Raw genomic sequence first — 72,089 nt, forward strand, 5'->3', positions numbered from 1 at the left:
GAAACTGAATTCAAGAAACCAATGTTACAAAATTACATGGATCAGAGAAACATGCATTACAAAATTTCTGTCCTTAATAACCAAATTTACGAAGATAATGGGTTGAAAGGAACATGCGTTACAAAATTAAATTAGACATGACAAATTCGAGTAAGATATATTATAAAATTAAATTGAATCATGGAAACATGTGCTGCATAATTGTATTCAGCGTAGCAAACTTTGTCCTTAGTGATTAAATTCAAGTAACATAAGTTATGAAATTAAATTTGATTAGAGAAAATTGCCTTACAAAATTGAATTGGACATGCCGAAGTCTATCTCAACAATTGTATTCGAGAAGCATGAGTTACAAAATTCAATTGGATTAAAGAAACATGCATTAGGAGTACTGAGCTCTTATCATTAGTAAATGAACCAAGAAGTTTTGCTACATACTTGATTTCATTTTATCTAAAATATGCTATAGGATTAGCACACTCAAGAAACATGAAAGTAATTGGATGAGGACTTAAAACACTCAAGAAACATATGTTATAAAATTGAACTAGACTCAGACCACCATTGAGTACAAGGTTTCCTTATTAGGTGAAGTGGATGTAGGTGCTCTCGAATTCAACTATTGTCCAATACAAACCGAATCCTGTCACAATAGTTGAATCCAAGAACTTGTTTCTGTTGCAAAAGTAATTTCACTTTATTTAAAATGTATATGAGGGTTTTCTCTCTAAAAGTAGCATTGCAGAGTTAAAGGACTGAATAAACATGCATTTGAAATATATTGTGAAGAAGAGCTAGCATATATTCTTAATTTCGTTCAGACTATATTTTATGCCCAATATTACCTTCGCAGACCAAACCAGATGAGGGGGTCCCCATCTACATTGCCCTAACCATCCAAACAATTGGCTCATGTTGTATTCGGTAGGATTAATTAGGGCAAAGTTTGGGTCCTTGTCCTAGTTGGCTCATGTGTCGATCAGGAATAGGGCTAGGTCCTGATTCGAAAAGCTCAAATTTCTATATGCCCTCAAAATTATTTATCAGTGACATAGATTCAAAGTATAGTACATAAGATTTCTAAGAAATGTCTAGGCATGGCCAGGTTGGGTCTATGCAAAACAGAACCAAACTCTAAATTTTTATATAGTTAGATTAAGTTGGGCTAGGGTTAGGTAAATTTTAGTAGAGCTGAACCTGAAATCGAAAAATTACGAATGTCAGTTTTTGGATCCATGTCAGATATAAATGTACGGATTAGGTCCTGATCGAAGTATGGATTTATGCAGATTAGTGACAATGCTGATTTCACCAAGAGTGGCACAAAACTAGTTCAAATCCTGCCAAGGATATTCTTGATATTATTTAGGTTTAGATCCTGGGACTTTTCATCTATGTTCAAAAGGTTGCATTCATTATAGTTCCCACACACTGCATGCTAGAACAAATTTTCGAATATGACAAGCCTATATTATCATGAAGTCAAACTATAGATTGTGAACTAAAAATGCTACAAGTTGCATTAGCATATGACTGCACAACTTGCAACTACTTATGTTGAAAACTCTTATTTTATTGCTTATATTAATTATTGCTGTTCAATATGGAAAACATTTTATGACCAATCGAGACAAAGTAGTTCCTTAATCATATTATCTGCAGCTTTCATGCCTCATCCGTGACGTAGCAAATTGAAGTCAAGTGCCAACCCGAACTCAAGCCCACTCTTGGCTATCAGAGAACAACACAATGCCATGCAAAGCTCGCACACGTCGACTGTGGACGGCCTATAGTAACAAGACTATTAACTATATATAAGCAAGTTATATTAGTTAGTTGTATGTGAGATGTATATAAGCTGTACATAGCCATTTTGTATGTGAACAAGCGTAGAATACATCTCTCTTTTTTTTTTTTTGGTACATAGAATACATCTCTCTCGCTAGGACTTTTGTTCCTCTTTCTCTACGACTCTCTCTCTCTCTCTCCCTCCTCTCCTTCTGTATTTACATGGTATCAGAGCCGCACAGATCTTGGAGCCGTTCTCGCTCGCTGCCTCAGTCTCTGAGATCCCTTTCTGGTGCAGACTGCTACCGCCACTATTACTGCAGTGTTCATCCGAGCGCTTCGGGGAGAATAGGCCTCTACGCCTTCTTCGGAGACTTGGACTCCGCCCCCGCATTGCTGGTGAATATTGGGGAGCGCGCCGCTTGCTGGTTGTGGACTTGGTGAAGCCTCGCTCGCTGCCTTCTTCCCAGCGGCTGCTTGGCCTTCCCATCGGCCTTCTTCTCTAGAGGAGATTTTGCGGCCGAAGCCGGCTTCTTCCCCGCAGGCTTCGGTTTCGGCTTTGCGACGGGAGCCTTGGGCTTGGCCGCGGCCGGGGACTTTGGCTTCGGCACTTCGGCTTAGGCTTGGGCTTCTTCCCCGCGGCCGATTTCATCTTCCCCATAGTCGCTCTTTCTGAGACTGGTTGCCGTGTGGTTCTTCGACTTCGCCATTTCTGAGACGACCGGAACGAGGCGGAGCTCTCACGGGGACAGATCTATCACCGAGGGCCTCCATGATTCCATCTTGAGTACGTTAGCTCTCATCCCCTCTCTCTCTCTCTCTCTCTCTCTCTCTCTCTCTCACTAAGATGATGCCACATACAACCACTGTGCCTTGCTATCCCCACCCTCCATCTTGAGTACGTTAGCTCCCATCCCTTTTCGCTCTGTCTCACTAAGACGATGTGACATACAACCATCATGCCTTAATATTCTCATCAAGCACAGATTATGGAGATTTGTCACTAGAGATAAGAAGGCTCCTAAAAAAGTTTCTGCAGAGTCTGATTCTAACTTTAAAGAACGATTGGAGGAGTGGGATAGTACACACTATAAGATTTTATCTTGGTTTATTAATACATCTGTTCCTTCTATTCAGACTCTTCTTCCAAAATTTCGAAATACCAAGCTCGCATGGGATTTCTTAGCAAATCGTTATAATTGTTTGAGTGAATTGGCTTGGAGTCAAGGATTCATCAGTTGCGTCAAGCAGCTGATTAATCTATTATTGACTTTCATTCACAGATTGACAGTCTTTGGGATCGACTTTTCCAAGCCGATCCTAATTTTATAGATGAGGACTCTGCCAAAAAGTTTCCAAAATATAGGGATCGTCGGCAATTTATTTAGCTTATGATTGGTATTCAGGATAAATTTTAAAACACTGGGGCTTCTTTACTTCATCAATCTCCTCAACCGACTGCTGAGGTAGCTCTCATTGAGCTTATCTTTGAGGAGACTCGTGAGGCTATTCGTCGAGATGTCTCTACTGATATGGTTATGGCCACATCGGCTGGTATTTTATCCACTTCCTTTATTCCTTCTATTTTTTCTCCAATGGTTGCCGTTATCCCTTCGAAGTTAGATAGGAGAAAGCCTAGTAAATTTCAGAAGCAATGTTTCCATTATGACAAAATAGGCCATAAGATCTCAAAGTGCAGGAAAAAACAGACTGAGGAGAAAACAACTTAGAAAGCCCAAGCGGCCTCGTCACACCGGTTTCTGGCTATTGCTTCTACTAGTATGTCAGTTTCTACATCTTCTTCTATACCCACTTCATCTATTACTATAGCTGATATTGAGGCAATAGTTCATCAAGTTCTATCTGGCATTGCCCTCTCTACTATCTCAGGTAAACCTTCTTCCTAGTTCATTGACTCCGCTTGTTGTAATTACATGATATTTAATCCCTCCTTAGTTCTCTTGAAAACAAACTTAAATCTTGCTCCTATTATTTACACTGCTAACGACTCTCATATGGTTGTTAGCCATGCAGGTTCTATCTCTACTTCTATTCTTTCCTTACCTAATACATACCTTATTATAAAATTATCTTTTAACTTACTATCTGTTGGTCAACTTGTGAAATATGGCCTTACAATAACTTTTACTAACAAAGGTTATGGAACATGACCTTACAACAGTCTATACTAGAGGTGGGCATTGAGCCGGGCCGCCCATGGCCCGGTATGGCCCGGCACGAAGCGGGCCGTGCCCGCTTGCTACAGTAACGGGCCGTGCTAGGCACGGCTCATAAAAGGGGGCCGGACTGGGTTAAGGATTTCTGGCCCACGGGCAGAGCCCGGCACGGCCCATAAGGGCCTGGGCTAGCACGATTCGTGGGCCAAGCACGGCACGGCCCGCGGTCCATACTCCAATTTTTTTTCCCAAAATACCCCTCAAATTAGCCGTTTTATGGTTGTTGGGAGGGGCAAAATGGGTAAAAAGCCACAAATAGCCGTTATGGGCCAAAAGAATAGCCGTTATGGGCCACCCATAACGGCTATTTTTTTTTGGACAGGCACGGCCCGTCTTGTGCCTGGCATGGCATGGCCCGCCACCCCGGCATGGCCCGCCACCCCACGGGCCTAGGGTCGTGCCGGGCTTAGCCTTTAGGTTAAGCGGGCCGTGCCAGGCACAACCAGTTTAGTAACAGGCCGGGCCAGACACGGCTCGTTTGGTCTGTGGCCCGGTGGGCCGGGGCCGGGCCGGGTCCGGCACGGCCTGATGCCCATCTCTAGTCTATACTATCAATCAGCTACCTTCTCTCATGATCTCAAATAAAACACCATATGAGGTTTTTTATGAGAAGGTTTTTTGTTACTCTTTTCTAAAATTTTTTGGTTGTGTCTGTTTTGTTCTGCTTCCATCACATGAGCATACTAAACTTGAGCTACGCTCAAGTTTCAGTTGTTTTCTTAGTTATGGTATCGAACATAAAAGTTATCGTTGTTATAATCCTATAGCTAAGCGACTTCGTATATCCTGACATGTTCAATTTTGGGAACACAAAATGTTCACTAGCATCTCTCTGCTCTTTACAGGTCTTCCTTAGTATTCTCCTATCTTCAATAATCCCACTATTGATCTCTTCCCAGACTCCTTTTCTGTTGTAGGTGATGGGAGCTCATCAAGTAATCTCTCAACGTCCGACTCCACCAAGTCTAGATCGTCCACTGATCTGATCATTACAACTGGATCATCCAAGCCTATTCTCAGTACTACCCTTCGCCGCTCTAGTAGGATAAGATTCACCCCATCTCATCTTAGTGATTACCGCTGTTTTTATGCTCTTGCTACCCTCTATGAGACTCACAATTATTGCAAGGTCAGTTCTAATCCTCTTTGGCAGAAGGCCATATCCGATGAACTCCAAGCTCTTCATGATACTCATAAATGGGATCTAACTGACTTGCCTTCTGGAAAGATTGCAGTAGGATGCAAGTGGGTGTATAAGATTAAGACTCGTACTGACGATTTAGTAGAATGCTACAAGGATCGTCTTGTGGCTCGAGGATTCACATAGGAATATGATATTGACTATGATAAAATATTTGCTCCAGTAGCACGTTTTACCACTTTTCGTTCTTTACTTGCAGTTGTAGCCGTTAAGCGATGAAAGATGTATTAGATGGATGTTAAGAATGCTTTCCTCAATGATGATTTAGCTAAGTGTATCTACAACCTCCTACAGGTTTTGCTTATCCGTCTGGAAAGGTCTATCGTTTCGTATGACGCTCTATAGCCTTAAACAGTCTCCTCAAGCTTGGTTTTCTAAGTTCAGCTCAGTCCTGATGCAGCAGGGTTTCACTCCTAGTGCATATAATTTTGCATTTATCTTTACCGATCTAAGGATGATGTTGTTCTTCTTTTGCTATATGTGGATGATATAGTTATTACTGGAGATGACATCTCAGAGATTCATGCACTTTAGTAGTTTTTTGGACAGCAGTTCGAGATAAAGGATTTAGGGTCCCTCAGCTACTTTCTTGGTCTTGAGATAACATCCAGTTCAGATGGCTACTATATTTTTCAGGCTAAGTATGCTTCTGAGTTGCCGTCTCGTGTCGGATTGACAGATAGCAAGACTGTGGATAGTCCTCTGAAAATGAATGTTAAGCTTCTTCCCACTGATGGCGAACCATTGACAGATGCGACTTTGTATTGGCGGTTGGTTGGTAGTCTCAACTATCTGACTGTTACATATCCTGATATTTCTTATGCAATCATCCTGGTTAGTCAATTTATGCATGCACTATGCTCTACATACTATGCAGCAGTCGTACGTATCCTACGGTACATTAAGGGTACATCGTTCCATGGCTTTTATTTCTCAGCCCACTCCACTTTGGATATTCAGGCCAACTGTCTGCTTCTTACTTTTCCAAAAGATAAGGGAAGAACAAAATAAGAAACAATAACCAGTGGTAGAGCGACGATCTATAGGGTCGCCAACCTAATTAGTATCGAAATAGGCACAAAAGCTGGCCGAGAAGAGAGAGAGAAGGCACAAAAGCTGGCCGAGAAGAGAGGTCCTGCCATGGATAGTGCTATATGGAAGCTTTCTAAAGTTGTGATTTATGAATTCACCGTTGAGATATGGGGAAGGGAAGGTTTCCCCTCCCCCGAACCTCCTCCCCTTCCAAGGGTTAGGAAATCCGAACCTCGTAAACTTAGGTTCAAAAACTTTCAGGATATCAGGGGATGGGATGGTTGTTCTCTCCCGGTGGTATCCTACCACTCCCATTTCAGGTTTGGTTAGGGTTAAAAGTATTCACCGAGACTACACTAAGGAAGAAGTCAGCAAAAGTGAGCTCGTAACTAAGAAAGCCGGTATCAGAAACGAAGCCCTCTATAATAATCACATCCAGCAGTGCTTGGAACAGCTCACAAAATCCAAGCACTTCATCTACTTCATTGCCCCCAACCGTTTCCCGTACCTCTATTGAAACAGAATGGTTTCATGTTCTTTCATCGATTGGTTATTTCTCTACGTTCATATCTCTTTATCCAATTTCAGTCTCGATTAGTTCACAAGATTGAATGGCCAAGTCATTGAAAAGCCTAGATTCGATTGTTTTCCAAGAATGTTGAGCCAGGCCCGGGTAGGAAGCTCTCCAGAACAAACCAAAGCACCTGTACGACAGGAGGATGTGGACAGTATGCTGGCACGTATGCAGGCCCAGTTGGAAGAAAAAGATCGCCAAATCGTTGATCTGAATGCCAAGATGGAACAGTTACTGGCTATGATGCAGACCATCATGCCTCAACGCCCGACGCCTCCGTCCCCGGCGACCCAACAGAACAAGGTCATCAAAGCATGTCTGGGGGATATGCCTATGATCCCCGAGTTTTGGTTAAAGCTTAAGACAAGCACCCCGGCCGGCATTCCTTATCCCCCTATCATGGTCATTCTATCGATCTATGATTCACCTCCGAATAATGAGTAAGTAGTTCGATCATTTTGATTCTTATCTTCTCCTCATTAAGTACACTTCCTTAAGTAACGTACACTCCTTTGGTCTCGGGTTTCCACTACTTTCTTTTAGTTCAAACTGGGAAGAAGGCTTGCTTTTCGTTGATCTCTTACTGGAGAACCATCACTCGAACCGAAGGACTTGCCTTTTCGTTGAGCTAGGCCCGTAAACTCTTTTAGGAGTTCCAAAGACGACATAGATGACCGAGGGCCCTTCTAGATGGAGCCAGATTAGGTCACTTCGATCGCTTAAGCCGTCACTACTCTCACCCATATCTAAACCAATTCTTCTATTTAGAAGAGTGTGATCAGTGTTATCAAAACAACCAACAATGTCTGTTTTGATAAATCGATCTACTGTCCCCCAACTATCAACATGCGCGAAGAAGGTAATGGGTCCTCCCCCCTTCCTAAAGCCATGAGAGTTGGTCAGAAAGACGTCCTCATAGACTATATTGAGGAGTAAGGAAAGGGCTTCCATGATAATGAGGTCCTTCTTGCATGGTGTTATAGGGCGCATGTGGCTGGGCTCAGAAGAAGCAGATTCGAAGAAAGATCACTCAAATAGGTCTTCCACCGTTCCTTTAGTAACAAGTCCTAAGGTAAGCTCATGTCGATTCAGCCAAGTCAGTTTAGTAAGTTCCAGTTTCGTTGCATGGCGATCCTTCGATAGCAGGCTAGTTCAATTCTGTTGGAGTTGCAGTGGGACTCCTGTGGATAAATTGGCAACTGATTTGGAAAGATTGACCTTCTGGCCCGATTCAGCATATTGAGATAGATTGTCACTTCATTCAGCATCATATCAAGCAAGGCACTCTTCAGTTTATACATGTTGCTTCTGTGGATCAGATTGCTGACATTTTTATGAAGGCCCATCTACCGGAGCGTCATCATGATTTGGTTAGCAATCTTAAGTTGGCATCTTCGCTACCATCTTGAGTTTGAGGAAGAATATTAGCGTATATAAGTTGTGTATGAGTTGTATTAGTTAGCTGTATGTGAATTGTATATGAGCTGTATACATAGCTGTATATGAGCTGTGCATAGCTACCTTCAACTATAAAAGGTGGGCTATGATACCGTTTGTATGTGAACAAGTGTAGAATACATCTTTCTCTCCTTACGTCTCTCGTTCCTCTTTCTCTACAACTCTCTCTCTCTCTCCCTCCTCTCCTTCTGTATTTACAAGGACCCAAAAACAAGATCAAAGTACAATCTCCAACATTGAAATCTGTGCAAGCTAAGAACTAATTAGCAATCAAGACTCTAGCTTGAGAACAAAGATTGAAAGATATGAAAAGCTTCGGTTTTACACATGTACTTGTCTAGGTTGTCTTCAATCGGATGGTGACTGACCGAATCCGAAATGCCAATGAAGAAGCTAATCCGGTCATGGAAAAGTAAGTTCATGGATCAGATAGCTTCACTCAAGAAAGAAAACTAGGTCGAGATGGATGTTGAATTATAAGGGAGCAGTTTCATTATTGGAGTTTGTGACTTGATGAGTTTTGCTCTGCTAGTTATGAGGTTAAAAGAGAGGACAGAACAGCTATGGCTTTTCCCTCAAGAGAGAAATGAGATTACCCTGCAAAATTCATCAAAGATTACTGAAAGATACCGGATGCTCGAATTATGATTAACAATTTACCAATGCAAATGCAAATCATAGATGTTTCTGTCTAATAATGACAATGCACTTTAGCGATAACTGCAATGACCCAATATATACAAAGAAGGAAATACGCATGTATGTAATATATGCATGCATCCGCACATGTGTATAACATCCAAAGATTTGAGGTGTTTCACTATATGCTGATTTGGTACGTATTACATGGAAATATTTTTTTCAAGAAACAAAACATTTTTTTCACCAAGATTTTTACCCTTAAATTCAGGTAAAATAAAGCTAATAAGCAATTAGGATTATCAGAAATCTCTTGGTATTTGGAAGTTACTAATTTGACCTAACCTGAAAAATTAGATTTTTGAACTTCTGGAAAATTGATCTTTTTTTTTTGAATGAAATCTGTTCTTTTTTAAAAAAAATTTATTAAACTCAAACTGGGAGACAATCCCTTATTTAAATCTGATAAATTAAGTGAATGAAGTTATTTAAATAATCTTCAAATAAATAATATGTATCTTTAGTTGTCTGTAAAGCTGAATCCCAAGCTCATGTAGCTAATTTGACTAACCTAGTGAACTGCTCTATCACATCTGGCATATCATCCTACAAATAGTGGCCAATCACCATGAGCAAGGGAGAGGAACGAGTATTAAGGGTAGGTCTTTCGAAAGAGGGAACATGAGAAGCTTGGAGAAGAATACAGTGGAATTCCTTAGCGTGCATACTTCCATGATGGACGGGAAGTTGGAGGCTTTGGGTCCAGTGATTGTCAACGTGGCATTAGCAATAACGCAAATCAACATGGTTGAGGATTTGTAACTTTGGAGCGTATACCATTACATATGACTAGTATTTAGCACGTAATGCACTTGCGTGTCTTCAAAAGGCATTGTGATCTCAAAAACAAAGACCATTAGATGTCAATATCCATTCCTTCGTTAGTTTGTTTGACTCAAATTTTAGGGTCAAGGGTTCTATTCAAAACTAAAGTATGAGAGGCTTTAAAGGATCCCTAGCCAGTATTATAGGAATGATTATTGAGGAAGGAGATGTTTCGAAAGGTAGGAGCTATGAGGTTTGGTTGTGCAATCACTGAAGTTGGATAGCTAGTATTCTGTTGTTAGTCTCTAATGTGAAAAACCTAGCCAGCCAAATGGTGAATATGCCTGCCCTAAATAAGAAGCAATGGACTGGCTTGTATGTTAATTTTGTCATAGCAAACATTGTTTCTTGGTGACACTTGACATGGTTACAATTCTATTTAGGAAAATAATAATTGCATATGGAGACAATTGCACCTTCACGTATAGCTTGTAGGTTTAGTACATGTAACAAGTAAAAGTCATCATATATAGAAGCAAAATTTGCAAAGGTTAAGAGCATATACAACCATCATTTAGTTCTTCGGTTGACAATGTACATGGAAGTGGTATAGGAAAGAAAGGAAGACTTGATTTTGGGAAGCAAGGTGACAGATTTCGTAGTTCTTTTTTCTGATTCTGGTGGTGCTTGATTCTGCACGTACCGTCCAGTGAGCAATGTGCCGTGCAGCTTAGACAATCCACGCTTTCAATTTCTATACAGGCTTCATCAAATGTAGCCTGATTCATGGAATTATGAAACCACATGAAAATAAATATTAATCAACAAAGACAACCATCTGAGTTTGAGTCAAGAGCACTTTACTTCAACATGCAGAATATCGGCAGTATTAAATAACCATTAACAACCAGGCATCAAATTTAACACTGATCCACAAGATACTATTTGAATTAAATGTTTTAAGAAAAATCATGAGTTCCTGCATGGTAAATAAATAATGCACAAGCAAGCAAGCACAGCTCATGCAAGCTGCATGCTACAAATGCGCATGCATGCATGCATGCACACACACATACGCTCATTGCACACACGTGTGCATGCAGCATGTGCAGATACATGGCTGTACATATACATGTGTGCATACTAATATCATAACATGAAAGGCTTGGAGCCCAACCACATGGCTACTTTATGAAATCTTCAGAGTTTTTTTTTTCCCGGCTATTCAGGCGTTAGCGGTTCCAGTGCTTCTATTTTTCTTCCTATTTGGGCATTATTACAGTCCCAGTGCTTCTCTATCTCAGTGATAACTCTCTATACTTGCTAAATTTAAATATTCAGCCCATGATGCTCATTCTGCTTGAACAAGCACCAGATGAGCACAAGCATATATAATCTTAACTACAACCATCAATCCCTTCCCCAACCAATGTTCCAACTCCATTTCACAACTTCCATTTATGATGTAAGTCTTTATCTCCTCTTCCTACAGATCCTTCTATATAAATTTGGTTACTCTCCTTAACAGGCCTCCAAGAGTCATTCTTTAGCAGTAATCCAATCTCCCATTGACCTCAATCGGTCAATCTCTACACTTCATCCAACATACAAATCCCTCAATTTGTCTTTGTTGATTCACCATATCTTTATCTTAATATTCTCATCATTGACAAATTCATCTCATTGGCTTCAGGCCTCTATTGTGCGATACGCCGAACCCTATCAATACATAACTTATTATAAAATCCATTCTGTTGGTCACATAACACCCCAAAAGGGCATCTTCACTCCACCCACCCAACTCTAGTTCTCTTAGAGATACTTTCATTGAACTCTATTATTTTATAATGTCTAATTCAAAAGGCCAACTAATTGTGGTATCTCTTGGTCAGCACTTTGAACAGAGCCTCAATTTTTTCTATTCCCAAACTTGCAGTGACTAAATTTTATATACCATAATCCAGCATTTAACAATGTCTTTTTTTCTTGACAACAACCTAATATCTGCAAATAAGATACACCATGACACATCCTTCTGAATACTGGCATTTAATTAATTTACAAGTATGCTTGGTGGCAATCCTTAGTCTAATGATGGAATTATGAGAACATACTTCTTGTCTTGTCACATTACTTTTACCTTTGACAACTGCTGCATCTTGAGATTACATGTCCTCAAAAATATCGAGGTATTGTATATGCATTACCTTTTATCCTTATTGAAGCCCATCAATTGATTAAGAGGGTAACTTTTTGACCTAGCAAAAATCTAAATTGGATAACTGAAACTGCACATAAGTCCAATTCCCTCATACTTTATGTGATTTGGTACATTAATTTTATCATTTTAGATGGGTATCAAAATATTTCTCCAATCATATGGTATTTTTCTGGCTTTCAAGGTTCCACAAGAAACTATCCACAATATTTAAGTGTTATAATTTGGATAATATTAAAAGCAAACCATTCTAATACAACTGACTTTTTTAACAACTGTAGAATATTTCTCACTTGATGTTAGAGAATGCATCCGCACCAAATGTTCTGAAAATATTTAAATGGAATACAGCAAAATATGGGTTACCTACATATCTGAAATGAGGTATCCTGATCACCTTCTGCATGCGGTAGCAATCTAATCTGGAAGCTTTAACCGATTAAAGAATAACAAGATATTATATCCTGATGTCCAATAAACAAATCCAATAACAGGGCCTCCTCTAATATACTGCACAAGTTCAATAATTGGTCACATAAGCAATTTGATGCTTGGAAAATGCTTTTTAAAGCAAGCCCAAAAATGAAACCAGAATCTATATATAAAGAAAAGAAGTACCTTTCCATCAAGAATGACAAGCTCGCCATCAACCCATCGAGGATTTCTGAACCCAGGATCAGCCAGCCTCCCTTGTCCCTTGTATCTAGCAACCTGGAGTAGTGATGATACTTAGGATCTACTTCAGTGTTATGCAGGATGAATATTCAAATTGTTAATAGGAAGAGTACCACTCCAAATTCTTCAGGAATTATCCCCTTATGAGGCAGCTGATATTGTTTGCCAATTTTAGCACGAAAGGTAACCTGTAAAAACCCATGAATTTCATATTTATGCAACTTGATAACTGTACAATTCCAAACACCAATATGAATCACAAGTGCCAACCTGTAAAACTGAGATATCCGTATATAACAACCAAGAATTTGCCCCCATAGTATTTTAGTACGAAATTTTATTCAAATAAGTTGAAATGTATTAAGATTATCATAAAAGTATTGGCTATTATCATAAAACGTGAGAAGGAACATATGGAACAGAATGCAATAAATTAATCCAACTGGATGCTACAGTAATATAGTACAAATTGACACTTATTATGAAACAAATCAGTAGGTTAGAATACATAAACAGCTCTTATTTTAAAATCAAAGGCCGAACACCTGAAGGAGGAAAGTATATAGAGCAAAATAATTACACCAGAGGGTGAGGTGTTGATGTACCACTGCAAGGATACATGTTAATATGATCAATTAGAATTAAGACACAACAGAGATGACAACAGGGAGTATAAAAAGAAATGATGCTCCATCTTGACATGTTCCAGTGCTATGCTTCTAAAAATCTGTTCAATTGAGTTGCTTGTTCTTTCATTCAGAAAAACAGTCAATACCCACCAAAATTTCGGTTCAACTAAGAAATCTTATTTCGATCTCCCTTCATACATCCTCCAAAAAAATTATTTTTGCACTTACAAAAATCCTTTTATGATACAATTCTTTAATCAACTAGAATACATGCCACAGAATATAACAGATAACTTAATGTAACAGATAAGGAAGGGCCCACTTGGTATTGCTTTTGATTTTTGTATCTGTTTTCAATAAGTCCAAGAAGAAAAATGAACTAGACTGTACAACATGTACGACAAAACCCTTCTGTTTTTTTTTTCTTTTTTAATTGTTTGTAAAGTCTTTGGATCTTTCTCTACCACTTCCCCATTGTCTAGCATTTGTCCTCCACTTCCTTAAAGACCCCTCACTCCCTTGCCCAACCCCCTGATCTCAAGAACTTGGTCATTCAGCCTTCCTTCTTCTATACCTTAATCCAGGACCTCTCCGGTCTCTAGAAGTCCCTCATCCAGTGGATCGAACCCCACCAATACTCTCCAACTTCCTCAGATAGACGAACCAAGTTGTCACCATTGAGTCCTTATTGTTACCAGCCACATGTCAGTGCCATCTGACTCTAGGTTGACATGTAGCAAAAGGTTCTCTCACTTAACAACTTTACCTTTGCCTTTGCTCTCAAAGGACTATGCTAAACTCCTGAACCACAACATCTTCTTAAAGATCCACAATTATGTTTTGAATGCAAGGATCGAGTCAAAGGTGTTTGTTAAGATTAATGCTCTAAACTCGTCGATTTGACCGCACCATTTCGGCACATAAATCTTGAATCACAATTTGACTCCATGTCAACTCCGATCGGGGTATGAAGAAACTATGGTTGAGATAACAGGAAATAGATGGAACCTTGTCCACCTCTTTCAAAGGTCAAAACCTTCCTCACCTGTAACCTTGACTCTAATCCACCTTCCTCATGGCTCTTCACTCCATGGCCACCTTCTAGCAAAGACCCATGCTATCCTCTCTCCTCCATCATCTTTTAGACATCAAGGCCACCATCATTATTTCTCCTTCCTTTGCTTCTCAAATGTCAAACCACCACATCCATCCTTCCCTTCATATCACTCATGTATCCCTCTCCTGACATGGAGTTCTTGACGTCATCCATCACTCCATTCCAATCACAAGCTCCAAGATTCAACCTCAATTGCCGCTCGACCTAGGCTGCCCTAGCCACCGAGATTCCGAGCAGATGAAACCCGTAGAGAAGAGATATTAAGCTAGGGTTTTTTCCCCTTTTCTTTCATTCCATCACATTCGAGTTGATTCACACAGTTTATTGTGCTGTCTCGACCAGCGATTCGAACAATCAAACAACTCAGGTCATCAGTTCCAATGTGTTTGTAAATACTTCACATTTTCATATGGCCCAACATGTAATTGCTCTTCGATGATTGTTTGAGCAAGTCGATCTGGTGCACCCACCTGGCTCTCTAAACACTAGTTAAGAATAGTCTAATCTATCATATGTCAGTGTGGCAGTTCATAGCTTGGTTGATGAATTGATGTGGTAAATGTCATGTCGTTCACCACTATCACTAGCAGGTATATAGGTCAAGGAAGATTGGAATACAATAAGTTTTAAAGGTTTTTGGAGATGGATTTGATGCTGGATAGTTTCACTCTCGCCATGGTCTAGATGCCCTATTCCGAATTAAGGGTCTGAAATATTGGGGAACAGATATATTAGTACATGAAACATGTACGAAATATGCTTATGAAACATTAAGGATGTTTTTGTTGCTATTTAGCTCATAGATTTGTAAATGAAATGTGAAAACATGGAGAAAGATCAAAGTATTTTTAATGGATGTCTGAGAAGGATGTCATGTTTGGGGAGAGGGGTACATCTTCTAAACCTTCATAGAGTTTGGAAGAGATTTACTTGAATCACATGATGCTTTATTTGGAAGCGAAGCCACTAGTGTCAGTCAAAGGCACCATCGAGCATGGGAAAGTGACCTATCACCGGCAATGAGAACATGGCATGTTTGGACAAGTGTAAGGGGACGATGGTGGCACACGCCTACTTTGGGAGCCAGCTGGTATTGGTGTCACCATTTATGACAGCATTGGTAGCAGAGTTAAAGACAAGAGGGGAGATGCTGGTTTGATGCATGAAGAGGGACACGCCAATGCCAACACATTTTAACAAGTGGGTTGCAGAATGAACAAAAAAGAAGATAGAATGGCAATTTAAAGGAATTTAGGCTCAATTCCTCTTTAAAATTTGACTCATTTTTAAAGTTTAGTGCATAATGAGTCACAAGATTAGGAAAGCATGAAGTACCTTACAATCATAATCTTGGCAAAATAATTACAACTAAATGATCCTACTGTTTAGCAAAATGCCACTCCTTTTGTCAACTTAATTCTATTTCTAACCCTTTACTCAACTGAACACCTTTTGCAAAAGACACTAAAAATTTCTTAATTTCATTCCCCATTAAAGAAACCCATATAGTAGAAAGCACTTGAATATACAATTATAGATTCTAATGATCAATCATGGTTGCACTCAAAATAGGACCACTTTAACCAACCAAGGAAATAACTTAATACCAACCCCAAGAGTAGCACAGTTTTAAGAAATTAAGTACTTAGACTTACATTTAGGACTCTTATTGGTGCAAGTGCCGCTCACTTTTCTTCATATAGTCTTATATTTGATAGATTGTCATCTGAAACATTTTTATTCCCCCTAGAAATTTTCGCTCTCCACATGATGATAGGACCTCTGATTATAAATAGACGTTTGATAGTGTTTAAAATTAATGATTGCTTCATATCCATGATGATCAATTAATTCATATGATGACCTAATTAAATGATCAGTTCCTAATGTACCAAATTAATTTTGCTTTTGATTAGAGGATACATGATGGATAGTGCTTAGATCATGGAACCCATTGTGATGAACTTTTTGATTAGTGGATTTATGATGATGGGTTCTTTGATTGAAAATCAACTCCTTCTCCACTACGTTTGACATTAAATAAGCCCCTTTGAATGTGATCTTGATTTTATATCACGGGCACCAGCCCAAGTGCCTTTACTATTAAAAAAGTGAGGGAAAACCGATATGCATGCATGCACGCAAGCACACCTAAACACGTGGCCACAAAAGTTTTTGAATGTTTCATGCATGGTTTCAAATCTTGGTGGGACATCCCATAGGATGCCAAGATGGACACCATCCCAAGTGTTGGGATGGACCATCTGCCATTTTCCCAGCATCCCGATTGGCGTGTCCTAGGACATCCTCCATCCCAAATGTCTTGAAGGGGAAGGATGGTGGTATATCCCATTCCACAAAAAAACTAGGATGACCTCGTCCCATGGGATTTGAAACTTTGGTTGCATATGAGAACTATACCATGCATGCTAGTTTTCACATATGGGCACCATCCTCCCAACCCACCCACCCACCCACTTTGACCTTTTACAAGTTTGCAAGAGGCTGGCCATGTAACCATGCCACACACTAGTCCAATGCTAGCATGGTACACGGCATGCCATATGGCAGAAACCACCATATGCTTGTGTTTAACTCGTAACTGCAAACATACATGCAAGCAGAAACTCTACCATTCTATATACTCATTTCTATTGCTAACCTATTATTCAAGCTAACACCTTTCCATAACAAGAGATAAACAAAAAATAATCCCTAAATCATAAAATATACAATTTCCACAAAAACTCATATTGAATCAGACAAGTCGATCCAATGCACATTTATGATGATCGATGACTAAAGACAGAACCCTAAATAATGTTTGCACAACTCCGAGACCAACACAAGGGAGGGAGGGAGAGGGAGAGGGAGGGGGGCTGGCACGTGGGCAGCAGACGGAGGCCGGCACCTGGGCAGCAGGCGGAGGCCATGGTTGTTCCCCTGTTTCGTTAGAAACAGACGTCCGACTACTAAAAAATTTCGCGATCGGCACATCGCTTGCCGGCTTCACTTAAAAATCGCAAAATTATGATTTACCGACTTTACTTAAAAATTGCGAAATATTTCAGCGGTCGGATTCAAAACAGAGGAACAACCGCGGCCTCCGCCTACTGCCCGGACGTCGGCCTCCACCACCCTCTGTCGGCCTCCCTCCCTCTCCCCCCTTCTCTCTCTCTTTTTCTCTCTCCTGCCTCCTCTATCGTGGCACGGGCCCATACCAACTCGTATCGCCGGACAACCGGTACAGTGCTCGATACCGGCATAGCAAACCATGGTCTCAAAGAATATAGCATGACACACTCAAAATTTGGACATAGGTCATTGCTAAATGTCTTGCATGTACATCATATGCATATAAATGAATATTTAGTAAAAAATACACATATAGATACCTAGTCACATATATGTATGTATATCATATGCATATAAATGAATATTTAGTAAAAAATACACATATAGATACCTAGTCACATATTTGCATAACTATAAACATGCATACATCTAAATACATTTAGTAAAATATGTAAATTGAGTTATTAAAGAAGACTTATATGAAACTGATGTTTTAAATACTGGTCTGAAACCGTGCTATTTTTCCATCAAGACAGTTTGAAAAATTATCGATATCAACCGATATGGCCAGTACAGTACCACCACTATGGACTAGTAAAGATCTTTATGGCCAGTACGTATTGGTATAGCTATTTCAGCATTTCAACACCCCTATCGATGTAAATTTGTGCTTAGAGAGGTACGGTATGAGCCATAACATCCAATTTCGGTAGTTTTTGAAACCATGTGAAAAATTTAAAATGCATTCTTATGAAACACTATAGTCCCCTCTCGTGTGGCACTCTTCCCGACATGCAAAGGCACACATGTAACAGCATACAATCATGCCATGTGCCTATAAGACATTGGCAGATCTATAAGGACAGACCCTTTAATGTTCTCTATTTACAGGATGCTTTATGACACAATTACCATGCTAAACCTAGGCCTCATAGGCACAGCTTATGACACTTTGACATTATAGAAGCAAAACCATTCATATCCCAACTACTTAATTCAATGCATTAGGTGGAAATGATTTCATGATTTGTACATCAATTACAAAAAATACCTTAACTCTAAAAACTTAAGAAAACATTAATAAAACTGAACCAACATTAGATTACTACCGAGAAACACAAATTAAGATTCTATAATGACTAATTGACCTTAAGCAAGCTCCCAAGAGGGCCCCACATCATCCAATCAAGGAATGCCAAACCGATTTGTATAGCCCGATTCAGGCCAAACCGAGCCAACCCGGTCTCTGACCGGGTCGGTTCAGGCATATAAAACGGACTGGTTCCCAGTTCCGTTTCTTTTTGGCCAGGACTCAGTGCGAACCGGTCGGTTTGCACCAAGTCCAGTTAGATTTGCCACAGTGCGCGCACGTTGTGGCATTTTTGACGACTGGTTTGGACCAGTTCGGTCCGGTCTGAACCGGCACCGGGTGCCAACCGGTATGGATCCCGGTACCGGTTCGGCAATCCTTGCATCCAACATATTCCAAATCCAAGCTTGAGCATTAGAACCAGTCTTAGGCCGCCATTTATAGGTCTTCTATGGGTGCTACCAACGTCCTCCATCAAGGTTGTTTGATCTTCCGCGGCAATTTTAGAATCTTGATGATTTCCTTCTATGTATGTCTTGATTGCAACAAATTTCATGCAAATTTCTTTCAGTTATATGATCATTTTCTCCTTTTGCTCTTCTTTCACTTGTTTAACTGCAATGCTCTCCTTGTCTTCCTCAACCTCCCTTCCAAATTGACAATTTATTAGATGCTAAAAATATTGTTGTCCTCTCTTTTATGTCTTCTTCATGCACCTGACGTGAGCTGTCAGTGATGCAACACTTTGCTTTTCATGTCTTGAGGTTGTAAACATCGCTGAGGTATGCATTTTCTGTACACATGCAAATATCCTAACTTGGAATTTTTGTGATTTAATCTGCTCATAATTTCTTCTCGAACAATGGTAATTAAAAGCTTGCAAAGGTTCTATCATTGTATCAAGTTTATCATGCATGCTAATCAACAAGTCAACTTATTGTCCTAGTGTCAAAAGGCCCCTGTCAATTTCATCCCAGCACAATCCTCGATGACTGTACATGGTGGGTAACCTAGGATCAGATGCCGAACTGATGTAGGACAGTCAAGGGAAGAGATCTATTAGAGTTTGGAAACAGGCGAAAACCAAAAAGGCTAGAAAATTGAGTTCAGTCCAGAGTTTTGATCTAGACTGAATTATGGAAGTTGGAATATTGATGCAAAATTGATAGTAAATGCTATTGATGAATCCACCTAATATGAACTTACGCCTTCATTGGGGAATGCATAGGGTTTGGATGTGCTTAGAGATAGATTTAAGGCATTGCTGTCCACCAGAAATCAGATCTGGGTTTCATATCTATGAACTAGCATGGTAAGTCGCATGAAGGAAAGAGAATCTAACCCAAGGATTTGGGATTAAAGTTTAAGTGACAAACTGAAATCTAAATAAAGAAATAAAGGGTTTCAAAGGGGCTCCTAGACAACTATTCTATGCAGTATATTTATGACTGGATTGCTGGTTCTCTAGGTATCAAGAACAGCAATTTGGGAGCAATAGAGAATAAAGGAAAACAGAAATAAATCTAAAGAAAAAAAAAGGAACTAAAAGAAAACACAGACTATCATGAAGAACAAATATTAAGATAAAAGATGATACTGGACTCACTCCAGGACCTAGGAATCACACCTAGGGGCTCTTCTCACACCAGATCCATGCCTCAAAAGATATCAAATTCAGGAGCCACTAATTTGTGCATAAAGTTCACTCCACAAAACATAATATGTTCATATATCATTTAAGGCCCTTTATATAACCAAAAAAAAAAAACTGATTCAACTATACTTCAAAAACCCCAAAACTGCCCTTGATAAGGCACTGCTATTGTTCACAGTGCCATGAACAGCAACAATACAGTAAATCGACCCCATAACTAAAACTGAAAGTAACTAAAAATCTAAACATAAAATACAGAAATTCATAACTAAAATGAGATCTAATTGAAACCCCAAGCCACAGACTGGTCACGCATTATTGCACGAACTTGGATCTCCATTAGTGAATGTACCCATTGTAACATCTCTCTTGCATCCAGAAAAGATTGCTATCAGTATGAATGCTAAGAACTCAATTAATTTATGGATTATACAAAACGAGTTCATTTCTGAAAATATCAAGCTTCCAGTACCTTCTGAAAATATATAAAAGCTGGCATAGTCTCAGAATATAGAATACCATATCTAATGCTAATATGCTCTGTAAAATTTAATGTTAAAGATAGTTGTAGAAACAAGGAAAAGGGATACCTGACCAGCTGGAACAGAAAGATGCCCAGTTAATTTGATGGCTTCAACATATTCATAAAATTCCAAATTCGCTTGCTTCTGAGTTGCAGGATCCTCTTGCCATTGACCAAACTTACGTTTCAAATGGAGGATTTCAGAGGTGTACATTCCATGAGCTCCAACATAAAGGCCTAAAATGAGAATTAATAATGAAAACTGATTATGATTTACCAATGAAACCCAGACGTCTAGATGAAACAGAAGAACACAAGAACAAGAACTTGGTAATATAATCATCATATTGCTAGAAGTTTAAATTTAAACCAATCAGTGTTGATTTTACAGTGATATACCAGTAAGGGGATCTGAAGTTGCTGGTATCTCAATACGGTTGAAGAGTGTTGGTCCTAACAAAGGCTGATGATTCTGGCGATTAGCTGCAAAACTGATTAATTCTCCAATGTCTCTAAGCACCTGCATAATGAATTCAAAGAAACAAAAAGCTTTATTTATATCTGTGAGTACAAAGTTTCTAGTTTCACTAAAAACATTCAGCTAGCTGGAACAAATCTTGTGCATGGTTTAACTAAAGTTCACCAAACCGCCCCGAACCCCTCCCCCCCCCCCCCCCCAAATTCGGGACGTACCGAACCGGGCAGTTGGAGCCGTTTGAAGCGGTACCGGTGCAAAGTGCCTGATTCATACCAACACAGGGTGATTTGGGCTCCACATTCCCACGCCCCCACAACTTCAACAATTGAGAGGGAGGCTCTTAGAAGGCCTCTTATGCCTTCTCAGCCCCTCTTTCTCTCATTTTTTTAAAAAATCCAGAAAAATCCCCCAGAACACTGGATTTCACTGATTTCAAACTGGAATGAAGCTCAAATTAGATAAAATACCTCTCCCCCACCTCTTTTCAAGCTTCTTCTTTGGTTTAGTGGCTGAAAATCAGCAAAAAGAATGGAAAAATAAGAGTGGTCATGCTAAAATTCACGATGTACGGATGATCTACACAATCCCACCAAAATCATAAATTTTCATTAACTCTATAGCTTTTAAACTAAAAAAATATTTCCAGAATAGAAATTAAAAAAATAAAATAAATGTCAAAAAAAGTCCATAAAATTAGTATCATGATTAGGGGTATGCATGATACTTTCTATCAAAATTTGGTGTTAATTTATTTAAATTTGGGCATGATCATGCACATCGTCACATAAACCCAAATTTGAATAAATTTGAAAAATAAGTGGTGTTTTGTGCATACCCACAGGCTAAGAAAAATAGATGCAACATCCTTGGTAGGATGCTACATGGGAGGTCAAATTAATTTTTCAAATATTTTATATTTAAAAAATAATTTCTAAATAAAAAATAAAAAATATATAAATAATAAAAATATAAAAATTTAGTATTATGTATGGATAATTCAGATGTATTTTCTGAAGTAGAAAACTAATTTTTTGCATTAAAAAAAATTGACTATTTTTAAAAAATAATTAAATACATGCGAGATAAAAATATATGTAGCATTCTTATTAGGATTCTATATTATTCCGAATTAAAACAAATTTTCTAAATATTTTCCTATTTAATGTTAATTTATTAATTAAAATTTAATTAAAATATAATTAAAATTTATTCAATGAATTGTAGAAATTGTAAAAAAATTTGTCTTACATGTAGATAATGTATACTGTTGTTTCTAGGCTAATTTGAATGTGTTCTGCAAACATGCGGGAATGGATCCACATAAAAGGACCAAAAGCATGACATTGGTTGGGATCATAGAATCATGCTCTTAGGCTCGCACCACTGTAGGTGCAAATGGTGCAACATAGAGTTCAAAAGAGGAGAGGTTGCCAAGTTGAAATAGTATCTAAGTAGTGGTTTTCTGTATCCATATGTCGAAAATACCTGCTAAAAGTCTGGCAGCTTATGAAGCACTTTGTCGATTTCAAGGCGGCCAAGCAAAAGACTGCAAAGAAGAGTGTAGAGGTGGAATGTTGGGCAATATAGCCACCATCGTATCACTCTAGGTATTTGGAAGGCACTGAGGAGTCCATACCCTATGATGAGGAGTAGATTCAAGCTGCCGTTCAGGCAAGCCTGAATGACCAATAGTAGTGGGACAAGATTGCTCGTCATAGGGTTCAGTTTTTAGGTTGGGCCTTCTCAATACAAGTCAAGCTCTAGTTCTGAAGCCGTCAGGGTAGATCCAGAGTTTAGGACAACCCTCTCAATTAGAGAGGCCGTCGGTAGAGGCGGCAGCCAGTTAGCATCGATGTTTGGGACCTTTGGCAGTAGAAATGGAAAAAAGGCCTCTAGGGAGATTCCTGTAGGGGCACTATTCATGATCTAGATCTATATGCCTTTCTAAGCAGAGATTTGAAGCAATAGAAGATACAAATTATACTACTCAAGGATAAGAAAGACATGTAGAGAGCTATTGCATCATGGTTCTACTTTAGCATAACCCAGTTAATTCGACAGACAACACATACTATCAATTTGTCATCGCCTTCATATAAAGCGTTGTACTGGGTGTGGATCTATCAGGGGATATCTACAATGATCTATTGGACAACAATCAAGAGAAGTTGCAAAAATGGATAGCCTTTTAGCCAAATAAATGGGACACGTATGGATTGACTACGATGTATAATGATTGGATAGGTCCTAGCAGGCAGTGCATAATGAACCTTCTGATATACTGTAATATGAAAACCTTCTTCTACAAGTAGATGCTTCCGATCAGGTGCATGATGATTAAGACATCCTCATATTGACGGAGAAGGTGCTCGATCAGGTAGGAGAGCAAGTGGTCATACAAGTGGTCACCGATAATGGTCCACAATACAAGACTGCCGAGGAGATCTTGACAGACAGACGACCATATATTCTGCACCCCATGTGTTGTACATTGCATTGATCTCATATTGATGAACATTGGGAGATTTGCAAAGTGAAGCAGGTCGCACGGTCGGCCTAGTTCATCACACAATTCATCTACAACCACACATGGGTATTTGTTTTGATGAGAAAGTACACAGGGAACGACATCTTGACGCCAACAGTCACACGATTTGCGATAAATTACATTGCAGAGCTATGTCAAATGTTTGTCAGTGTCAAATGACAAGTCACCAGGTATGCCCGAATCAGCACTTAGAGTAGTTAGGTGGAGGCAAGCAAGGCAGTACCGAAACTGGCATTCATGCCAGTTGGCCAGCAGGATGGTACAATATGCCACCATGTCGTGCCGTCCTAACGTGAACCGACAAGAAAAATTGGAAGGAAGGGGAAGAGGGAGGAGAGAGGAAAAAAGAGACTTGAGAGGGAGAGGGCGGTGGCCGAAACAGAAGTGAGGGAGGGGGGGAGAAAGGGCTTTCAAAGCCCTCTCTCCATGCATCGAAATAGGGGCTTCTACCCCTTTTCATATTTTTTTTGAACTTTTTAAGTGAAGTCCACAGCAACCTCCAACTTCACTTCAAAAATTTCAAAAAAAAAAAGAAAATATTAAGTGAACCATCCTGAGGTTGTTAGGTCTATATCGAACTGAACCAACACCAAATCGTGACGGTTCAATTTATTGGGCTACTTCAGTTTATAAATCTCCTCGCCCATGCTTCGATGGTTCGGATCTTCAAGAGCCTTCAAAGGCTCTCTTGCTCACTCTTTCTCTCCCCCCTCTTTGACGCTGGGTACAATCAATCACCCTCGAGGTAGGCCTTTCCAACTCTCTCTCTCCCTCCTTCCATCTACCCCTCCATCGGATGCTTGCTTGCTTGCTCGCTCTCACCCTCCCCTCTTCAATGCCACGATGGCGTTAGCCTCCCTCAAGCAAAGATTCCCCTCTCTCTCTCCCCCCTTGCCCCATCGGACCCTCACTCTCTCTCTCCCCTTCTTTGACGTAGCGACACCATTAGTCGCACTCAAGTTAAGCCTCCCCCCCTCCCTCCCTCCCTCCTCTCTCACTCTCTTCCTCCCTCTCCTTCTCCCTCTTCCTCCCCATGGTTCGGTACACCCCGGCTAGGTACGGTATGTACCAGAACCAATTGCTGGCCAGCACGAGCCCTAGTACTGGCATAGCAAACTTTGAATGAGACCATGATAAACAACAAAAAAGCACTCACCATCTTCTATAGAATTTGACAAATAAAGTATTGTGTTATCTTTAACAGTTATCAGAATAGCATTTACAAATTTTATTGGAAAGTAGTAGTAGTTTTGGAGGAAAAAACAAAGTAGTAACAGTGGTAGACTAAGTAGGATTAGTAGTAGTAGTAATAGTAGAACAAGAAAATGAAGACACCAACCTTCATGGTTACCTTCTCTTTGCTAAGGATGACCTTGGCAAGATCAGACATAACAAGATTAGCACTCAGCTGTGATGAATGTGGAGCAACTTTTTTCCCTGAAGCCTGTCCTTTCTTATTAGTAACAAATTCCCTCTCATCATGCTCTGGAACAAAGGAAAATGATATGTGATTCTTTTTCTCTAGCCTAGCTGGCATGCGGAAAAGATCTTCTGGAGGCACATCAGCATGCAGCTTTTGCATGAGACCCTCAATTACAATTTTTACTGGCATGGTGTTTTTCTCTTCAGAAAAATTGTTAGGTGCATCTCCAGCATTCATTTCTGTCTCTTCCATGTCACTGTCAGATTTAATGTCTTCGGGCTCTAAACTGTCTAACTCTTCATCATGTCCATCATCCTCTTCCTCTATTATCTCTTCAATAACTTTAGCAATCAAATCTCTGTCTACCCTCCCTGGAGCAACTACCTTTAAGACCTTGACCTTGACACCAGGAATAATATCTTGCAAAATGTTCTGTATACTGGTTAGCTCATCAGTCACATCAGAGTCATCATCCCCCTTCTCAAGTGATTCTATGTCCTCACTATATATACCATTTTGTCCTTCAGCTGAACTGTCTGATGGGTTTAGGCTGCTAATTTCATTTTTTATCCCACGCTTATGTAAGCCTCCAGAATCGTCACCATTCTGTTTCAAATACACTGCCTGAAAAGCAATTATTCTCATTAAGTCAAAGGATCAAGAAAAGGCAGTCAAATACAAAAAAATTCTTAATACAAAACAAGTATGCAATACTTGAATGAATAACCTCTAATTCAGAACCATAACAAGACTGAAAGATCAATTACAATTTCACTTGGATTTAAAGGCACTAACTGAGGTTAAGCATTAGTTTTATTTTGTTGCACAGAGTCATATAGTGATGCATGTGCGCGTATGAGTGAGCAAGGAGAGAGAAACACAGAAGAGAGAGAGAGAGAGAGAGAGAGAGAGAGAGAGAGAGAGAGAGAGTTTTGCCATTCTGCAAGACTATAGAAAGGTGAAAAGAGTTCTGTATGATACCTGCTTATTGTAACAAATTATCTTCGATCATTCAAAAATCAAATCAGTTATCTTGGATATACATTTGGTGGAGAATAGTTATAAATTAAATCTCAAAACAAAGAAAAGAACAGGTAAACATTCTCATGAGTCACAACATACCTGCTGCTTGTACTCTCCATTGATCACAGTGAAAAAAATTTCAAATAGAGGACAACCTGGCCTAGCTGTAGCAAGTTGCCTGCAATAATAGCAATAAAGTTCTTACAATTCAATCAAAGAATTCTGGTTTGAAGAATATGTGGACAAAGCAAGTTTGATCGACATTTAAGGTTTGGTATATAATACCATGTACATGGTTTGGACAAGAGAATGGAATTGCTTATGTCAAAAATCCTAGATGCCAAAGAAGAGATAACTATAATGTGGGGCTGGCAAAATGCGACCTAACCCATCAACCCAACCCATGTTCGACCTACCATAAGCAGATTTGTGTTTGGGCTAGATGGGTTTGGGTCATAAACAGGTCGACCCGTTTAACTTGTATAACATTCGGGTCAGGTTCAGGTTTCAGACATCTGACTCATTTAAACTGTTTAATATTTGGGTCAAATAACCCATTTAACCTATTTAACACCTACTTAACATGTTTCTATCTTATTTAACTCGACCAACTTAACATGTTTAACTTGTTTAAATCCATTTAACCCATTAAAAAACCCGTGTAACCTGTCTAACCTGTTTAACCTGATTTTACCTATTTGATAAATGGGCTAAGAGGGTTGGATCGGATTACTTGTTTAATAAATAGGTCGAGTTCAGATCTGAATTTTTGATCTATTTATTTAAAACACAGGTTGGGTTCGAGTTGACGAATTTTTAACCCGACCAGCATCCGACCCAATCCATATCTGACCCAATTGCCACCCCTACTATAATGTGGACCCTAGTGATATGCAAGGATTAAAATACTAGGCAAGTGGGCATCCTAGCTTGTGCCAAATGCAAAATGTAAGACTTTCCTACCATATCTGCCAAGTATAAATCATAGAAGTTTGATGCAAAATTTAAGACTACAGAAAGGTTTGATAGCCCAAATCAACAACAATGTCTACTGGACATATAATCTTAAAGTTCGTTTAGTATTTATTCCAATATAATTGCTAGGTCTCTCTAATCTTACCTAGAGTTGAAAGAGGATACATAGAGTTCTTAAGACCTGTGAAGCATGGATACAGATATGGGATATGAATACGGCACCACATGGATTCTGCAGATACAGCAAATCTTGAAAAAGAAAGACATCAAATAGTTAGGATACATCAAAGTGGGGGGGGGGGGGGGGGGGGGTGCGCGTAGGGGGGTGTACGTATGTAGCTAGACTTGGCTACATTTGAGTAGATGTCCATACATATCTGATCAGGTCTCCATTGGATGATAGAGGTCCTACATCAATGATCCGAACCCTTGGATGTAATCTACTACCTCTAGATTGCTTACATACCAAAAAATATATGATTTGGAGATTCCTAACCTATGAATCAAATGGTCAAAGACTCAAAATATTAGACAGTCTACGTAACATCAAATTATATATTTTCTTTTGATCACTTGATGCATAAGCTAGGAGTCTCCAAATCACAAATTTTTTTTGTATGTAAACAATCTAGAGATAGTAGATTACATCCAACAGCTTGGATCATTGATGTGGGGCACTGATCATCCAATGTAAACTTGATCAGATTTAAGTGGAGATTCACTCGAGTGTAGCCAAGTCTACCTAGCTACCTACACACACATATATGTATGTATGAAAAAAACATCCATAAAGCATAGTAGGCTATCAAAATAGCATAGTCTATGGTTTATGGAAAGCATTAACTTTAGAAGCTCATCATTTAGTCATTATTCCATAGACCATAATCCATACTTCATATTTTAAAATTAATATCATAGACTCAAAATTGACCCTCCCCCATATATTTTTAGAGGTATTTGGGAAGTATCAAAAGTGTCTCTTGGAATTATCCAGAGTATTTTTTTCACTTTGAAAATATGATACCTAACACAAGCATTGCACACGTATCTAAGAAGTATACTACGAGTATCAATATATAATATGAATATGATATGAACATGGCATGTGATTTGAAGTATTCGTGCTTCCTAACTTAATATTGAAATATAATAATATTTATTGTACAACATCAATTTATTAAAAATTGCATAAATGCTTTAACTGAGTTGCATCTAATGGTCTACAGCCTTGTTGCCTTTGTGAAGTCATCATATCCACTTATATGTAGCATCAAACGTAAGGAAAAGCTACGCTTACACTTTATATGACATCATACATGTAGATATGGAACGGATTTGGAGGGCAACAGATGGCAATATGGTGATGCAAGCATTCAATGATGGCCTAACCTCATTAACTTCAATTATTTTAACACAGAATCCTATAGGTAGGGATACATAGCTACAACTTGTTCCCAAATGATGCTCCTGCTCCGACTCTTTGTACCATTTTAAATGATAAGCAATATGAAACAAATCTCTCTCAATATCAACTTACTATCCTTCTTCCAGTCCTGGTTTCCTACAGCTAGGGCTCCTAACTAGACTAATAACTAGAACTCTATTAAAGGACTTGTAATGAGGCACACGATCTTCACAATCTTCCCCTATATGAAATTCCTCGCACATTCTAAAGGAATTCAACAAATACAAATATAAAAGTAAATACTCCTACCACATCCTTTTTCTATAATTTCCATATCCCTCCACTGAATAATTAATTCTTCATTTAGAGACCTGTAATTTGACAATTTCCAAAATGAATAACATCAAAGAAAACAAGTAAGAAAAACTTATGTACTGCATCAAAAGATTCCTTTTCCACAAGCATAGGGCACATTGATAATGAGCTGACGAAACCTGAATTTTAAAACTTCAAATTGCTCAATCCAGTCTTATTTTTAGCTTTATTGAGCTATTATTTCAGTTTTTAGCAGCTGCTTTCAGCTATGCAGTTAAGATTAAGTCATTTAACCTTAGTTTGAGGCCTTTAGACTATTTCAAAACATGGCAACTTAAAGTGTCACATCAGCAAGGACTTAATTATGGCTCATTGTCCAGTCACCAAACAAGAAGGAAAAGAGGGATGGATGGACAGATAGACACCCCGTTCCTCTTGGCATCTACACAGTTCCACCAGCCATCTTAATGTAGGACAAATTGAGGTAGTCGACAAGGCATTGAAGGTCCTATGGATGACTTTAATCTATATTTAAGACCAGAAATTTCAAAGCTGTCCAGTTTTCAGAAACAAAGCAGAAAAAGGAAAGTTTGGCTGTTACAATCAAATAAAAATTCAAATTAACCTATGCTAGGGTTTTCATCATCAGGAGGATAAGAGGAACAATACTCTGAAGGGTTTTTGCGCTAGACAAGAGGGACTTTAGTTGACCTATAAATAAAATTCAGCAACAATGCATGAAGATATTTTTTCACAGAAAAAATGATATGGATAAAGTAAAACATAAAAATCGAAGAACGAACTGATATGAGATGAGAAGGTGGAACAGACAATATAATGGAGGATGAAACTAAGAAAGAAGGATAGAAGGGGCTGAACCTAGCCAACAAAATTATTAGCACTCTTGAGATCAACAATATGAACTGCACCCTCTTATGCAGTGTTAGCTACTTCATGTTCAAGTTCTCCAACTAATTCACATGACTCCAGAGTTCCTTGGTCAATCAACCTACAAATGCAAATTCTATATCATACAATGGTCACACATCACATCTATTTGGAAAGCCATAACCATAATCAACCAGCGTCATGCCAATTATTCAAGATCAGCCATACAGATCTTAATTCACCAAGCATTATGGTTTTAAATACCGGTATCAAATCCCATACTTTTTTCCCGTTCAAAAGATATGGTACTAATATAGTACATGTACTAAAACTAACAAATTCAAAAAAAATTAAAAACGATCAATATGCACCAGTATGGTATCACTGTTATGCACCAGTACCGCCAGCATGGCCGGTACACAGGTGCACATGGTTTTGGCATCCCATTACTCATACTAACAAGGTATGCCATCGCGGTATTGGGCTCCGTATCGGTGCCACACTATCATTATGTCGGTATCATACGATACCGGGCCGGTTCGGCGTACCGAGTGTCGATACACTCCCTGTACCATATACAGGTACCAAACCAGTACAGTATTGTATGATCCGTACCATCCGGTTCGATACGGTATGGCGTACCATGCATACTAATGCCGATGGCACCAGAATAGTACAAAATATTGGTTGTACTATCCCATTCAAGCAATTTTTGAAACCATGCCAATCATTCTTATTCAATACCACTTCTAATGTTATTTCAAGATTTTCCTTATCTTTTCTCCTAACCTTCATTCATATTAAATTTGGTCTTCCCCACCTTGAACACAAACTAAAATACCCATCCTTACTAGCGCTCTCTCAAATTTTCGTTACACGTTACCATGCCATCTTAATCGATTCTCCATCATTAATCCCTTAACTTATAGAGCTCCTACAACTAAGGTTTGTCATACCAGTTGGTATTGTACTGTATCGGGCATACCGTTACTAACACACGGTACGCTTCGCCATCTCGTACCATACCACGCACCAACATTGTAATAGGATAATACCAGTACAGAGTCTGTTATTAAGACGACGAACCTTGCCTACAACTTTACTTTTATACTCATCTTGCTCAAGCTTTCCCAATCTTCTTACACAACCATCTTAACATTTTCATATATGCTACACACGACATGTTTTCTTGGACCCTCTTTATTAACCAACATTCTGATCCATAGAACAATAAAGGCCATATTATTATTTTTAGAATACAATGGTTATTCACCAGAACTCAGGTTTGAACCTGAGACCTCTCGTTTGGAGAGAAAGGTACCAATTAACTGAGCTAACAACCATTTCCCTTTAAGTCATCAAATGCATTGATCATATGATACCGCAAAAGCATTGCTCCAGTTCATCCAACCAGCTCTAATTCAATTAAATGTGTTTCTTAACTCTCTACTAATATGTATAATGGATCTCAAACATCTAACTAATCACTTTAGCGTACCTTTGTGTTTCTGCAGCTTCTAGATCTTAGACTTCTCTTTCCTCTATATCTTGGTGTTATAGTTTTTTTTTTCTTTTGTAATATTGCTAAATCTACTAAATATAATAGAGATAACCAGTTTGGATGCATGTTTTAGCATGATGCTGCAAGCAAACATCTTTACATAGACTACCTTGTTTATGTAATACACCTCTATTACCAAAATGATGCAGGGTATATATAATAAAGCGTGTGGAAGGTCTACAAGCACAGATAACTTCTTGTCCAAGTTTCAGAACAAAATGTTAAGGATTGTTGGCTGATAGAACATGATCAAAACCTGCACTTATTATTAAAAGATTACAAGAGATGGTAAAAATCCTAATAGAAAGATTTTTAAGGGCAACCAAAAAAATTGACGCAAGCGAAACTCAAAAGACATGGAAGTTTATGTGCAAAAATTTGATGCAAGATGCAGAAATTTTAACTAGAATAAAATAGAGAAGAGGAGCGGGATGGGGGAGGGGTGAGAAAGAGAGCAAGAATGAGAGAGGGGGCGGGAGGGGGGCGAGCGAGGGAGGGAGAGAGAGAGAGAGCCAAACCTGGCTAAGGCTTTCTCTTCAGACAAAATAACATAAATAAAACTCTAAAATTTGTTACTTAACATTTTCTTCATTCACAAAAAAGATCATCAAATCACTTGTTATGACATATCCTTAATATAGTTTAACACCAAAATGTTTCCTTAGAAAAATTGCAAAGTAAATCTCCTAATGCCCATTAAGATGATGTAGGACCAATTATGGAAGGGATGGTACAAGAGGATTCTTTTGGTCCAAATCAATGCCATATGGCGATGATTGGATATCCTTTGGAGGTTGAGATGTCAATGAGACTCCAATACTGAGTCTTTTTGGTGCTTAGTCAATTGACAGCGTTATAAGAAGTGTTTGTTTTATTTAAAAGGGAACTTATTGTTTGGCATTGTTCACACTACAGTACATGAACAGTGACCAACACCCAAAGCTTTTCTTTTTAGGAGTTTCGGTTGCATCTTATAAGCATCCAACTTGTATGTCTTAGATAAAGATTAGATCATAACATCTATGGATCTTAATTTGTACCAAATATGCTGTCTATTTGTTTAGGTTTGTTACTGAACAACTTTATGAATCTTTTCTTTATCAAATTATAAGAACCTTACAGTCATAATTCTATAAGTTAAGAGTCCTTTTTCGAGTATAAAACAATGCTTCCTAATATTTTTATCTCAATGTATAAAGATCTATATAAAGTGATGAGTTTCGATATTTGAAGAAGACACCCCCCCCCCCCCCACCCCCACCCCCAACCCGCGTTCAAAAGCGTCTATTCTCATTACACTATTATCTTTGTTTTTTTGCATTAAATTTCCCACATCTTCCACTGAATTCTAGACAAACTTCTACGTCTTCAGAGTTTCACTTGCAGCAAAAACTATTCTGATAGCTATGAAGCTTTCTAGACCGGTACAATATCAGGACATACAGTACTGACTCTCAAGACATAAACCATCTATTCACTTAATATTTTTCTAATATTAAGTAAATAGAAGCCTTTCTAGAGCAATAATTTAAAGTTGATCGTAATTTCAAGCTTACGCTTGGGTGCTCCCGAATGCTACTGAACACTTATCCAAATCATGCAACAAAATATTAGCATGTGTACACTAATAATGCATACATGTTCCAAATGCCCCCTAAATTATTTCCACATTATTTTTAATAATTCACTCCAACAATAATAATAAGTTTACATAAATATATGTTGAAAAATAAAAAATAGTGTATTGTAATCCACCACAATATTGCAATTTATAAAAATATATGTTGAAAAATAATATTACACCATATCTGTTAAGCAGGAAACCCAAAAAGCAACAAAAAAGGTTGATTAAATATATGGTAGTACATCCACAACAAAGGATTCAGTAAACCTGTTGCATTATCCTGATGATTTTTGGGGGTAAATCTGAATGGTCTACCTGGAACTATAACTTCTTGCCACATATCTTCCATGTTCTGCACTTATACGGATAATTCGACCATAAGGATCAGCACCATCTTCCGAAAAACCAGCCCACCATCCCAACTGCATGGGTTTCCAAGAAAGCAAACATCAGTTTCCCTCAGAGACACAGAATTAAAAAGAAAGAGAGTACTCATGTCTGACATTCAATGGTTGCATCTTGGGAGATCAACAAAAAGTTGGAACAAGATCAGCACATACCTGAAACTACTGAAACAAAGGAACATAATGCAGCCTTATAGGTACATTCAGTATCCTATTGTGAATTACTCTATAGTAACATGCTGACAGCTTATAATAACAGAAGACTAGATTCTCAGACATACTTGCCATAAGCACCAAAATTTGATATGCTGTCCTACTAGATTTTTCAAAAGACTCAGATCTCCTGAAGATATCAGGAATTGAGAATTCATATATGTATCAGTAAAAACAAAAAGTTGTCCTCCAAAAATATGTCTAGGAATGACTCATACAAATGGAGAAAAGGAAAATTTGGTTATTTATCATGAGTAGATATCTGGAAAGTGCAGAAGTAGTTTCTCATAAGGAGGGTCCAATTCAAAAGTGCTAATTTACAAACTTGGCTATTTATCTCAACACAGACTTATTCCTACTGCAAAGTCAAAAATACTAATATTCAACATGAATCAATTTTATTTCTGCAAAGGGTTTGTCATGAAAAATTTGTTGAAAAAAGCGAACTGAGGAAGCTGCCATCAAAAGTTATACAACGTGAATTATTGAGGAATATTAATTCAAAAGCGATGAATCAATACATATGAGAAGCAGGATTCTGCTGGAAACCACCTATTTGTCACTTTTGAGAACCAACAATCGTTTATAGAATCACTCTTATAGGTACATGTGCAAAGATTAAGAGTGCAAAAATGATTTAAAGTAATTGCTGCAAGTCATCACGGTATGATAAGATTGAAATTCCCACTAACAGAGGGTCAACAATCAAAAATGGATCCATACTTATCTTTGGATATCACAAGATAGCCTATTAAGGTTAGGTAGGAGCAAGGTACGCCATATCATACCGAATTAGACAGTACAGAATGTACCGTACCCGTACCAATTCAGTATCGGTATGCAGTATGGAAGCATATTGATACTCAGTACACCAAACTGGCCCTCATACCGGGCATACCGACATAGTAACAAAGTGGCATTGGTACAGGCCCAGTACCGAGATGGCATACCATGGGTAGGAGATTATCTTTCAAATGAGAATAGAAAACAACATGATATAGAATGGAGGAAGACCAATACCCAACCCAAGTAAACTCAAACCTAGCATTTTAAAACAGCAAGATAAGTTGGGGACATATATGTTTATGGGGAGCAATGGTCGGCGCGGGGGGGGGGGGGGGGGGGGGGGGGGGGGGGTGGGGGGAGGGGGGGAGCTTAAGCTTGAAATGCCTAAATGCCACAAAAATATAAGAATAGCCAAAAACACCACAAAAGAAACAAAAAAGATAGCAAGTGTATGCCCACAATCATCAAGGTATCCACTGCTCCCCCCAGCACAAAAAAGAATAAACAATACAAAGAAAAAGAAAAAAATAGCACAACTAGTTCCTAGAAAGTACCTAGCCACCTTTGAGCATATATTTATGATCATGTCAATCACTATTTCAATATGCCTGAAACTAAAAAAAAATCTATATTTCACCTCTCCATTAACTAAGGCTCACTTTACCAGTACTAGGTACCACATCGGTACCTCACCAATACGATATGTTACGCCCGAAATAGGAGTACACTATGGTACAAGTCTCGTATGAATACAAGGTTGGGAGATACTTCTCACACCCAGCTATGCTATGGCCTGAGACCAGGCATTATGGACTAGTACAACACAAAACTTTGTCGGGACTTGAAGATAGATATCTGGATTGACTGGATGAACTATTTGTTACGCGCACAAGTCATCTGTCATCTTGTCAGGACTTGGATCCTGTAATAACTTCACTCTTTCAGGTTCAAATCATTTACATGATGCTAAGGTCTGTCATGTTGTCCACAGCCCTTTGAGTTTATCACTTTCAGTATTGCATAACTTTTGACCCTTTGAAGAAGATAGGATGGAAATGAGATGGAAAGTAGCTTTCTAACTTCTAAAAATATCAGCAATAGCAAGTTATAGTTCTTTAGAAAACAATGTGCAGATCTTATTACATTGACTATTTATGTTCTCATCCACATAGTTCTCAAACGTCCTTGAGATTAGTTCTTAAGTTGGATTCTCTATTATGAGTTCAAGATAGACAATCTAAGACCCTAAGAATAAATGAAAAGTTGCATACCTGGAAAGTGCAAGTCTAACAAAAATCAAGACAGGAAATTGGCAGAAATAAAAAGCAATGAACATGATGAAATGATACAAACCCAAAGCCACTAGAGGCAAATATGCATTCTCTTTTATGGGTGTCATTGCAAGAAAAAAGGCACTCGGGAAAAGCAATAAACTCTACTCCCTACATTTGCGCAAGGAAACTCTGCTTAAGATCCAAAGAAAGCAAGGATGCTTGGTAGAGAAGAAACATAAATAAAGTCCCTCCGACTGTCCTACAACACCTAAAATAACAAGGATCTCTTATTCTCATAACAGAACTTTTCAATCCCATAAGATAATGCTCACAAATGTATTTTCTAGAAACAGACTAGTCACAAACATCCTACCAAGTCTCATGGATATTATGCTCTAGCTATTCTTAGATCTTGCTATGCAATGTTAAGTGGTTCCAAGATGTCAGAAATTCTGCAGTACTAGATGCAGTTCCTAAAGGATTTGAAACCCATGCTTTATAAGGAAGATACCTATGCTTAGGTAGCCCACTGGCCATCCTACTTATGGCCCCTGTCAACTTAGGAGGCCCTATATGCAGCATAATTGCTTAGCAGGTAGCTAAGTAACCCACCTAGGCAGCTTTGGCCCCATCGAGCTGGGTGTTGACTATCAATAGAGGTCTTCCTGCTATGAGACCTGAACATATGACTTGCTTGTTGCATATACTTGAATAACTAGCCACAATTACTTGGCCTGATAGCTTGTCATGAAAAAATTGCCACCATACAAGTTGACATGTCATGCTACATTTATACTATAATAGGCTCTAAATGTATGACAATAATTTCCCCGCTTTACCTTTCTTGAATAATTCAAACGCTCTATTTATATTTGCATATCTAAATAATTTATATAATTTTTAAATATCATTTAATAGAACCGACCTGTGCATCCACTTTCCACTTAAGCACAAGGCAGTCACCTAACTTCCCACATATCATAACTACCTTTAAGAATAAACTAATATGCGCCCCGATATCAGTTACAAGCAAAAAATAAAATAAAATCTGAAACAGACAATAGCATACATAGTATTTAGGGTTTATACCTTGCGCATTGATTCAAAAAAAAAAGAAAGAAAAAAAAAAGAGAAGATAATCTCAAAACTGCTTGCCATTCCACGAGGCCAAACTGACAGTTCTTGTACTTGCTATCTGTCCCTACTCAGACCAAACTTCACCAATCCAAGAGCCTCCCACATTTTGTCTCTAGGTCCCCAAGGAAAGAGAGGATGAGATTGTTTACCCCTATATAGGATTGTCAGTAGGGTTGAATATACTAATACTTCAGACTGGCCTGTATGCAGCTTTAATACAAGTAGGTGCTGGGCCTCGTAACAGTCTCAACTCTCAGGGCCCATTAAGGTCTATCGAACTGCCTTGTTATATGGAACTGCAGTGGAGGCTTCACAGGTCCAGGCCTATGTTTGATGCTTGGTATCCCATCCGAATGACTACAATGGTCTAAAATAAACAGCTTCAATCTACTAAATCAAGGAATACTGCAGGCAGGTTGAGCAGGTGATTGCAACACAAGGCCATTACATGTGCAATTAACTAATCTGATCAGATCTTATCTAACTCAATGTGTAATAATACATTCAAGTGCTAGTGCAGAGTCCATACTCAAATATTTAAGAAAGGTAACTACCATTTTATAGTCCTCATGCACAGGCGACAAGATGAGTTGGCAAAACTTACCCATAATTGTGGCTGATGCAAGGAATAAGTGGACCCTCAATTAATAACAATTATCTTAAGCAATCAACTGAATTTCCAAAAATATCCCAACAGATCTTAAAGTGTCTTATATGAATGTTAGCCATCTCATGCTAGCATCGTTTACACTTGAGGACTCAAATCTCATTAATGCCCCATAAATATATTTCACACATAAGTACAGGATTTGTTAATGCACCAACACCAACACTTAATAACAGCGATACAGAAGAAACAAAACTAATCGACCACAACCACCAAGAACTGGTATCCAGAATCACAACCTTTTTAGTGTTCGTGCAAGTTTTTTTTCCTGTCTCTCAACTTGATTAAACAAAAAAGAATTTTCTCGAAGAAGAAAGCAACACATATTGTTTTATGACTATCCTGTAGGAAAATTAATTTAATAGTTCAGCATTTAAGAAAAAAATATATGGTACAGTCTTAATCAAAAGCGGTCAATTTCAACTAAACACAACAGCTGTGAAAGGTGAATAATAAAAGAAGCTGGAAGCAAAGTACAATACCAAAAGCAAGATCCTGAGAAAGGTTGACAAAGAAAGAGAAATTACTAAAGTGAGATGTTGAGCTGTTCATCAATTGAGAAAGGTTGCTGCAGTCATGAGAATAGAAGTGTCAATAAGGAAAGAGTAATTACTAAAGCAACCTCCTGGAGCATGTTTGGCACCTCATGTGATCCATAGATGGAAAAATTGATGCTCTCATATCAAGCAACTTTCTTCTATACAAAGGAGGCATAAACTCTATACAACACATGCAAATACATGCAGGTGCATACACGCATACACAATGTCACACTTACACCTATGCTTTGCCCACCATCATACAGCCACACCTAGTCTATTAGCCAACCTTGATGTTAGACACTTAGAAACAACCTCAAGCACTGGAATCCATATCTAAATGTCCCTCCAAGTTTAGATTTTAGATACCTTTTTTATCCTTTCAAAAGTCTAACCTTTATGAAGACACTATACCTCTTTTGGTACACTATGTTAATCATAGCATAGACTTGTTGCACATTAAATCTATGATTGTTGTATTGTGAATAACTTGAGAAAGCTAAAAATCTGAATTACACGCATAAAACACATAGATCAATGAACGGCCAATAGCATGGTTACAAAAATAACAATATGCAGTTTCAAATTGCTATTACTTGCTTAAAACTAAACAAAAAGCTTTTTATTCATCTATATGCAGTGAAATTATATTGAATAAGTTCCAAAAAAACATAAAAAAGAATAAATTTTCTTTGTGCAAGATAGTGTCTGGTAAATAAATTCCTTCAGGCCATCACAACAGTATACCTCAAAAAGTTTATCAAGGATTCAACATACACAACCATATGTGACAATGAAACGTTTTTGTCATATTGTAATAATGATTACTGCCAAGATCCACAATGTTAACAATAACATATTAAAACATATGCATGTGCCATAAGAACAATGACGTTTATGAATTTTCAACAAAACATATTTTTTAGTTGACTAACCAATCCTGCACCAGCATGGTCTCGAATGTAAGCTGCATCAGCATAACGCTCTTCCTCTATGGCCCTCTGCAGCAGCAAAACATTTCATTCAAATTGTATGCTTAAAGATCATGAGCATGCTAGACAAATTACAAGTTCCTTACATTCATATCTGATATTGCTGCTCCCACAGTATCTTTTTCTGTGGCAGCTGCAATTGCCAGCTTCAGCTTTGCAGCTTCTTTATAATTCTCTCGGATAATAGCATCGGATAATTGTGACTGAAATAAAGCCATCATATTATCACATCAAAGCCAACCTGAAATTACTTGTTGGATAACACTTCAAGCATTAACAATCTTTCCAAGAGCATACAAACTACAATCAATATCAGAAGAAGAAATTCGGCTAAACTATGTTCGAAACCACAACAATTTGAAACTAACGAACAGGCTACATGGTTATAGTAGCGTAGTTACACCGCATAAGCATTGTAAGCATTTGAGGGAAGCATGTAAACTAGCGTTATATTCTTCAAGGCATGTAAACAACATATTACGTAGACATCACTGTAATTGTAATTTTGCATAAACCAAAATCAGAACAGGGGGTCCGCAGCTATCCAACCAAACAGTGGCTAAAAACTAGCTTCTCACCATCATCTTCCAATAGTTTGTAATTCTTCGAATAACACATAATGCAGTGCCGAAAGTGTGGTTCACAGTCATGTTAGTAAAATACAAAAATTCTCTCAATTCCCTTCACATATCAACAGAGATAACAGGGCAATAGAAGGTGACAAACCCTCATCTTACAAAATTTCAAGCTTGATGAGTGTTGTTGTCACTAGTTCTTTCCAAGAGCAAGTACTGCCATAGAGTTGCCAGCCAAAATCAACTAAATTCAACAACTCACAGCCAATAGTGTAATAAATAAACTTACCAATCGCACCACTAAATATGTAAATGTTTCTAATATCTTCCTGACACGGGCAAAAAATAAATAGTTAAAAATTAACGAAAATTAGAAAAAAATACTCTGAAGTTACTGAAGTTTGTCATGTATAATTCAGCATGAAGCAGTCTGAAAGCTTCTAAACTCTGACTAAACAGGAAATGGAGTACAAAAACAAAGGAAGCACATCTACATGGCAACCAATTACAGGTGTGCTTAGTGAACACTTAAAAAAACAAGGTATTTGCTATCTTCTACAAATCTAGCCATCGCAGAAAGCACTAGACATGTAATTCAATGTTGAAGATTATGTAAAGAAACTAGGTAGTCTCTAAGGTGGTATGAACAATCACATATAACTCAATCTTGGTACTATAGTGGTTGAACAATATAACTGGCTACTAGTAGAGTGCCAGTTAAGAGTACCATAACCCAATCAGAATCAATGAAGGCACAAAGCTCCAACAAGTTGGCAAAAAGAGAATACTGAGTGCGGTAAAGCAGATTGCTCGGCAGATCTTTTGGTGGGAACACTATCAGGGCAATGAGATGGGTGTGCTTAATCAGCTTCCGAGATGTTGTAACAATGCCAAAAGTCAAGTGGATATAAGAGAATCTTAGAGAATAAATTGGAATAAACAAAGGAAGTTAGTTTTTAAGTTCTCTCTTACTTCTGTTGCGAATTGGGATCTTAAATAGCCAGGCTCCAAGATATTTGGAGCAGCATAATATTTTCCTAAAATCATGGAGACCAAGGCAATGACTAATATGAATTATTTAAAGATTTATCGAAAATTGCAGAGTGAATCAAGAACCAGTTTAAGGGGTTCATCTGGAACCAAGTCGATGTATATATGAGTTAATCATGCCAAACTTTTGCATTTTCTTCATATATTTAAATGTACGGAAGCATTTTACCTAGATTAAACTACATTACAAAGAGTTTGTTTTATTATCTCCTTATAAAACAACCGAAGCAATGTTCAAAGGACCACCAAAAGTCGAGCCAACTGAAGCTGCAGAAACTGAAACTCGTGTTCTAGCTGAAATCAAAACCAAGCTTCTGAACCTTGCTAATTTGTGTCAAATGGAAATACAGCACAATGCATGTTGGATATGTTTACTACATTTCTCATCATTTGAAAAAGCTTTCAGTATTGGATATGAGTTTGATAGATACCTACTGCAAACTAGACACATGCCAAAAATTTTATAGCTGATTTTTAGCTTATTTCTAACTGCATCTTGAATATTTAACATATTTTATAGATGTAATGAAACTTTGAGTGTGAATGATGGTTTTCTTTTAAATGGATGAATTAGAAATGCTCATGTGATAACTAATATGCGAAGCAATGACTGTAGAAACTTTAATCAGCTGAAAAAGATAAATTTCTGCCATATATGTAAAAAGTTGATATCATCAAGTCCCAACTGTATTAATATTCTAAGTTTTCCTGGGTTAGCATATATATCAGGTTGTACATCTCCTTATTTCATAGAGTAACCCTTATTTTTACACCTCCAATATGGATGGTAGGACATGACATTGTCACATCATGAAGATAATGATACTTAGTTAATATAAGTTACTAACAAAAAGTATAATTAAGAACAATCTATTTTCTGCTTAGGGTGCTAAGAATAATCGAACAAAGGTGGCAAAATTATAAAGACTGGTATTATCATAACAACCAAGATCATGAATCAAGTAAGAATGATATGTTTGTAACATCACCCCTCATTTATGCTGACTTAAAGAGACCAAAGGAGCTCAAAGTACGGTGCCCTCCTACATTTGAGGATTTCCTACGATTGTCCAATGGTGACAAGGAAAGTGGAGCATGTTAGGGATTTTCCTAGCAGCATGGCAGCTGGAAATATGGCAGCCATGTGAATGGAAATTTTAGTTATTAGGGAAGAACGCCGACGCAACTAAATCAAGAAGATACCATAAATTCAAGAAGCAGTACAAATTATGCTAGCAAGCTAAAGAAACCAAGAAATTGAGAAGAGAAATCAAGAAAGAGGAACCTTTAGCACAGAGACCAGACTCTGCTGCTCTTCAATCTCGGCAAAGTGCCGCTTCCACCTCTCCCAATCCCAATCCCCTTCTTCCTCCCCCTTCTTCCCCTCATCCTTCCCCTCCACCTCTTTCTCTTCCCCCTTCCCCGCCGGCACATTGGTCCGAGGGCCATTCTTGGGCGAAGAATTCCAGTACGAGCTCACATAATCGTCCCACCTCTTCACGGCGCTCCTCACGAAGTCGTGGAGCAGAGAATCCCATCTCCGCCGTCTAGAATCACCATCCGGCGAGGGGAAGTCGGACTGCGGGTTCAGGCAGCGGCAGGGGCCCAAATCGAAAGCCCTAGAGGCTGAGGTGGAGGCTTTCTTGAATGGGGAAAGCGCGACGGCAGGAGGAGTGCGGAGGAATCTCGAGGGCTTGGAGGGGAATTTGTGAGGGTTTGGATCGGCGGCGTGGGCAGAGGTCGGTGGGAGGCGAGGAGCTGGAATGGAAGCCATGGGGGTGGAGTGGGGGGAGAGAGTTGGGGATTAGATAGCGTTGAATGCTGGATTCGCCGCCGGGAGAAACGAAGGATAAGATGTGGATAAAAACGTTTCGACCTGGAACATAGTTTTCATACGCGAAAATTTTTATGCGGAACCGGAAATACACCCAAGAGGGGCGAAGCCGGGGTTCGGTGAAATAATGAGGCTAAAGTAGGTTTCCCCGGGTCAACTTTTTGTGTTGCAATCACCATTCCTTACCTAAAACGGCTTTGGGTTTCTGCCAGAAGAAGACAATTATAGGATTCCAAGTTTGCCCTCAGTAGATGTGCCTCCCCTCTCAGAGAGTCTACTTTCGGCGTGCAGCACTTTCTAAAAAAACTTATAAACATTAAAAAAAATATATTTTTAATGGCTTGTTTTTCTAAGAAAATATTTTTATTGAACAAAAAACAAACATCTGCACCTTAATTTGATAATGTTAAGCTAAATTTTGGATAATAAATTACTATCAGGCTGTTTGATTACTTGCAATACAATTATATGCATTTTAATCACAAGTTGCAGTTGAATTGTCTGCAATTGCTATTACAGTTGTAAAAAAGTCTTTATATAGTTATTATTAATTGAAAACTGCAAACATAATTACAACTATTTAACTATTGAGTAGATAGAGATAGCCCGTGATGACCCAAAGATTGATTTAAAGATTGATTTTGATGATCACAAAATCTTGAAGTATAAATACTAACGTTTGTGTTGCAAGGAGAAAGATAGTTATTTTGCAAGGAATATAGCAAGTTGGAAGAACACAAGAAGGCCTCCAAAGCTCTCAAGAAAAGTTGGAAGAAAGCTACAATTTATTGACCCAAGTTTCAAGTTCAAAGGACTCAAGTTGGAAGAGCAAATTCAAAGAAAAATCCAAAAGAATAGTCCTCGAGTCGACTCCAGGGAGTAACAAGGCAGAAACACAGAGAAGCTATTTTGGACCCTGAGAGCCGAGTCGACTCCTGAGTAACTCGAGTCGACTCCAATGGTTGGCAGGTCGACTCCTAAGGAAGCAAGAGTCGACTCCCAGAGAAATACAAGGCAAAAAGTCAGAGAGCCAATTTCAGACACTGAGTGCCGAGTCGACTCCCGCAAAGCCCGAGTCGACTCCGAGACAGCGCTACACCAAAAGACAGAAGACAGTGTTTTTGTCTCTGAGTCTCGAGTCGACTCCAAGACAGTTCGAGTCGACTCCAAGGCAGCGCTACTCCAAAAAGACAGAAGACTATTTTTCGGATACTGAGAGCCGAGTCGACTCCGGAACAGTTCGAGTCGACTCCAAGACTGAACGAGCCAAAAGACAGAAGATCGGGAGTTCGGCCTCTGAGCGCCGAGTCGACTCCCAGAATTCACGAGTCGACTCGAGTGAGCCAAGTTGAAGAATACATCTATGGATTTCTTGGGATGAGCCGACTCCAAAAGTGCAAGGTCAGCTCCAGATTTTGGCGAGTCGACTCCGGGTTAAGTCAAGTCGACTCCCAGTCGAAAAGACCACTTTAATTCAAATCTGGAACAGTTGCCGAGCCGACTCCAGAAAAGCATGAGTCGACTCCTGCTACAGCCGAGTCGACTCCAGATCGCGCGAGTCGACTCCGATCCCAACGGAAACTTTGTCAGGAGTTGCAGACTGTGCACAACGGCTCTATTTTTCTCTCTAACGGCTAGATTTCTGGTTCCACGACATCTAAAGCTATAAAATCAAGAGGAGAGCTAGGGAAGAAGGTATGGAAGTGGGAAAGAACATTTAGAGAAGAGATCTCAAAGAGATTGCAAGGGAAATCTCCCATAAGCACAAAAGGGCCATCCAAAGTGAAATAGAGAGAAGAAGAGCATCCAAGTGAATCCCAAAGCTTTCTCTCCATCCGTGTGCTGCCTCGGTGATCCTCTACTTCATGCCAAATCAGAAGAGGGTCAAGTAAAGAAGAAGCCGAGCTCCTTCATCTTCAAAACTCGTTTGAGGGCTTCTCTTTACTCTATTTGGTTATATTGTTATATTTGCTTGTTTAAGAAGCTTTGATTTGTTTTTAAACCTTTGTTTTAATATCTTGTAACTTGATTCAATCAAGGGATTGAATCAAGGGGTTAAGGTTTGTTGGTGAGCCAAAGGGAAAACCAACGGTAATAGGTTTGTTGGTGAGCCTAGGTTGAAACCAATGGTGTAAGGGTTCGATTGTGATCCCGGGAAAACAATCGGGGTGGTTCTAGTCGGTGAGCCTGGAAAAACCGACCGAGTTCGTTGTGACCTCGTAAAACAATAAGTTGGGTTGTGAGCTTGTAAAACAACCGGCTGTAATCTGTAGGATTATAGTGAAATTCCCAAGAGGTCTTGGGGAGTGGATGTAGGTGCTGGGGTGCACCGAACCACTATATGTTTGTTGTGTTTGTAATGCTTCTTGTCATTGTCTAACTTACTCACTTACTTACTTAGATAAATTGCTTGCTTAACTCTTATCCGCGCATCCTTTAGTTGCAAGCATACTCAATCAATTCTATACATCAAACTGTTGCTAAGTTTAAATTTCACTGTGCATCTATACAACTTAGCATAATTAATCAAAAAGTATCAGAAGTAGCTTAAAAGTTTTAAAAGACCCAATTCACCCCCCCTCTTGGGTTGTATCTACTGGGCAACAAGTGGTATTAGAGCAGGTGCTCAAGATTAATTGTTGATCTCACGATCAAGAGCCAAAGATCATGACAACTCAAATAGATAGTTTTCTAGGAGAGGGACAGTTAATTGATAGACCTCCACTGTTTAATGGCATAAACTACACATATTGGAAAGCACGCATGCGCATTTTTATTCAATCACAAAACTATTATTTATGGAAAATCATAATAAATGACCTTCACACACTCTCTCAAACTATTAATGAAAAGGACTTAGCACAATTGAATGCTAATGCTATGAACATATTATATTGTGCTATTCATGAAACGAAGTTTAATGAAATTTCTGCATGCTTATCTGCTAAGGAGATCTGGGATACTTTAGAAAATATTTATGATAAATCTCAGATTAGCTCACATGTGCTTCAATTACATACTAACAATGAGAATGCAGAAAAAGGTGTTGAATCTCCCACCTCAGCCGAGTCGACTCCCAGTTTGTCCGAGTCGACTCCTAGAGAAGAACAGTCTGAAAGGCAGAGACTCAGTCTTGAAGACCCTGTGAACGAGTCGACTCCAAGTATTTCAGAGTCGACTCACAAGTTAGCCGAGTCGACTCCGACAAGGCCCGAGTTGACTCCGAGGCAGAACAGTTCAAAAGACAGAGAATCATCTTTTAGGCCTCTGAGAACGAGACATCTCCCGAAGATCTCGAGTCGACTCTCAAGTCAGTCGAGTCGACTCCAAGTAAACCCGAGTCGACTCGAGGAAGAAAGAACAGCAAGAAAATTCAAAAGCTTCCTAAAGACAAAGAAGAAGAGGAAGCAAGAAGAAAGGAAGAAAGAGATAAAAAGCAAGAAAGCCCTGACCAAGGAAGAGTCAAGCAAAAAATTGAAAGCTAGAAGCAACAATGAACTACAAGAGGTAACTAACTTATGTTTTATGGCATTAGAAGATAAAGTAGAATCTGAATCTAATTTTACACCAAATGAATTTTACGAAGAATATTCTTATGATGAACTATTAAATGCTTTTCATGATTTGTATGGTGAATGTAGAAAATTAGCTATCAAAAATAAAAATCTTAAAAAGCTAAATTTCGAAATCTCAAAAGAAAGAAATTCTATTGCTGAAATATATGACAAACTAAATTCTGAAAATGAAAGCTTAAGGTTAAATTCAGAACAATTGATTCAGAAAAATCAGAATTTAATTAAAGAAAATCAAAACTTAAGTGAAGAAATTAACCAATCAAAATCTCTTATTAACAAATTCACTGTAAGTTCAGAACGATTAAAATTGATGTTTGAAAGCCAATATGTTGCTTATGATAAATCAAAACTTGGCTTGACTCCTTTACTTAACAATAAATCTCTAGAGAAAAAGGTTATCAATGCATCAAGCAAACCATTAAATAAGATAACTGTTGCCCAGAGATGGTCACCCAAGAGGGGGGTGAATTGGGTGTTTTAAAAAACTTTTGACTAATTAAAAATAACACACACGAATATATGCACTAAAGTAAAGAAGGAGGAATGAGAAAGGTCAATCGCAAACACAAGGTTTTATAGTGGTTCGGAGCTTCCACTGCTCCTACATCCACTCCCCAAATCACCTTTGGAAATTTCCACTATAATCCACGATTACAGTACGGTAGTTTTGCGAGTTTACTACCCAACTCGTTGTTTTACACCGGGCTCACAACAAACCCTAAAACCCCCAATTTCACTTAGGCTTGGGACGCCTTTCCCTTGTTCCAAGTCCCTTGACTGGAACAAGCACCACAACGAAAGAGTTTACAAAAGAAAGGAAAAGCTCTAAAAAGCAAATATTGCAATTATGAACAATAGAACCCGGAAGAATCCTTTTGCCGTTGGAAGCGTGGGAGATATTGATTCTTCCGATGTGGAGCGCGTAGGATTGAGTGTGAGCTTTGAATCCCAAGCGCACGAGAGTGATTGAGCTTGAAATCACTTGGGAAGCTTGAAAACACTTGATTTCTTCACTTGAATGCACTCACTCCCTTGAACTTTTCTTTCTTACTTCTCTCTTGAATGATCTAGCTTTTGGGTTGGTGAAGAGTTGTTGAGAAGCACTTAAGAGGTCCATTTTATAGCCCAAAAAAGCAAATATAGCCGTTAGAGACAAAGTAAAAAGGATTTGAAATTCAAACCAAATCTGAAAAGCTGTCAGTCGCGTCCCAGGCGCTCCGGGGACGTCTCCGCTTCAACGAGAGACGTCTCGGCTACGAGATTTTACTTTTTACGTTGTCTGGGGTCGACTCGGCACTTTAAGGGGACGTCTCGGCTTGTTTGTACTTTTTGAATAGGGACGACTCCGCTGCTTTGGGGACGACTCCGCTTCTTTATCTCTGAAAAACATGTCCTCTGGAATTCCCTGAGAGAGTCGACTCCGCTCCTTCAGGGGACGTCTCGGCTTGTTTGCACTTTATGCATGGGGACGACTCCGCTGTCTCAGGGTCGACTCCGCTTCCTTATCACCGAAAAAACCATTCTCTGGAAAACCCTGAGAGAGCCGTCTCCGCTATCTTGGGGACGACTCGGAAAGTCTCCTTTTTACTTGCGGGGACGACTCCGCGTACAGTGGGGACGTCTCGCGCATATCTCTTGAAAATTGCCTTTCTGCCGCCACTGAGAGAGTCGACTCCGCTACTGAGAGAGTCGACTCCGCTAGCGCGGGGACGACTCGGCAGGTGCCGGGGACGTCTCCAAGTGTCCCAGTTCTTCCTGTTTGTGCCAGAGACGTCTCTGAAACTATCCGGAGACGTCTCGGCTGTCCCTGATCTGTTTTCTTTAACTCAAAATACTCTTCAATAAATTCATAAAAATTATGGGAACTTGCCTAGACATTTCTTAACAATATTCTCAATTAATCACATGAATTCCTCAATTAAATTGTTAAGATAAATGGAATTATACTCTAGTGTTTTGTATTCATCAAAATCCATTAGGGGGTCAACAATCTCCCCCTTTTTGATGATGACAAAACACTGAGTATATGCAAAAATTTGAAGTTTAAACATATACACAGTATTTGATCAGATGTACAAGTATAATGTTTTGATTAGAGCTAGATACAGTGTGCATAATTGCATGGGATTGAACTTTATAGCTCTTAAGCAATTTTAGCATATCAACTGAATTTGAATCAAGTTAAAATGAAATATTGATGCTGAATTTGAATCAAGTCAATATTCTTCAATTTTATCTTTTCTAAATCAACTTTGGAGTATGATTATAAATTTTGCATTCCATATTCAATATCCATATTGGTTCTTTCTATATATCTACTCCCCCTTTCAATTATATCTCAATATCCATATTGGTTCTTTCTATATATCTACTCCCCCTTTCAATTATATCTCAATATCCATATTGGTTCTTTCTATATATCTACTCCCCCTTTCAATTATATCTACTCCCCCTTTCAATATCTCCACATTCAATATCTACTCCCCCTTTTTGTCATCAACAATGAAGGGGACAAATTATCTCTATATTCAATATATTCAGTGTTCATTTTACTCCCCCTTTGATATTCAGGTTGTGCTCCCCCTGTTTCATATGCTTTGATACGTTGTGCCAAATCTGAATACTTAATGTATGTTATGAGATTCTTATGACACATCAAGAGGCACATTCACATTCATAGAAACACATACATAGAGTTGGCAATGTACACAGTTTTCAAAAGGGATTGTATTCATGTATCATTGTGAACCTTTGAAGTCAGTACATAGTCAAAAAGAAGAAATCATTACAAGTATTGATTTCTAATACAAAAGTGTTTCAAAAATAGCCTAGGATTTACAAAAAGAAGATCCTACAAGATATCCATCATCGGCGACGTTGCTCATGGGCCCTACCAGCTGTATTTTGTTCATAAACCTTACAAGCTGCATCTATGAATGTGTTGATGGAATCCATGAGGGTCTTAAATTGATCTCCCTGTGACTTGTGGAAACCTGCCACAAGTGCCTCAAACTCTATAGTTGCCATTTCAATTCTTCCTCTGAGTTGGGCAACTAAGGTGCTCACATTGCCATCTGGTTTTGTTAGCTCTTTAAGACTCTTGGAAATGCTCTTCAAGCTGTTCTTGAGCTCTAATGATCTGATGATTTGGGTGGCACCCACACCAATTATTTCTTGTGTTGTAGCTTCAATTTGACTTCTAATATCCTTCATCTCTTGTAGAAGCCCTTCATGTGAAGCTCTGATGGGGGCCAACTCTGTGGAGATCATGGATCTCATCTCCTCCCTCATCTGCTGGCAAATGGCAGATGCTAAGGTGCGCATCTGATCCTCTGACAGAAAGGAGGGCCCACTAACTGGAGGAGGTGGTGGCATGAATGTGGAAGGTCCAGCTGAGCTGGAGGGAATATCAGGGATATCCATGTGGCTAGGTGGAGGAGAGTGATGGTCAGACTCATGATGTGGGATCTCAGGCTCTAGGATTTGGGTTTTTCTCTTTGGTACCTTGACCCACGATCCATCTATCTTATGAAATTCCATTCTTCTCATTGTGCCCTCATTGTAATAGTCGGTGTTTCTCAAGGGCTTTGCAGGTTCATTTGTTGGAATGGGAACCTTGAAGTGTTTAAAGATTAAGGTAAAGATCATGCCATAGGGTATACTAAACCTAGAATACCTATGACATAGGGCAATGTAATTTAGCATGAGTCTAGGGAGGTTTAGAGGGATCCCTAGTAGGATGTGGTGCATTATAACTAAGTCTCGCTCCGAAACAAAATCGAAGCGACCGGTTTTAGGAAATAGGACCCGGTTGACAATACTTAAGAGAAGTCTCATCTCTGCATTTAGGTCCTGGGAATTGACAACATCAAGAGGGCCGCAGTCCTCTCTTCCTAAAAGTAAATTTAGGGCTGACTCCCTTTGGGGATGTGAGGTTGGAGCCTCACCGTCCCTAGGAATTTGTAAGACAGTGGATAGGACATCTTCATTGACTTCTACTAATGTCCCTTGGACATATCCAGTGTACCCTAGGTCCCCTAAGGCCATATTGCTAAAAAGTTCTCTAACTAGGCCGGGGTAGGTCGAGGTATTGAGGGTACAAAAGTGTTCCCACCCTTGGGCTCGGAGTCTCTCTCCAATAGAGAACCCCTCATGATCTAAAAAGGAGAAATCTATATACCTTCCTGTCGTGATTGTGCGATTTGCACAGGAAATAGTCGTGGTTGGCGGAGCAACCGGAGGAGACGGCGCGGAGGGTTCTTCCCGTCGTTCCTCACCGTCGGCCGCTACCCTAGGTCGCCTTCCACGGGTCGTCCTAGCCTTCTTTGGTGCCATGGATGCTAGGGTTTGTGATGTAGAGCAAACGGAGGCTAGGATTTGAGGTGGAGAGCAAATGGAGGCTAGGGTTTTTTGTTTTGGTCGGGAATGAAGGAGAAAGCTCGAGTCGGCTCGAGCGATTTCGACCTATTTAAAAAGCCCTCCTTCGGTCCCCGAGACGTCTCCGCGACTAAGGCGAGACGTCTCCCCTGGGGGGACGTCTCTGCGATTTGCCAGAGACGTCTCCGGCACTGAAAAATTTCAGACTGAATTCTATCTTCTCTTAATTTTTGTTTAATCACCCTAATCAACATGATTTTTTTTGATAAACTTAGAGTGAATTTGTTTGTGATCCTTCCCCTTAATGATACATCCTATAATAATTTGATAATGATTTTTGAATTATTAATATTGAAATGAGGAGTGTTTGACCAAATTTCGAATACCTATGAAATAGGCTCTGAAAATATCTCCATGAAGAGTCCAAGGGAGGGTAACCATCCTCCGGAAAGTCAAACAGTTCGTCATTTAGCTTAGATGAATTCATGTTTTCACTTATGTTTACCTTGAGGTTGATTATTAGTTTGAGTAGCAAAGCAATGCAATACAAATTCAACTCATTTGCTAGGATCATACAAGCTCAAGGCATTCCTTAAGAAATTGAATCTTTCTTTACAAAGGGGCTTTGTAAAGATATCAGCTAATTGATTTTCAGTACATACATATTCAATCATCACATCATTTTTCAGCACATGATCCCTAATAAAATGATGCCTAATCTCTATATGCTTTGACTTAGAGTGTTGGACAGGATTTTTTGTTAAGTTAATTGCACTTGTATTATCACATTTAATTGGTATATTATCCATTTTGATACCGAAGTCTTCAAGTTGTTGCTTAATCCAAAGAACTTGGGCACAACAGCTTCCAGCTGCAATGTACTCAGCCTCAGCTGTGGACAAGGCAACTGAATTTTGTTTCTTGCTAAACCAAGAAACCAAATTGGCACCCAAGAGTTGACATGTGCCACTTGTGCTTTTTCTGTCGAGTTTGCACCTGGCAAAATCAGCATCGGAATAAGCAATTAAGTTTATGTCAGATTGTTTAGAATACCATAAACCTACATTAGATGTCCCTACTAGATATCTAAATATTCTTTTAACAGCTTGCAAGTGTGATTCCTTAGGACATGCTTGGTATCTAGCACACATACAAACACTGAATAATATATCTGGTCTACTAGCAGTAAGGTAAAGTAGAGAGCCTATCATACCTCTGTACAATTTGCAGTCTATACTTTTACCTTTTTCATCTTTGTCAAGCTTGCAACTTGAGCTCATGGGTGTGCTGATTTCCTTTGCATCCTTCATCTTGAATTTTTCCAGCATTTCCTTGATGTATTTGGACTGACTGATGAAGATGCCTTCCTCTGATTGTTTTATTTGTAGCCCAAGGAAGAAGTTGAGCTCACCCATCATGCTCATTTCAAATTCTCCCTGCATAAGCTTGGCAAACTCTTGACAAAGACTATCATTAGTAGCACCAAAAATTATATCATCCACATAAATTTGTACAAGCAATAAGTCATTTCCTTTTCTTTTAATAAAGAGGGTTTTGTCTACATTTCCTCTCTTGAATTTGTTCTCAATTAGGAAATTGCTTAATCTTTCATACCATGCCCTAGGAGCTTGCTTAAGTCCATACAATGCTTTATGCAATTTATACACATAATCTGGATGTAAGTGATTTTCAAAACCTGGAGGTTGTCCTACATAAACTTCCTCCATTATATAGCCATTTAAGAATGCACTTTTTATATCCATTTGATAGAGTTTAAAATCCATGAAGCATGCATATGCTAAAAGCAGTCTAATAGCCTCTAACCTAGCAACAGGAGCAAAAGTTTCATCAAAATCTATTCCTTCCTCCTGATTATATCCTTTGGCCACTAGCATAGCTTTGTTTCTTATTACTATTCCATCTTCATCTAGTTTATTTCTATACACCCACTTGGTGCCTATAATTGAAACATTAGGGGGTCTTTTCATTAGAGTCCAAACTTCATTTCTTTCGAATTGGTTTAATTCCTCTTGCATAGCATTCATCCAATTATCATCTTTTTCAGCTTCTTCTAGTGATTTAGGCTCTATTTGCGAAACGAAGGCAAGATAATTACTAGTGTTTCTTAAAGAGGATCTAGTTCTTATACCTTGTGAAGGATCACCAAGGATTAGATCCTTTGGATGACCATGTGCATACCTCCATTCTTTAGGAAGATCTTGATTTCTTGATGGAGGTTGACCTTCTTCATCTCGCTGATTTGTATCTTCTTTGATCTCATCCTCATGTTGTTTGTCTTGAGTGGAGAGTTCCTTCATTTGGTCTTCAAGTATACCTACATCACCATCTTCTTCTTTTCTAGAAGAATCTCCATTAGTTTCATCAAAAACAACATGAATGGATTCTTCAACAATGAGAGTTCTCTTGTTGAAGACCCTGTATGCTCTACTAGATGAGGAGTAACCTAAGAAGATCCCCTCATCTGATTTAGCACTAAATTTACTGAGATTGTCCTTTCCATTGTTCAAAATAAAGCATCGACAACCGAAAACATGAAAATAACTTATATTTGGTTTCTTACCTTTTATCAACTCATACGGTGTTTTCTTTAAGATGGATCTAACTAAAGCACGATTTAAGATATAACATGAAGTATTTATTGCTTCAGCCCAAAAATACTTTGATAGATCTGATTCGCACAACATGGTACGAGCCATATCTGCTAGTGTGCGATTCTTCCTTTCTACCACCCCATTTTGTTGGGGTGTCCTAGGTGCCGAGAAATTGTGATTGATACCATTTTCGTCACAAAACTTTTCAAAGTGCTGATTTTCAAACTCGGTACCATGATCACTCCTAATTGCTTTTAGTTTAAGATTGAGTTCATTCGAAACCCTATTATGAAACTTGATAAAAGCAGGAAAGGACTCATCTTTATGTGCAAGAAATGAAATCCATGTAAAACGTGAAAAATCATCAACAATTACAAGACCAAATTTCTTACCCCCTAGACTAGCAGTTCTAGTGGGTCCAAACAAATCCATGTGAATTAGTTCTAAGGGTTTTGTTGTTGAGACTATATTCTTAGACTTGAAGGAACTTCTTGTTTGTTTCCCTAATTGACATGCAGCGCAAATTTTATTCTTCTCAAAGTCTATTTTTGGTAGTCCTTTGACTAGATCTTTTGTAATTAATTTGGAGATTAAGTCCATGCTAGCATGCCCTAACCTACGATGCCATAACCAACTAGTCTCATTGACTTTGGGATTCATGGCTACAAGACATTGGCCATCCTTCATGGTGAGATCATCAAGATCTACCATGTAAACATTTCCATGCCTATGTCCTGTGAGTATGATCTCATTATTATTTGGACTACTAATTATGCATAGTGATGATTCAAATGACACTTTAAAGCCCTTGTCACAAAATTGACTTATACTTAATAAATTATGTTTTAGTCCATTAACTAACAATACATTATCAATAAATGAGGAGGGTGATATGGAGATTTTACCCATACCAATAATTCGGCCTTTAGCATTATCTCCAAATGTGACTACTCCTCCTTCTTTTGATTCCAAGGTGACGAAGAGACTCTTGTCACCGGTCATATGCCTTGAGCAACCACTATCAAGATACCACATTCTCTTTTTATTCCCGGCTGCAAGGCATACCTGCAAAATGATCATGTGAAGCTCTTAGGTACCCAAGTTTTCTTGGGTCCTTCGTGGTTAGTGTAGTTGGTTCCCTTAGGCACCCATACTTTAGTTATGCTTTTAGCTTTTACAAATGTATTCTTGTTAGTTTGAATTTTTCTTTGAATACAAGAGTAGGCTTTATGTCCATTCTTTCCACAAAGAAAGCATGTTGGTTTTTCAGTTTTTACGTCTTTTGCTTTTACAAAGAAATTCTTTAGATACTTTTGTTGCTCATTAGTTTTATATCCTAATCCGGTTTTATTAAAAACAGCTCTTTGATTTGAAAGAATAAGATTTAATTTTTCAGAGCTTTGTGTAAATTTTTCAACAATTGGTTTGTATTTATGTACCTCATTCTTAAGATTCAAATTTTCTTTGACTAGTTCTTCCTTATCCTTTTTAAGAGATTCAACATTTTGTGCAAGTGAGGTATTATTATCGAGTAGGGATTTTACTTTTAGATTTAATTCCTTAATTAGTGTTTTTGCCTTTTCATTTTCAATGCTCAGTTTTGAATTTTTGATTTCTAGGTTAGTAGTGTTAATATTTTTAATGCTCTCCTTTTCAATTAATAAGTTTTCAATATTTTCCTTTAGTTTTTGATTGGAGGCTTTTAATTCTTTATTCTTTGCTCCTAACATACTACAATCACCCATAAGTTCTTGAAAAGCCTCATATAATTCTTCTAAAGTAAAATTTATGGTTGGGTTTTGACATACCTCGTCGTCTTCGAACGCCATGAAGCATAGATTGGCGGTCTCTTCCTTCTCTTCCTCGGAGGATGATGTGTCACTATCATCCCATGTTGCCTTCAATGCCTTCTTCTTCTTCTTTCCAAAATACTTCTTTTGTTGAGGGCATTCAGAACGAATATGTTCCGGTCTCTTGCAATCATAGCATACGATTGGGTCTCTTTCTTTTTCCTTTTCTTTTTTCCAATCATTTCTCCCTCCAAATTTCTTTCTTGGGAAGGGTTTCTTTCTTCTCATGAATTTTTTAAACTTCCTTACTATCAAACCCAAGTCCTCATCTTGACTTTCTTCTTCACTCTCACTGCTCTCTTCTTCACATACACTTGAGGTAGCCTTGAGTGCGATTGTCTTTTTCTTTGGCAACTCTTCTTCATGCTGCTTCATCGTGAGCTCATGCGTCATCAATGAGCCCAAGAGTTGTTCTAGCCCCAAAGTGTTGAGGTCTTTGGCTTCTACAATCGCCGTGACCTTTGCTTCCCATGCTTTTGGCAGTGACCTGAGAATTTTACTCACAAGTTCGGGGTTAGTGTAAGATTTGCCCAAGCTTTTTAGGCCATTAATAATTTCGGTAAAACGTGTAAACATGCATGTGATGGTTTCATTAGGTTCCATCTTAAACAATTCATATTTGTGAACTAGAATGTTCACTTTGGACTCTTTGACTTGATTTGTACCCTCGTGGGTAACTTCAAGCCTATCCCATACTTCCTTAGCGGAACTACATGTAGAGACTCTATTGAACTTGTTACGGGGAAACTTAGCCACCATGCCCCACGTGACCGGCACGCGCGCCCAGGAAGACTACGGCAGCCCCTTGATCCAGCAATCCGACCCCGAGTCGGACATCTTCGGCTCCGCAGCCCGACCCCGAGTCGGCTGCCCCTTGATCCAGCAATCCGACCCCGAGTCGGACATCTTCGCCTCCGCAGCCCGACCCCGAGTCGGCAGCCCCTTGATCCAGCAATCCGACCCCGAGTCGGACATCTTCGGCTCCGCAGCCCGACCCCGAGTCGGCTGCCCCTTGATCCAGCAATCCGACCCCGAGTCGGACATCTTCGTCTCCGCAGCCCGACCCCGAGTCGGACATCTCTCGACAACGACAGGCTATTCCCCAGAGGCACGCCGCAGCCTCCTGCTCCACTACTCCCTGCAACGGTTGTATCTGGCGCTGCTCCACGATCCCCTGTAACAGCCGTACAAGGCGGAGCTCCACTACGCCCTGTCACGGCCGTACCCAGCGCTGCTCCACGACGCCCTGTAACGGCCGTGTCGGTGGCAGCTCCATCGTGCCCCACGATGACGAACCCCCCTGAAAGACTCCCCAGCCTGGTATATATGCGGCTGGGGGGAGAAGGGGGGGTAAGCAAGAACCTCCAGAGCATTCTCCTACTTGCTACTATTATCTTTTCTTCTCCTCCGATCTCCTCTGACTTGATCGTCGGAGGGCCCCCACTACCCCAGTGGTGGTGCGAGGCTTGCTTGCAGGTTTCTCGGTGGAAAGTGGAGCGCAATCAACACCAACCAAGGCAACCCAAACGGAACCCCGTTCACACCGCTGTGCCAATCGTTCTCGGTTTGGACCACCAGCAACAGTTGGCGCTAGAAGGAGGGCCCGAATCTCAGAGCGATCGTAATGGCACGGCGAGGTGGTCGTGGAGCTTCCAATGCCTCCGGTCGCGGGGCCTCTCGCGCCTCCGGCCGGGAGGCCGCTGCGTCTCCAACACATTCTCAGCAACACTCCACCGTTCCACCCCCCATTCAGATGGTCGAAGCCGCTCAGTTCGACCAGTTAGCCCAGCAGGTTCGCACCCTCGCGGAGGCAGTGCAGAACTTGCAGGCGGAGTACGAGGCCCTAGTCACGGGACTCAAACTCACCAAGGAGCTCGGCATCCGGCGCCTGAAGGTCTTCACCGACTCCCAGCTGGTGGTCGGGCAGGTCCGTGGGGAGTTCGAAGCCCGGAACCCGACCATGCAGAATTACGTCCGGAAGGTGCAAGCACTCATTCCCGACCTCGGCAGTGTCGACATCCAGCAGGTCCCAAGAAGTGAAAATGCCAGGGCCGACAGGTTGTCCCGCTTAGTGAGCGCAGACGCGCACAACTTGTCGAGGGCGATCTATCTGGAGACCCTGGATGCCCCGAGCATCGGCGAGGCTGGAGCGGTGATGGCGATTGATCCGGAGCCGTCTTGGATGGACCCGCTTGTCGCCTACCTCGCCGAAGGGATCCTTCCTGAAGACGAAGATCAAGCTCGGCGACTTGTTATGAAGTCCGCCCACTACGTACTCTATGAAGGGAGGCTGTATCGGACCTCGTTCACCGCCCCCCTCTTAAAGTGCCTCCGCCCCTCGGAAGCGGCCTACGTCCTCGGCGAAGTCCACGAAGGCGTTTGCGGATCACACTTGGGGGCTAGGTCCTTGGCGCACAAGATCATGAGGCAAGGCTATTATTGGCCTACCTTGTTGGAGGACTCAAAGGATCATGTACGGAAATGCGACGCCTGCCAGCGCCACGCCAACGTCCAGAGTGTCCCTTCTGTCCCCTTGGCACCAATCACTGCACCCTGGCCCTTCGCCCAGTGGGGAATGGATATCCTCGGACCATTCCCCGTCGCTTCAGCTCAGCGAAAATTTTTGATTGTTGCAATCGACTACTTCACCAAGTGGATGGAGGCAGAGCCGCTGGCCACTATCACGGAGGCGCAAGTCCGGAAGTTCGTGAAGAAGAACATCATTGTCCGATTTGGGGTACCTCGGGTCCTCATCTCGGATAATGGCCGACAGTTCGACAACAAGCATTTCCGTGACTTCTGCGAGGAGTTCGGGATCGAGCATCGGTTCACATCTGTGTCGCATCCCCAAACCAACGGCGAGGCCGAGGTCACAAATCGGACAATCCTCCAAGGAATCAAAGCGCGAATCGGTCGGACGGGGCAAGCTTGGGTCGAAGAACTCGAGAATGTCCTTTGGGCGTATCGGACCACGCATCGGACCCCTACCGGGGAGACGCCTTTCAGCCTAACCTATGGCACGGAAGCCGTTGTCCCCGTGGAGCTCGGACTCCCCTCACCTCGGGTGGCCGCGCACCGACCCGAGGCCAATTCGGAGCAACTCCGAGGGAACCTGGATCTCTTGGAAGAAGCGAGGGAAATGGCGCAGGTTCGGATGGCGATGTATCAGCGGAGGGTGGCCCGATATTACAACTCCAAGGTCCGACCGAAGCTTTTCAGAATCGGAGATCTGGTGCTAAGGCGAGCTAAAGCATCTCAACCTGCGGAAGGTGGGAAGCTAGCGCCAAATTGGGAAGGCCCGTATAGGGTTCGCTGGGTAAACCGACCTGGCTCCTACCAGTTGGAGGCCCTAGATGGTCGAGAAATTCCAAGGAGCTGGAATTCCGCTAACCTGCGGATGTATTACCAGTAGAACGATAATGCCAGAAAGACAGTTCAAAAATGTATAACACTTTTCATTTCAATAATTTCTGGTTACAACGGCGTGCTCGTGTGATTACAAGGAATTCCCAGAGGGGAATTAGGGTGTAAAGAAAGTAAAGAAGAGGTGGAGACTCCGAGGAGCTGGAGATCTGGGATCCCGAAACCTCCATCCGAAGCGGCTGCAATCCCACCGGAAGTGGGTGCCTCCAACCGGAGGCGCCATCGACGTCTCACGAAAAAGACGAAGAGCCAGCGCGGATGAAGAAGAAGCGGACGAAGGAGAAGTCCACACTGCTCCTACCCAGAGGCGCCATCCACGCCTCACGAAAAAGACGAGGAGCCGCCGCAGACGAAGCTCCCGCTGCCTCCAGGGGAACACCACCTCCAAGGGATATTCCGGTCCTCCCTAGTGTTAGGGGAGAGAAGGAATATAAGGGAGAAGAGCATATGGAGGCGCGGTCCCGGATCAAGCGCCTGGTGCGGAGCTCAATCGGGAGGCCGAACTTCAAGGAGGGGAGACGTGATCCCGGATGAAACGCCTAGAGCGGAGTTCCGCCGGGGAGAACCTCCTTGTTGATCCCAGATGAAACGGCTAGTTGGCGGAAGTCGCGAAGGGCGCGCCTCCCGTTCCTTCGGTAGGGGTCTCTCAACCATGCGCCGGAGAGGAGGCCCACGATCCATGGCAACCTGAGCAGCTCCGGCTTGGCAGGCTCCATCGCACCTGCACCTATATTTATAGCCAAACTGCGGCCCCCCGGTCGTTCCGATGCGGGTGGCTCCAATAAATGCGGGCGCATTGAATCCGGAGCCGATCCGGCTCTCGAGGCGTATCTTCCCGCGATTTCCTAAGCGTTATTCTCCTTAATCGCATTCTTTGTGCAGGACACTCCGGGTGGCCTGTACCCCTAGGTCCACATATCTCCGCTCGCGCCCAGGCCGCATCCACCTCGAAGAACGCGCGTATCGCGGCCGCTTAACTGACACTCCTCGCAAGCAGCAACTGGCGATCCGATTTCCCAGGTAACCCCTCAATTAGCATTTAATGCCCATCTGGTGTTCCCCAGGCGATGCTTGGAGAGGAGGAGAAACACGATCGCAGCTGGCCACGGAGAAATCCCGTCGGGCGGCAAGCGACAGGCGCACGACCAGCGAGCGGAATTTCTCGAGGCTCGGCCCTCGGATGCCAGGCTAACCCGATGATCATCCCGGGAGCAGACTAGCCTGAAGCCCCGACCGGTCGCCTCGGCTTGCGCCAGCCTTGGCCGACCAACGAGCGGAATTTCCCGAGGCTCGGCCCTCGGATGCCAGGCTAACCCGATGATCATCCCGGGAGCAGACTAGCCTGAAGCCCCGACCGGTCGCCTCGGCTTGCGCCAGCCTTGGCCGACCAACGAGCGAAATTTTCCGAGGCTCGGCCCTCGGATGCCAGGCTAACCCGATGATCATCCCGGGAGCAGACTAGCCTGAAGCCCCGACCGGTCGCCTCGGCTTGCGCCAGCCTTGGCCGACCAACGAGTGGAATTTCCCGAGGCTCGGCCCTCGGATGCCAGGCTAACCCGATGATCATCCCGGGAGCAGACTAGCCTGAAGCCCCGACCGGTCGCCTCGGCTTGCGCCAGCCTTGGCCGACCAACGAGCGAAATTTTCTGAGGCTCGGCCCTCGGATGCCAGGCTAACCCGATGATCATCCCGGGAGCAGACTAGCCTGAAGCCCCGACCGGTCGCCTCGGCTTGCGCCAGCCTTGGCCGACCAACGAGCGGAATTTTCCGAGGCTCGGCCCTCGGATGCCAGGCTAACCCGATGATCATCCCGGGAGCAGACTAGCCTGAAGCCCCGACCGGTCGCCTCGGCTTGCGCCAGCCTTGGCCGACCAACGAGCGGAATTTCCCGAGGCTCGGCCCTCGGATGCCAGGCTAACCCGATGATCATCCCGGGAGCAGACTAGCCTGAAGCCCCGACCGGTCGCCTCGGCTTGCGCCAGCCTTGGCCGACCAACGAGCGGAATTTTTCGAGGCTCGGCCCTCGGATGCCAGGCTAACCCGATGATCATCCCGGGAGCAGACTAGCCTGAAGCCCCGACCGGTCGCCTCGGCTTGCGCCAGCCTTGGCCGACCAACGAGCGGAATTTCCCGAGGCTCGGCCCTCGGATGCCAGGCTAACCCGATGATCATCCCGGGAGCAGACTAGCCTGAAGCCCCGACCGGTCGCCTCGGCTTGCGCCAGCCTTGGCCGACCAACGAGCGGAATTTTCCGAGGCTCGGCCCTCGGATGCCAGGCTAACCCGATGATCATCCCGGGAGCAGACTAGCCTGAAGCCCCGACCGGTCGCCTCGGCTTGCGCCAGCCTTGGCCGACCAACGAGCAGAATTTCCCGAGGCTCGGCCCTCGGATGCCAGGCTAACCCGATGATCATCCCGGGAGCAGACTAGCCTGAAGCCCCGACCGGTCGCTTCGGCTTGCGCCAGCCTTGGCCGACCAACGAGCGGAATTTTCCGAGGCTCGGCCCTCGGATGCCAGGCTAACCCGATGATCATCCCGGGAGCAGACTAGCCTGAAGCCCCGACCGGTCGCCTCGGCTTGCGCCAGCCTTGGCCGACCAACGAGCGGAATCTCCCGAGGCTCGGCCCTCGGATGCCAGGCTAACCCGATGGTCATCCCGGGAGCAGACTAGCCTGAAGCCCCGACCGGTCGCCTCGGCTTGCGCCAGCCTTGGCCGACCAATGAGCGGAATCTCCCGAGGCTCGGCCCTCGGATGCCAGGCTAACCCGATGATCATCCCGGGAGCAGACTAGCCTGAAGCCCCGACCGGTCGCCTCGGCTTGCGCCAGCCTTGGCCGACCAACGAGCGGAATTTCCTGAGGCCTAACCCTCGGATGCCTGGCTTAGCGCCGGAAGAAGTTCCTGAGGCCTAACCCTCGGATGCCTGGCTTAGCGCCGGAAGAAGTTCCTGAGGCCTAACCCTCGGATGCCTGGCTTAGCGCCGGAAGAAGTTCCTGAGGCCTAACCCTCGGATGCCTGGCTTAGCGCCGGAAGAAGTTCCTGAGGCCTAACCCTTGGATGCCTGGCTTAGCGCCGGAAGAAGTTCCTGAGGCCTAACCCTCGGATGCCTGGCTTAGCGCCGGAAGAAGTTCCTGAGGCCTAACCCTCGGATGACTGGCTTAGCGCCGGAAGAAGTTCCTGAGGCCTAACCCTCGGATGCCTGGCTTAGCGCCGGAAGAAGTTCCTGAGGCCTAACCCTCGGATGACTGGCTTAGCGCCGGAAGAAGTTCCTGAGGCCTAACCCTCGGATGCCTGGCTTAGCGCCGGAAGAAGTTCCTGAGGCCTAACCCTCGGATGCCTAGCTTAGCGCCGGAAGAAGTTCCTGAGGCCTAACCCTCGGATGCCTGGCTTAGCGCCGGAAGAATTCCCTGAGGCCTAACCCTCAGATACCTGGCCTAGCGCCAGAAGAATTTCAAGAGTCGGGAGTCAGCGAGACGCTACCAAGAGTTAAAAAGAAGAAGGACGAAAGTGAAATGAAGAAACTCTATTTGCATTAACTTTCATTGTTTCAGGGCCGAGACCCATACAACTTGGCAAAACGCCAACACACAAAGAAAAGAATAAAAATACAGAAGGTCAGCTTGGAGGAACCCCCGGGTCGGGAACGCCGGGCACGTCCGCAGGGGGTAGGGAGACGGTTGGAGAAGCAGCAGGCAATGGCGCCGGAGGGGAGTCGAGAAGGGAGATCCCACTCAGGTCAATTTCGGGGTACTTAGCCGACACCCTTGCCAGGCCTTCCTCGAAGCCTAAGACAAAGGAGTCGGACCCCGCGTCCGACATGTCATGGACGAACTCGTCGGACTGACAATAGGCCTGTACCGACTCCGACATATCACGGGTGAACTCGGCGGACTGACGATAAGCCTGTACCGCCTGACGCCCGATCTCCGCACTCTTCTCGGCCAGCGCCGCCTCTGCCCGCTCCATAATCTGAGCCTTCGCCTCCAAGACCTTCGCCACAATTCGGTCATCCGCCTCGGAGGAGACCCTCAGCAGATCAGCCTGAGCCTCCTTGTGCTTCGCCTCGGCAGCAATGCTAGCAGCCTCAGCCTCCTCCAGGCGCGAATGAAGCTCCTGGTCGCTCGCGCCCCAAAGGCGAATCGACGCCATTAAGGAGGGATGTCCGCCGAAATCCTCAGACTGCCAGGTCAGCAACAACCGCCATACGCCATAAAGAAGGCGGGGAGCTCGAAGCGCGCGCGCCTCTCCGAGGGATGGCGGCAATCACGAAGCATCACTCCCTTCACCCGTTCCCCTTCAGGTTCCAGGCTCGGAAGTGGGGGGCTACTGTTACGGGGGAACTTAGCCACCATGCCCCACGTGACCGGCACGCGCGCCCAGAAAGACTACGGCAGCCCCTTGATCCAGCAATCCGACCCCGAGTCGGACATCTTCGGCTCCGCAGCCCGACCCCGAGTCGGCTGCCCCTTGATCCAGCAATCCGACCCCGAGTCGGACATCTTCGCCTCCACAGCCCGACCCCGAGTCGGCAGCCCCTTGATCTAGCAATCCGACCCCGAGTCGGACATCTTCGGCTCCGCAGCCCGACCCCGAGTCGGCTGCCCCTTGATCCAGCAATCCGACCCCGAGTCGGACATCTTCGTCTCCGCAGCCCGACCCCGAGTCGGACATCTCTCGACAACGACAGGCTATTCCCCAGAGGCACGCCGCAGCCTCCTGCTCCACTACTCCCTGCAACGGTTGTATCTGGCGCTGCTCCACGATCCCCTGTAACAGCCGTACAAGGCGGAGCTCCACTACGCCCTGTCACGGCCGTACCCAGCGCTGCTCCACGACGCCCTGTAACGGCCGTGTCGGTGGCAGCTCCATCGTGCCCCACGATGACGAACCCCCCTGAAAGACCCCCCAGCCTGGTATATATGCGGCTGGGGGGAGAAGGGGGGGTAAGCAAGAACCTCCAGAGCATTCTCCTACTTGCTACTATTATCTTTCCTTCTCCTCCGATCTCCTCTGACTTGATCGTCGGAGGGCCCCCACTACCCCAGTGGTGGTGCGAGGCTTGCTTGCAGGTTTCCCGGTGGAAAGTGGAGCGCAATCAACACCAACCAAGGCAACCCAAACGGAACCCCGTTCACATCGCTGTGCCAATCGTTCTCGGTTTGGACCACCAGCAACAGAACTCATTTACATCTAAAGAACAAAATAGTGAGTTCATGGCTCTAGAATTGAGTTGAGCCATCCTATCATCATTCTCATCCCAATCCTCCTCAGGTTTGGGAACTCGAATGCCATTAACCACATGTGATGGTTCTTGTGGTCCCTTGACTATAACCCTCCACAAGGCATAGTCTTGTGCTTGAATGAAGATTCTCATTCTAGTCTTCCAATAGGTATAATTTGTCCCATTGAAGAGTGGAGGTCTATTGGTTGCTTGCCCCTCGGCAGGGACATTGTTAAAGGGTGTTGCCATCTAGATCTTTGGCTAAGACGGTTAGGTCTTTCAAGAAATACACAGAGCACCAGCTCTGATACCACTTGTTGCCCAGAGATGGTCACCCAAGAGGGGGGTGAATTGGGTGTTTTAAAAAACTTTTGACTAATTAAAAATAACACACACGAATATATGCACTAAAGTAAAGAAGGAGGAATGAGAAAGGTCAATCGCAAACACAAGATTTTATAGTGGTTCGGAGCTTCCACTGCTCCTACATCCACTCTCCAAATCACCTTTGGGAATTTTCACTATAATCCACGATTACAGTACGGTAGTTTTGCGAGTTTACTACCCAACTCGTTGTTTTACACCGGGCTCACAACAAACCCTAAAATCCCCAATTTCACTTAGGCTTGGGACGCCTTTCCCTTGTTCCAAGTCCCTTGACTGGAACAAGCACCACAACGAAAGAGTTTACAAAAGAAAGGAAAAGCTCTAAAAAGCAAATATTGCAATTATGAACAATAGAACCCGGAAGAATCCTTTTGCCGTTGGAAGCGTGGGAGATATTGATTCTTTCGATGTGGAGCGCGTAGGATTGAGTGTGAGCTTTGAATCCCAAGCGCACGAGAGTGATTGAGCTTGAAATCACTTGGGAAGCTTGAAAACACTTGATTTCTTCACTTGAATGCACTCACTCCCTTGAACTTTTCTTTCTTACTTCTCTCTTGAATGATCTAGCTTTTGGGTTGGTGAAGAGTTGTTGAGAAGCACTTAAGAGGTCCCTTTTATAGCCCAAAAAAGCAAATATAGCCGTTAGAGACAAAGTAAAAAGGATTTGAAATTCAAACCAAACCTGAAAAGCTGTCAGTCGCGTCCCAGGCGCTCCGGGGACGTCTCCGCTTCAACGAGAGACGTCTCGGCTACAAGATTTTACTTTTTACGTTGTCTGGGGTCGACTCGGCACTTTAAGGGGACGTCTCGGCTTGTTTGTACTTTTTGAATAGGGACGACTCCGCTGCTTTGGGGACGACTCCGCTTCTTTATCTCTGAAAAACATGTCCTCTGGAATTCCCTGAGAGAGTCAACTCCGCTCCTTCAGGGGACGTCTCGGCTTGTTTGCACTTTATGCATGGGGACGACTCCGCTGTCTCAGGGTCGACTCCGCTTCCTTATCACCGAAAAAACCATTCTCTGGAAAACCCTGAGAGAGCCGTCTCCGCTATCTTGGGGACGACTCGGGAAGTCTCCTTTTTACTTGCGGGGACGACTCCGCGTACAGTGGGGACGTCTCGCGCATATCTCTTGAAAATTGCCTTTCTGCCGCCACTGAGAGAGTCGACTCCGCTACTGAGAGAGTCGACTCCGCTAGCGCGGGGACGACTCGGCAGGTGCCGGGGATGTCTCCAAGTGTCCCAGTTCTTCCTGTTTGTGCCAGAGACGTCTCTGAAACTATCCGGAGACGTCTCGGCTGTCCCTGATCTGTTTTCTTTAACTCAAAAAATTCTTCAATAAATTCATAAAAATTATGGAAACTTGCCTAGACATTTCTTAACAATATTCTCAATTAATCACATGAATTCCTCAATTAAATTGTTAAGATAAATGGAATTATACTCTAGTATTTTGTATTCATCAAAATCCATTAGGGGGTCAACAATAACTTATTTCAAACATGAAAAGAATGGGCATAACAACTTTACCCATCGTTCTAACACAATTAAATCAAATGGTAAAGTTATTACTATTAAACAGATTTGGGTTCCAAAAGGAACCATATGTTCTAACTCTCAAGGACCCAAGCAAGCTTGGGTACCCAAAATGAAAATATGAGGATGTAGATGAAGGTGTGCCAAGATACCCATGAAACAAATAGAACTTTCATACAAATGGGTGCTCTAGACACACATTAAAGAGTGAAACTTAAAATATAATCAAGAAAAGTAATTAAAATAGAAGAAATAAATTCAACGTTCTTCATCTTTCTATACTTTTCTATATTAAGGGATACTTTGTTAATGATTAATCAACTTCCTTAAATTATCCTTTTGAGTTCTCTATATGTTTGATTGAGAGTTCGTATCCAAGGCATTATCTTCTATTGATCATAGACATAATAATGTGTACTTGGTATGCTTTTGAATATATGCACTATGAATACCAAAATTAAAGAAACCATCTTTGGCCTATAAAATCAACTCATGCTAGTATGTACTTAATCTCAAGAGATCTTGCCATTGGCTTACTTAGATTATCTTCTGAAAGGTCAAAGTTTGCTATGCATGTTAACTAAGAAAACAAACAAGAATCAATTTCTAAATCTAAAGATGTTGTTTCCATCACTAAGTTTTCGAAAGCTTACATTGGATTTGTTCTTGGCAAATAAAATTGAAGAATTTTCTGTATTTGCTAAATCCTGTAAAAGTGTTTCAAATGAAAAAGGTTTCCAAACTGTGAAGATAAAGAGTATCATGGCACAGTGTTGAAAACCAAAATTCTGATAAAGTTTATACAGAAATTAATTATTTCAGCACCAAGGATACCTTAAGTAAAATAGGGTTAATAGAATTCTTGAAGAAGTGAAAAAGACAATTGTGTATGATAGTCATTTACTTAAATAATTTTTAAAAGCTATCATCACTGCTTGTCATACATATGATTTCTATTAGATCTATTTTTGATGAAAACTTCTTTTTGATCTTCTGAAAAATAGAAAATGAACTAATTGCATATCTTTCATATTTTTCAGTCGTACACGTTATGCTTGATATGTTCTTATGAAAATAATGCCAAATCTGATAAAGCTATTTCTATCCTTGGATATTGTTGCTGGTGGTCCAAACCGAGAACGATTGACACAGCGGTGTGAACGGGGTTCCGTCTGAGTTGTCTTGGTTGGTGTTGGTTACGCTCCACCTTCCACCGGGAAACCTGCGAGCAAGCCTCGCACCACCACTGGGGTAGCGGGGGCCCTCCGACGATCAAGTCAGAGGAGATTGGAGGAGGAGGAGAGATGATAATAGCAAGCAAGAGAGTGCTCTGGAAGATATTGCTTACCCCCCCTTCTCCCCCCAGCCGCATATATACCTGGCTGGGGGGTCTCTCAGGGGGGTTTGTCATCGTGGGGCGCGATGGAGTGGCCACTGACATGGTCGTTACAGGGCGTCGTGGAGCAGCGCTGGGTACGGCCATGACAGGGCGTAGTGGAGTTCCGCTTTGTACGGCTGATACAGGAGATCGTGGAACAGCATCGGATACAGCCGTTGCAGGGAGTAGTGGAGCAGGAGGCCTCGGCGTGCCTCTGGGAAGCAGCCTGTCGTTATCAAGAGATCTCCGACTCGGGGTCGGAGTGCTGGATCAGGGGGCAGCCGACTCGGGGTCGGGCTGCGGTGCTGAGGATATCCGACTTGGGGTCGGATTGCTAGATTAAGGGGCAGCCGACTCGGGGTCGGGCTGCGAAGCCGAAGATGTCCGACTCGGGGCCGGACTGCTGGATCGAAGGGCAGCTGACTCGAGGTCGGGCTGTGGAGCCGAAGATGTCCGACTCGGGGTCGGATTGCTGGATCAAAGGACAGCCGTAGTCTTCATGGGCGCGCGTGCCGGTCACGTGGAGCATGGCGGCTTAGTTCCCCCGTAACAGTAGCCCCCCACTTCCGAGCCTGGAACCAGAAGGGGAACGGGTGAAGGGAGTGATGCTTCGAGATTGCCGCCATCCCTCGGAGAGGCGCGCGCGCTTCGAGCTCCCCGCCTTCTTTATGGCGTATGGCGGTTGTTGCTGACCTGGCAGTCTGAGGATTTCGGCGGACATCCTTCCTTAATGGTGTCGATTCGCCTTTGGGGCGCGAGCGACCCTTCGGCGGCCAGGCGTCCTCTGGCGTCATCGAGGCATCACCCGCCTTTCCGCCTATTTAACCGGGGGCCCTCCCCCGTCCGTCTTCCTCTTTACAGACATTTTCGAGTTTCCCCTTTGCGCTGCCGTTGTTGCCGTCGGACTGTTCGCTTGCTTCTCCTTTGACGCTCTCGGAGCCGTTCTTCCTTCTCTTCCGGTGAGTTACCCCATTCTTCTACTTAGGGCTCTCCATACTTTCTCCTTTTGTACTAGTGTACCCCAGTCGTCCCGGTCTTTCCCCCCTTCTTGTCCCCGTCCTGACCGTAGGTTTATTGGCCATTAGGAATGGGCGAAGTGAGAGCAGACCACATTAAGTCGGAGCTGGTCGCCGAAGACTTAGACAAACTCGTGGCTCGGTACCACCTTCCCGAGGCCTGCAACGTTACGCTCCCGGGGCCTGAGGAGAGGATGTCCCATCCTCCTCCAGGGAAGATCGCCATCAATGAGGGCATTCTCCAGGCCGGGTTCGGCTTTCCCCCTTCGGACTTACTCGTGCAGGTACTCCGGGGTTTAAGAGTTGCACCGACGCAACTGGTGCCGAACTCGTGGCGTGCCCTGACGGTCTTCCAGGTTCTCTGCCGCATGCACGAGATTCCCGCCACTCTGAATGTTTTTTGGGAGTTCTACAGCCTGAGTGGCCACCCCCAGGACAAAGGGTGGTGGTGCTTTGCGGCGCGGCGAGGGTGCGGCCTCGTCAAAGAGGCTCCTTCCTCCATTCACGGCTGGAAGGAGCGTTTCTTCTTCATCGATGTAGATCCCTCTTGGGAAATCAGGGCGACCTGGGAGACGCCGATGAAGTCCCCGATCGGCCTATCGAGACTGTCGAGGGAGGAATCCGATGGCTTGGCCGCCTTGAAGGGGTTGGTTGCCGAGGGCCAGCTCCCCCCGGTGGCCCGCCTTATTTCCGAGGATACCTTGGTGAATGTCGGTCTGAGCTCGGTCCCCACCGACCGTGAGCCCGCCACCATTTCTTTTTTGACTCTTTTCTCCTCTTTCGTCTCGTTCTTTCCTTCGGTTTCTCAGCCCTCGACCATCTCGTTCTTGTTGCAGAGATTGACGACGTCATGCGGTCGGACAAGGGACCGGCTGTTGGTAGGTCGTCCCTACTGGAAGCGGTCCGGAGGAGAAAACGAGCTCCTCCGAGCGGGACCCCGCCGGCGAAGAAGTCCCGCAAGGAGGTGCCTCCGACGCCGACCGACGAGTCCGGGCCCACCGATCAGGGAGACGCCGTGGGCACGGACCGGCAGCTGATGCTGTATCAGCCCTCCGGTGGTGAGACTGCCGCTATTCCGGAGGTATCATCCGAGCCCGCTCAAGACGGACGGGTCGGACGTGATCGGTCCCCGGCCCGGCCTTCGACTCAGCCGGCTCCTGATGATTCGAGGAGGGACGCGCTGAGGCCCCGGCCGAGCGGGGCCCTATCAATTCCTGGAGTGACCCCCGCCCCGAGCACAATCAGCAGGACTCTTCCCCAGGCGATGGATAAGGGTAAGGCTGCAGAACCACCATCCGGCTCCGGGGAGAAATCGGGGTCGGCCTTCACTACCGATGGCGCCCGAAACCTCATCGAAACAGTGCTGCTGGAAAAGGACCGTCGGCGGGTCCGGGAGTTGGGGGTCTCTGACGTCGGGGCTGCCAGCTGCGTCTGTCTCATGTCGGTGAGTGTTCTTCTGGCCGCTTTTCACCATTTATTAGCTCTGTTGTTCTCCGCCTGACGCCCTCACTTTTCCTATCTCTTAGCTCGCCCAGTACATGATCCGTCTAGAGGAGTGCTACAAGGAACAGGCGGGGCTTCTCGCGAAGGCCAAGGACCGACTGAAAGCAGTGGAAGAGGGAGGCCAGGCTGTGGCGGGCAGGACGACCGGGGACCTCGAGGCGAGGCTCCGGGAGGCCGAAGAGCGGGCACTCGGCTTCGCCGCCCTCGAGAAGCAACTGTTGGAAGCTCGGGAGCAACTCAAAGTCGCCTCGGGCCTCGAAAGCAGGGTTAAGAAGGCGGAGGAACGAGCTGAAAAGCAGTTCCGGAAGGTCGCGGACTATCGAGAGAGGTGGGAGAAGGCTCAGCGGTCTGCCGACAGCGCCCGCAACCGAACCCGGTCTCTTGAAGCCAAACTGGGCGAATTGGAGTCAGCCTTGGAGAGGTCCCGCGCGAACGACCAAGAGCTCCGTTCGCGCCTGGAGGAAGCTGAAGCCGCTCGCACTGCTGCCGAGGCGAAGCATAAGGAGGCTCAGGCTAATCTGCTGAGGGTCTCCTCCGAGGCTGAAGACCGGATTGTGGCGAAGGTCTTGGAGGCTAAGGCTCAGATTACGGAGCGAGCAGAGGCGGCGCTGGCCGAGAAGAGTGCGGAGATCGGGCGCCAGGCGGTACAGGCTTATCGTCAGTCCGCCGAGTTCACCCGTGATATGTCGGAGGCGGTACGGGCCTATCGTCAGTCTGACGAGTTCATCCGTGACGCGTCGGACGCGGGGTCCGAATCCTTCATCTTAGGCTTCGAGGAGGGCCTGGCAAGGGTGTCGGCTAAGTACCCCGAAGTTGACCTGAGTGGAATTTTCCTTCTCGACTCCTCTCCGGCGCCATCGCCTGCTGATTCTCCTACCGCCTCCCTACCCCCTGCGGACGAGCCCGACGCTCCCGACCCGGGGGTTCCTCCAAGCTGACCTCTTGTACCTTTCGTTGTCCTCTTTTTTTTTTTTTTTAACTCTTGGCAGCGTCTTGCCGACTCCTGACTCTCGAAGTTCTTCCGGCCCTAAGCCAGGCATCCGAGGGTTAGGCCTCAGGAAATTCTTCCGGCACTAAGCCAGGCGTCCGAGGGTTAGTCCTCAGGAAATTCTTCCGGCGCTAAGCCAGGCATCCGAGGGTTAGGCCTCAGGAAATTCTTCCGGCACTAAGCCAGGCATCCGAGGGTTAGGCCTCAGGAAATTCTTCCGGCGCTAAGCCAGGCATCCGAGGGTTAGGCCTCAGGAAATTCTTCCGGCACTAAGCCAGGCATCCGAGGGTTAGGCCTCAGGAAATTCTTCCGGCGCTAAGCCAGGCATCCGAGGGTTAGGCCTCAGGAAATTCTTCCGGCACTAAGCCAGGCATCCGAGGGTTAGGCCTCAGGAAATTCTTCCGGCGCTAAGCCAGGCATCCGAGGGTTAGGCCTCAGGAAATTCTTCCGGCACTAAGCCAGGCATCCGAGGGTTAGGCCTCAGGAAATTCTTCCGGCACTAAGCCAGGCATCCGAGGGTTAGGCCTCAGGAAATTCTTCCGGCACTAAGCCAGGCATCCGAGGGTTAGGCCTCAGGAAATTCTTCCGGCACTAAGCCAGGCATCCGAGGGTTAGGCCTCAGGAAATTCCGCTCGTCGGTCGGCCAAGGCTGGCGCAAGCCGAGGCGACCGGTCGGGGCTTCAGGCTAGTCTGGTCCCGGGATGGTCATCGGGTTAGCCTGGCATCCGAGGGCCGAGCCTCGGGAGATTCCGCTCGTTGGTCGGCCAAGGCTGGCGCAAGCCAAGGCGACCGGTCGGGGCTTCAGGCTAGTCTGCTCCCGGGATGATCATCAGGTCAGCCTGGCATCCGAGGGCCGAGCCTCGGGAGATTCCGCTCGTTGGTCGGCCAAGGCTGGCGCAAGCCAAGGCGACCGGTCGGGGCTTCAGGCTAGTCTGGTCCCGGGATGGTCATCGGGTTAGCCTGGCATCCGAGGGCCGAGCCTCGGGAGATTCCGCTCGTTGGTCGGCCAAGGCTGGCGCAAGCCAAGGCGACCGATCGGGGCTTCAGGCTAGTCTGCTCCCGGGATGATCATCGGGTTAGCCTGGCATCCGAGGGCCGAGCCTCGTGAGATTCCGCTTGTTGGTCGGCCAAGGCTGGCGCAAGCCAAGGCGACCGGTCGGGGCTTCAGGCTAGTCTGGTCCCGGGATGGTCATCGGGTTAGCCTGGCATCCGAGGGCCGAGCCTCGGGAGATTCCGCTCGTTGGTCGGCCAAGGCTGGCGCAAGCCAAGGCGACCGGTCGGGGCTTCAGGCTAGTCTGCTCCCGGGATGATCATCGGGTTAGCCTGACATCCGAGGACCGAGCCTCGTGAGATTCCGCTCGTTGGTCGGCCAAGGCTGGCGCAAGCCAAGGCGACCGGTCGGGGCTTCAGGCTAGTCTGCTCCCGGGATGATCATCGAGTTAGCCTGGCATCCGAGGGCCGAGCCTCGGGAGATTCCGCTCGTTGGTCGGCCAAGGCTGGCGCAAACCAAGGCGACCGGTCGGGGCTTCAGGCTAGTCTGGTCCCGGGATGGTCATCGGGTTAGCCTGGCATCCGAGGGCCGAGCCTCGGGAGATTCCGCTCGTTGGTCGGCCAAGGCTGGCGCAAGCCAAGGCGACCGGTCGGGGCTTCAGGCTAGTCTGCTCCCGGGATGATCATCGGGTTAGCCTGGCATCCGAGGGCCGAGCCTCGTGAGATTCCGCTCGTTGGTCGGCCAAGGCTGGCGCAAGCCAAGGCGACCGGTCGGGGCTTCAGGCTA

The 72,089-nt window shown here is 42.9% G+C and overlaps 1 protein-coding gene across 4 annotated transcripts; it reads right to left on the reverse strand.

Moving 5' to 3' along the window:
• Positions 1–10,250: 10,250 nt before the first annotated feature.
• EX1 (UvrB/UvrC domain protein (DUF3506)) lies at positions 10,251–42,551 on the reverse strand. 4 transcript variants are annotated; one of them, XR_015976153.2, is made up of 12 exons: positions 41,898–42,486; positions 39,074–39,190; positions 38,931–38,996; positions 33,291–33,397; positions 26,307–26,385; positions 25,113–25,808; positions 21,135–21,255; positions 20,803–20,972; positions 12,761–12,835; positions 12,591–12,683; positions 12,339–12,482; positions 10,251–10,533 (listed from the first exon to the last, which is right to left on the reverse strand). XR_015976153.2 is itself a non-coding variant. In XM_008778726.6 (12 exons), the coding sequence occupies exons 1-11, from the start codon at positions 42,384–42,386 to the stop codon at positions 12,390–12,392; spliced, it is 2,106 nt and encodes a 701-aa protein (XP_008776948.2). In that variant the 5' UTR covers positions 42,387–42,551; the 3' UTR covers positions 10,251–10,533; positions 12,343–12,389. The 4 variants fall into 4 exon arrangements, 2 of the variants coding, with proteins under 2 accessions (XP_008776948.2, XP_008776947.2); XR_602490.6 differs by having other exon boundaries at positions 25,101–25,808; XM_008778726.6 differs by having other exon boundaries at positions 12,343–12,482; positions 41,898–42,551.
• Positions 42,552–72,089: the final 29,538 nt, after the last annotated feature.

This window comes from Phoenix dactylifera, chromosome 3 (assembly GCF_051530095.1).
Source record: "Phoenix dactylifera cultivar Ajwa chromosome 3, Ajwa_hap1_PhDact_Kaust_v1.1, whole genome shotgun sequence".
NCBI classification, from domain to species: domain Eukaryota; kingdom Viridiplantae; phylum Streptophyta; class Magnoliopsida; order Arecales; family Arecaceae; genus Phoenix; species Phoenix dactylifera.

Coding starts and splice junctions, on each gene's coding strand:
- EX1 (XM_008778725.6), bottom strand. CDS start 42,386: ATGGCTTCCATTCCAGCTCCTCGCCTCCCACCGACCTCTGCCCACGCC. Junction 33,398..38,930: donor ACCATGCTGGTGCAGGATTG/GTTAGTCAACTA, acceptor AAACCCATGCAG/TTGGGATGGTGGGCTGGTTT. Junction 21,256..25,100: donor AAGAGAAGGTAACCATGAAG/GTTGGTGTCTTC, acceptor TTCATTATGCAG/GTGCTTAGAGACATTGGAGA.